The sequence below is a fragment of the Quercus robur genome, chromosome 2 (genome assembly GCF_932294415.1).
Source record: "Quercus robur chromosome 2, dhQueRobu3.1, whole genome shotgun sequence".
Lineage (NCBI taxonomy): Eukaryota > Viridiplantae > Streptophyta > Magnoliopsida > Fagales > Fagaceae > Quercus > Quercus robur.
The window spans coordinates 24133339-24204818 of record NC_065535.1 but is presented as its reverse complement, the minus strand read 5'-3'; the positions used below and the strand labels follow the sequence as shown (position 1 = coordinate 24204818).

The window sequence follows — 71480 nt, the reverse complement described above, 5'->3', positions numbered from 1 at the left end:
GTCTTGCATGGCTCCTCGAACCACAGGCTTAGGGGAAATTAATTACTTTTGGCATCTATTCAAGTATTAAACAGAACCTAAGTCCAATATGGCTCCTCAAACCACAGGTTAGGGGAAATTAATTACTTTTGACATCTATTCAAGTATTAAACAGAACCTAAATCTAGCATGGCTCCTTAGACCACAGGCTTAGGGGAATTTAACACTCAATGGTATCTTTATAAGTGTTAAACAGATCCTAAGTTGTGCATGGTCTCTCAGACCACATACTTTGATGAAATTAACATTCAAGGACACCCTTATAAATGTTAAACAGAACTTAAGTTACAAGGTATGTTACTTATTTCCTTCAGATTCAACATCCACTATTTAAGGGTTAATTCGTATTACAAGTGTAAAATAACTCTATCTTGCTGATACTTGGTTAGATTTCTTGAAATGTCAATAATGAATTACTGTTGGAAATGGAGCAACAACAGTTCAAGCTTGTTTGTAATAACAATAAAAATGAAAGCATAAAAGTAAAGACCCAAGGAATAGAAGAAAAGTTCATTCATTAATTCAAGGGAAAATATATTACAAGCAGTGTCAGAAGCCACAGGAAAAGGGGGGAAAAATGAGAGGGTCTTTCTTGGGTTCAGCAGCTTTGGAATGGACACCGTCAGCTTTAGACTTAGACTCCGAATCCTTGGCCTGGGAGACCACATCCCTGATTATAAGGGAGTCCTCAGAAGGCTTATCCTTCATTGGTGGCTGAGCTTCCTTACCCACTCCTGCCCCCTCAGGAACTTCGGCATCAGGATGGGGAGCTTGGGTAGAAAGAAGCTGCTCGAGAGGAGGGTCCGACTCAGGGATTTCTCGAATATCCTCTAGTAAGAAGATATTCTCGGCCCTTCTCAGCTCGGAGTCTACAGGGACTCCCGCCCGATCCATCGCCACTCCCCAGGACTCGGTGCAGTAATCCCTGCATACTACAGCCACCTCCTCTAATAGCTGGGCCTCCGTATCCTGCACCCCACGCTCATAGGATGCCTTCACCTCGGCCTCAGTTGCTTCCCTGGCCACCCGGGCTGCCTCCCTAGCTTTCTGCAACTCTGCCTTGAGATCTAAGATAGTTTGCTTTTCGGTGGCCAGATTTATCTCTGTTATGTGCAGCTTCTGGCGCATATCCTCGACCTGCCTTTCCGTGGTCTTCAGACCCGCCTCAAGACTATCGCGAGCTTGAATAGCCTCTTTAAGCTTCTCGGACAAGCCCACCTTTTCTTGCTTAAAGGCTTCGACAGCCTTCTCAGCTTCAAGGCGAGATTGGACCTCAGCAGTCACCTCATCACGAGCGTTCCTAACCCACTCCTCGGCCACATAAATTTGCTGGGTAACTTGCATAAAGGTAGTAGAATGGTTATAAAAATATATACAATATGTGAATAAACATGGGGCTTAAAATTTAAACAAAAAAAGGTGTTTTTTGGCTCACCATCGCAAGGTCCCTTTTTAATGACATGAAGAGGTCCGGTTGCCTGGTACGCCTGAGCCCATCCATATCTCGGGGGAGGAGGAGGGGTTGCTGTAAGGCCTCGGTGAGGTATGTGGCTTGTCCCCTCTAAGACTCCCAAATCGTGGCGTTCCAAGGAATGGGAGCACCATCCATCTCAAGCCTAGGGGACCAGGTGCGCTGCCCTCGTCACACTTCAGCCTCATTCCGGCTATCCACAAACTTGGCTCTCTTGTCCTTAGGGTCTTTGGCCTTCCTCTATTGTTTGGCCCCCTTTTAAGGACCGACCTCGCCCTCCTCCAAAAACTTAACTGGCCTTTTCTTCCTCAGATTCGAGTTGGCCTGCAATCCGACGTTAGTGGGAGGCGGGGGAGGAGGAGGGAGGCTGAGAGGAACTTGTGTCTTGGGGACATCTTTGGAGGTTTGTCCCTTATTCCTGTTGGCCATCAGGCCCTTTAAGCTGATCCTTTGCTTCAGGTCCATGCCTTCTTCTTCGACTTCGAGGCTAGTATCGATCTGAGCAACTATCAACCTCGGAGAATGTGCTGCGGAAAGTTGGTCAAGATCAACTTCAGAGTCCAAGAGCTCTACTGGCCTTGTCGGCACTTCACCTTCCTCATTAAAGCGGAATTGGTCAATCTCAGCTTCGAGGGATGAGTGTGTAGAAGCTATCCCCTCCTTTAGAGTGGCTACCCCTTGAAGGACACGTTAAGTAGGAAACTGAATGGGCGGAAGGTCTCTCTGAGCTAAAAACCCCAGCTTGGAGACGTCAATCCAAGCCAATCTGGAACTTCCAGCTCTTATTGCCTGGCCTACGTCCTAGAAGATGCAAGACAGCAGCTCGTAGTCCAAAATTAGATGAGCGGCCCGCAGCTGTCCGTCTTCACTCACAAAAATCTCCGACCTCAGAATGTAGTTGAGAGCTGGAACGTTGGTTAAATTGATCTTCAGAGCAACGTGGTTTTTATCTGCAAAAACATCCGTGAAGGAAATCATGATTAGGCCGATGAAAATTATCACCAAAAGAAGATGAAGTGTCAAAAGTGAAAAGGAATAAAGCTAAAAAGGCTAAATCCCCTTCCAAAGGGAATGATCCTAAAGGTACCCCACCTGGATCTCCTACCCGAGTTAGGCAATGAAGATCGTCGTTCCACTCCCCTGAGACAATCAGATAGTCATCCTTCATGCCCTTATCAGACTTGGGGAGATAGGATATCAGCCTGATGACCTCGAACCAGGACTTGAGGTAGTATCCCGCGCCGGCGAGCTTGTGGCACTCGTACATGTGAACCACATCATGCCACGTGAGCCCTAAGCCCATCTGCTCGTTGAGAGCGTCTATGTAGCCCAAGGTCCTAAATAGGTTAGGGGCGCACTGGTAGGGGGTCAATTTGTGGTTAATCAAATAGTCCCTAGTTATCCTACCCATGGGAAGCGTCATTCCTCCCTCTATGAAAGCAATCATGAGAATGACGACTTGACCCACATCTCTATCAATAAGTATTCGGTCCAGGGGATAATATTCTAAAACCACCCCCTATGGGATATGGTATTTAGCCCTAAAACCCTCCATACCGGCTGGTGAATCTCCTAAGTGCTTGAACCTACCCATCTAAATAAACAGAAATGATGCAGAGAAAGGCTTCTAAAAAAGAAAGGCCAAGGAGGAAGTCCGAGAAGAAAAAGAAGAATATAAAGAAATAAAGACCTACGGGAACACGTATGCTAATCTCTGAAACTTTTAGAAAGATTTTCGAAGACTTCTTACAAGAAATAGCTATGGAGACTCAGGAGTTTAGAGTGTTTTGTGAGATAGGACGTTGGAATTCTCTGGAGCACTTAAAGATTTTTTAAGAAAAATGGAAAATGGATTCCCTCAAGGCTTTATATAGAAGGAGAAAATAAGTGGGAATACTCTCGCTCAAAATTCTAGGAAAAATGTCAGCCGTTGGATGCGGGGTACATAAAGCCACCTAAAGTAATTAATAACGCCTTATGGGCTACGAAGCATCAGTGACAATTATGAGGCGCGTAAAACCGCACTCTTGCATGTGTGAATAAAAAAATTAGTTGATCTTATCTCTTAAAAATCAAAACCCCACTTTTTCTCCTCGGATGAGAGGGAAAAAACCAGAATTTTGAAGGGCTATTGTAGGGGTGAGGGCCCAAGATCATATATTGGGCCTTGGGGTTTGTCCAAGGACATTGATAGGTTCGAGGAGGAACAAATAGTTATTAGAAGTTCCCAATTAAAGTCTCATAATTAGGGAACGAATGGAGGATGATCTGAGGAGGAACTCCTCCTCGGATATGATGAATATAGTTCAAAGTACGTACTCCAGCAATTAGAGTGATCCTCCAAGAAGCTCCAATGATAGGCACATACCTCATGAACATACGAAAAGGAAGGAAACCTAAAAATATCTAAGGGAAAGTTGCCACCACAGCATTAAATGCACTGCAACTACTTTTTTGGCCACATTTATGTGGAGAAGACCTCTGAACAGTGCTACCTTGGCTACCACAACTCACAGAAAACTAGAGAGGGTGTCTGATGGGACAGGTACTCAAGTAAGGGCTCGGATAATCAACAAGTGTAGGATGAAGATGGTTCAAAGGAGAATATATAATGTGAAAGGCTCTTCATGAATGGGAGATCGGGAAAAATAGAGAGAAAAGATTGTAGCAATCTAAATTATCCTTGTATCCATTTGTGATTAATTTATAGAAGGGGGATCTCCTCGGACTGAAAATATATTAAGATCAAATCTCTTATTTGTGTTTGACAGTCGTTCAAATTAAATATATCCGTTGTTCAATTCATTAGGGTCTAGTTCTTCAACCCACTTTCTACAAATTTATTGTACTGGCCTTATTGAGCCAACATTCCATACGTTTTGGGCTTGGACTGTAAATCAAGACCCTACAATTATATTGATTAAGTAATACTGATTATATTCCTGTCACATCAATTTGTAAGTATTTTGTCATAAAATTTGTATAAACTTTTGCATTTTTCATTCATTTAATGGTGATTGAGTTGTATTTCTATTAATTCATTTTTTTTTTTTTGAGAAAATACTAAACTTATTATAAATTTTACTACAAAAAGTTTACAAACTGATAAGATAATGAGTTGGCACTTTAACAAAAGAATAAATAAGTATTGAATTATTTCTTATGATTGGTGACATATCAATTTGTAGGACCTATATAATAAAACTTGTAATATATTAGCATAACTCTTATTTGTGAAGAACTTTTTTTTCTTCTTTTTTTACAATTTATTCGTTCTAGACTCTTTGGTTTTTGTATTTAATAACTTACTTAGATGAATATTTATGATGTGTTACCGGTGTACTGCATTAAAAAATAAAACTCTCTAATTGAGTTTTCTTGAAGTTTTGGCTATATATATATATATATATATATATATATATATATATTATATTTCTTGTCTACTTGAAGAGAATTTAGCTGTGTCCGGACATGATTTTAATTTGGACAGCTTCAATTTATTTCGGTGGTGGGGCTTGATAATAAAAATATTATTCTTCTCGACAATAATTAAATGTAGCTTGTAGCTTAACTTTTCACTTAACATTAGACTTTACAAGAAAAGATGGGTAAAAAAAAAAAATCTATGAATTTCACTTCCCAAAAGAAATAAGGATCATGATGATATAAACGATTTGATCACCAGAAAAATTATTGCAAAAGATTTGTTACTTTTGGTTTCCTGTACTTACAACCCAACCGACAAGAACATAAACAAAGAAAAGGGTCAAAAAAGAAAACCAAATTAGGACAAAAGACTAATTTGGTTGGTGGTTGTAGATCATAATTTTTTATTTTTTATGTTTATTATCAAAGGTAGATCATAATTTTGGGGCATATATAGAGAAGGAAGAAAATACAAAAGCAAGGAAAGTGGGAAAGGACAAAGCTCCCCCTGAGATCCAGGCTGAGCTCGGTGATCCACACCACATGTAGCCGATCAATGAGGATGAGGGTCAGATTAAAATTCGGCCCACATCATGTTATTTTGTTTAAAAGCCAGCTTACAGGCCCACGTACTTTCTTTTATGTTCATGTCCAAGAACAGAGAACTGACCACGCCCATGGTGTGCTTTTTGCGTGTGCCTACAGGATTAGGTCACCTTAGATTTTCAGCATTTCTCTTGTGGGTCCCTCTGAACCCACCGTCCCTAATCACTGACCCGCATTCCCCGTGACAATGTTTGCAGAACATATATGACATATCGATATAATTTGTACTACATTTCAAGGGGCAGTTCAGTCTGAGAAGTCCAGCCAAAAAAAAAAGTCTGAGAAGTGATCTATAATTATGTCCTTAAATGAAATCTGCGAGGCTTTATTTGTATTTATCTCTTTTTTTGAGGGGGAATTTGTATTTATCTCTAATGTAGATAACTTTGATGTCAACAGATTATATTTAATTATGGGCTATATGCAAATACGTGGAGTTGTGCCTATGATGGGTAGAATATGTAAATTATCAACAAGGAATTCATTTTCTCAATTCCCTATCTACATATAAAGATCAATAGAAATTATGAAATTGAGAAATTAAAGATCACATAAGCTAAGAACTTGATAGTGGTCATTAAACATTGCTTGTGGCTTATATGAAATATAGAATTTTGTGAAATTGTAGATAAATGGATCTCACTTATAATTTTCTAATTTTTAAGAGTTAATTGCAATGTGTTAGTGGACATTATTGCAATTTGAAGAAGTGCAATATTTTCTTCCTATAAATATAACTAGTGAAAATTAAGGATATTATTGAAAGAGTTTAAGGATATTATTGAAAGAGTTTCCAAGTTTAGCTCAAAACTTGGAAACACTTTTCAATAATTGAGATTCTTAAAGATCACATGTCCAATCTTGCTAGGTGGGGGAGCTTGAGCAACACGCAAAACGGGTCAGACCCGTTTGACACGTAACCTGATTGACTCGTGACCCGTTTTGACCCGCGACCCAATTGACCTGACCCGACCCGACTTGTCTTGTCTGTTTTGCCACGTTTACCAACGTTGAGTAGATTGAGATTGGAGTGTAATTTTTATAAAATATTTACTTATTCTTCTTTACTTAATATGTTATGTACTCCATTATAGTTTGTCATTCTTTATTTGCCATCTTTATTTTCTCTTCCTACTTTAAATAGATCGAAGATTATACCAAGATTAGTTTCTAGAAAGCTGGAACAAAAGTTGCACCAAATTTTGGTATCAAGTCAAGTGTTTAGTGGTAATTGGTAATAATATCACCAGTGAGAATCTAATCACAGTTAATGAACTCATAAACAGTTGACAGATTGCATTTATTTCAAAAAAAGAAAAAAATTGTTTGAAAAATACAGGTTAACTCGACCCGACTCAACCTGCGACCCGATTAACCCGTTTAAAAATGATCTGTTTTGACCAGCGATCGTTTTGACCCGCAAACTCGATTGACCCGACCCGACTCGACCATTTTGCCACGACTAAGTTTTCAGTGTTTAAACAAAATTATACATATTTTTACATACTTTTTCATCCACACGTATTTTCCAAAAATACAATCAACGTTACTAGAACAATATTACCAAACGGCCCTTATTAGAATCACCATCAAAACTGTTTTATAGTATTACAATTGTCTGCAAATTCCTAAAAGAAAAAAGGAGATAGAGATTTGAATATTTTGGGAGGAAGCGCACCTGGGTTTCTAAAGAGAGGTACGCAGCTTGTTTTTATCAAAATCTATGATTATGTGGTGTAACAGTTATAAAATCAATTAAGAAAATTTTTATTTGTAGTTAATTCCGCAAAGCACCAGCTATCAAGGTAAAATAGGGAATAAGGGGATTAAAAAAAATCATAATGCATAAACCCACCAAGAAATGAATCGGAAAATATCAAACCAACTTCTCATTTTCCACTGAAATTTCCAACTTCTCAAAAAACAATGTGGTATGATTTACTTCACAATCAAAGTATCTAGTTCAAGTCCATAATGGCCCAACTTCAATTCTAAAGAAGGAAAAAAAAATACCAACTAGAAAATTTTCCAATTTGTATAAATGAAGTACAAATTATCAAGTGGATATATATATATATATATATATAGAGAGAGAGAGAGAGAGAGAGAGAGAGAGAGAGAGAGTCTTTCAACATCATCACCAACAAAGATCCAAGTTGAGATCAAGGTGCCAGATTGGTAAACTATCGAGTGAAATGATTAAAAAAAGGGGTCATTTCAAAGTTGATGATTGTATCAAAGAGACAATGTCAAGATATGGGTTGTTTTGCCATTGAGTTAGAACTTTAAGTACCAAAATGATATTTGAATCAAATTTAAAGGGTATAAAATAACCAAAAAAGAAATAAAAGGTGTTAGGATATTTAGTATGTTGGCTAAATTATGAGTAAAAAATTAGTTGTAATATCAAATTTTCATTGCAATTTTTTTTCCAATTTCAATTGTAATTGATTGTTGCAATATTTGAGGATCAATTAAAAAAAGAAATCTCTCCATGCTTTATGGTACATATTTAGAAAGTTCAACTGAGTGAACTAAGAAGTCAATTGGGCATTTTTAGACAATTCAAAATCTAATTACACAAAAAGTTTCGCAAGAAACTTGCCCGACATTTGATTGAACGAATGAGTTTTTTATGGAGAGCTACGGACTGGGTTTTCTCGATTGTTAATGTGGCCAATCAATCCTCCATTGTTACTCATATAAGAACAAAATTATTACCCTATATAAAATCAGAAGATAGGTTGAGACTACATTTTTCCCTAAATGGAAATCCTTACATTTACCCTTTCCAATTGACCAATCCTTGAGAGGAAATTTGCACCTACAACACAAGATCACCATATTGTGATGTTGGGGTATTATAAAAACAGTGGCTAAATCATCAGATGTAGCAAGAGCAGAGAGCTTGAATACTAGGTAGGACAACTACATGTATGTGATGGGATTGACGAACTCAACTTACCTGGACAATCTCATCTAAACCAACGAAGCAGCATTGATAGACGAATCAACCAGGTCCCTCCAACGAAGTAAGCCACATTATTGACGAAGATAAAGAAGCCATTCAATGCAGTCAAATAAATGCCTCAGACAGTTACAGGGATAGCTGTATAGACCGTTGGAAGCCCCATCAAAGCTCACATGATTGATCATGAGGCGTTACCAAAAGAGGCATTAAAACCACCATAACAGCCACAACGGCTAAGGGCTACAGGAATGTATATATACAACCCTCCCAACACCAACATAAGATACATAGACACGCCTAAGAACACTACTAGTTATTCTAATACTTTGTTATTTCTTAAAAACTCTTTATACTGATTTTGGCATTGGAGATGTTGTGACAGGCACCATACCGGTGACCACCATAAGAGAGTTACCTTACCATTTTCAAGCTAACATAAACAGAAGAATGGCTCCATCTAGATGCACACAACGACTAACGAGTTGCACTTCATCAGTACGTACTGGAGGTTTTGTAAGTTTGATTGCATCTCAACTTCTTCATGGTGGATTTTGTGAGTTGGGCTAGGCCCTGGAGTATTTTCCCTCTTGCATTTTCAATTCGTGAAGAATTTTTTGTCTCGTGTGTACGGCTGTTCTTGTTGTAGTTGATTTTACTATTTGATCAAAATAGCACTGTAAACTGGACTCTCTCCCGCCAAAAAAAAAAAAAAAAGTTACCTTGGACTGTAAATTGCAAAGTCAATAAAATTGATAATTAGCTATGCGTAGGGCGGTGGGGGTCTAAGACTCTAATATCAGGTTTCCCCATTAACAAAAGGTCAACTATCCCAAAAATCAGAATAGCAAATCGATCATGGAATCTAAGCAAATCATTACAGCAAGATTACTAGTTCATGATTTTCTTATTCTATTCACTTCTTTAATCTATATTTCACACACTAATTAATGTCAGATTAAACAAAAATAGCAGGAAGCCTAGAGCATAAACTGCGAAAGTTCGTTTTTTTTCAGTGCACATGCACATGTTGTCTACCTAATAGAATGCTTCATAAGCAAACAATTATACTAATTTAAATTAAAAATCCATTTGTTTGCGATAATGTTCCATGTTGGGACCTTTTAGATGTTTAATCTAAACACTAACATTTCGGTTCCTGTGGCATCAAAATTAAATACTTGGGCATCAATGTTAAGTCATTCATCCCAACATTCATGGTTGATAATAACCTTCAGAATATTCAAACTGCAAACCCACATGCCACGCCAAAACTTAACTCTTTAATAAAGAAAGGGATCCACAATATTCTTTTTATTAATTATAAATTAATACAGGGTTAAGAATGAGTTTAACTTTTACTTATATTTCTTTATTTAATTATCAAAAGATATAGTTTTCGGTAAATTAAAGGTAAATACTATATTTACAATTGTTTTATAATAAATTTTAATTTAAGACCAAAAAATATAATAAATTATAAGTGAAAGATTATTATTATAAACAAAAAAATAATTTTAATAATAAATTCAAATTAAAATCAATAACATAATTTATCATCTAAAATTTAATGAAAAAATATCGTAGATATAAACCATTTAAAAGTCATATTATTTGCAAAATAAACAGTGTCAAGAATTATTCTGAGTTTTGATAATGGTTTTTTGGTTTATGTGAAATGACGACAATGGTCTCTAACAACATCTAGTGCTAGTCTAGCAAAAGCTAGCAATAGATGTCGACGTGGTCATTGCATGCCTTTGCAACAGTAGCATTGGGGGGAGAAAAGCCATGTGAGTTTGAACAGCTTTTTTGTCTTCAATCTCCATCAGGGCATTAGAGACGACGTCACCCCAGTTTGCTCACATAGTTTGAAAGAACAGGGCAAATTCGTCATTGACACACCCCACGTGAAGATACAGACAGCAAAAAACATGGCAATGTCAGTGATATTTGCTCCTAATCTAGGGGCTTTTTGAAGACTCTCAATGCATATAAGCCAGTGCTTGCTCACCTTGTTTTGCTCTATGTGTTTTCACTTTTCACGCTTCTTCTCTCTTTTAAAATCTTAGTGTGAGCTTAAAACTTCACAATGAGAAGGATCGCTTTTCTGTCGGTGCTCTTTTGCGCCACCTGCCACATCGCCCTAGGCCTATCCATCCCTGACGGTTAGCTACCTATTTATTTATATATAAATACATATATAAAATTTACATACCTACTAGCTACATGTTTATATATATGCATTTACTTTTAAGCTTCTTTTAAAAAAAATGGATTAAGAGAAATGATTTGCTGGGCTATCTTGATTTTCAAAGTAGTTGATTGTTGAGATTTGAGATTTTCAATTGTTTCTTTACTTCTTTATGTTCATAGAAGTGGATTTTTTTTTTTTTTTTTTTTTTTTTTATAAAGAATGTGGGTGTCTAAAACCCTTCGAGTATTATATGTGTACAAAATTAATTACAAAGAGGAATCGCTCCAAGTTATTTAAGATTTACCAAAGGAACTGGGATCTTCGTAGTTAAGTAGCTAGAGTAATTACGTACGGATTAACAGTAGAGTTTTTAAGGCAGTTTTGCAAGTGACCAATCCATGACTCGTGTATCTGGAAATTCCCAGGGATTACTATGTCGGTCTGCTCTTCAAAAATCTTACTTTTTTTTTTTTTTTTTTGGTTTTTTGTGTGGTTATTTGGGTTCCATGATGGTTTGAGCTAATAGATACATTTTGGTTTTGAAATTTGAATCTTCTGATATACATGTAATAAATTTGTCGGTATCCCACGTGCTATGTTTTGGAAGGTTGTGGTTAAACCCTTCAATGTGTGGCCACTGTTTAGCTGGTTTTGGTAGAGTACTGTCAAATTGTGATTAATTTGGAACTCTCTTTTTTTTTTTTTTCTTTTTTTCTTTTTTTACTGCTTGTCAAAATTGTTGAAAAGTTGTGGGTAAAAAGGATGTGTGGTCCTAAATTTTTTCTACTGGAAATGCACATGAGGTTTAACTTATACCCAGAAGATAGGAACCAGTAGATAACAACAAATTTATTAGCAGCGTTCCATAAAAAGTAACAAGTAGGCTTGCCAGATACTATTGTGAAACCCAATGGTCTGTGCAGTGGTCTATCTATAAGAAAAATACAAATATTCTGTCAAAAGTTCTCAAAAGACAATTTTGCCTGTAATTTTCATACCAAGGTCACCGTGAATTCGTAACATAGTATTGGTTGTAGTCTTGTAGAAGAGTAAAAGGCTGGCCTCAATTCTTTTTTCTTCTTACAAAAAGAAAAAAGAAAAAAGAAAAAAGAAAAAAAAAATCACTTCACCACATTGCTTGGAACCTAAAATGTTCTGGCTTACATAATTTTGAAAGGTACCTTTTGTTATTACATTGGTTTACCGGGAGCTATGTTTTTGTAAGTGTAACTTTCTAGTTTCATGTACTTTAAGATTAAATAAAGAGTATGGCACAATATTTTCAAATCAATTTTATGATAAAGTTTAAGCAGTAAATTGTAACTCGTTTTCGTTTGGACATTTTATTAATATTATTAGGTTTATACACATAGTACTCACAGCATTAATGACTTAAAGTCATGGGTTTTCTTGTAAATTGCAGCTTGTGTGTATTATTTATATACTAGACTAGTGTATAATAGACACTAATCTTACTTTTTTTACTTGCCACTTGCGAGCTGTGACCAAGGTTTTATTGTAAAAATATTATACTGTAGCTTTATTCTTAAAAATTATATCTCATAGATTAATCAACACGATTTCCTAAAGTAAATCCTTTGTTCATTGATTTATGCAGGATTACTACCCAATGGAGACTTCGAGTATGGACCAAAGCAGTCGGAATTGAATGGAACAGTAGTTTTAGGCCGCTACGCCGTACCAAAATGGGAAATTTCAGGCTTTGTGGAGTACATAAAATCAGGGCAGAAGCAAGGGGACATGTTGCTAGTGGTACCAGCAGGAGCCTATGCAGTTAGGCTTGGAAATGAGGCATCAATCAAGCAAAGAATCAAAGTGATTAAGGGAATGTACTATTCCCTTACATTTAGTGCAGCTCGCACTTGTGCTCAAGAGGAGAAGCTGAATGTGTCGGTGGCACCAGACTCTGGTGTGTTGCCAATGCAAACATTGTATAGCAGTAATGGATGGGACTCATATGCCTGGGCTTTCCAAGCAGATTATGATGTTGCTGATATTGTAATTCATAATCCTGGTGTGGAGGAAGACCCAGCTTGTGGACCACTTATTGACTCTGTTGCAATTAGAGCTTTGTACCCTCCTAGACCCACCAACAGTAAGTACCTCTTTCCTAAATTTACATAGCTAGAAAGAAACATGTTGCACTTGCACATATACACTCACATGGGTACCTAGACTTTTACATAATTTAAGAGGCTACATAAGGAGAGGGGAAAAAAGAGGTCCATAGGCCCTAACTTTAATAAAGACAACAGAAAATTGTTTGGTGCATAGTTTACTATTAAAATCTGATATTTGTGTGTGAGAGAGAGTTTATTATTCTCTATTCAATTTTGAATATTAGGTGTCTCCATTTTGAGCTAAATTTTGATGCATTGAGATCCTATAGGACCACTTCTTATTGTCCTTCACTTTACCTCAATGGATTTAATGAGAAGCATGCAAATGTTCCTATCATTTATTAGGTCCCCTGTTCTTGGATAGACATTACTTTAAATACATCATATATATTAAATGTTAGTATATATAGACAGAGTGGATGCCATTTTTTTCGCCTTGATTTAAGATCGCAAATCTTCAAATGTAGATCTTATAACTATGCCATACTCTGTACACACAATAAAATCCATACAAATCCTTAAATTTACTCTCTCTCTCTCTCTCTCTGTTCTAAGTTATTATGCTCTTTTTTATTAAAAATAATAAGGATAGAGGTGACTGTAAAAGATTTAATCTAGCTCTTATAGTCTTATGTGATTAGAAACCAATGTCAATAACTTTTCTGTCAAGAGCCTGGTTACTTAATAGTGTTGTTGGTGTGGATCTTTCAGAGGAGGGGAATCCCTCATTCCACTCGTTGTAACAAATAAATTATATATAAAAAAAAAAAAAATTGTAACAACTTTTCCCATTTATTTTTTATTGTCTCTATTTAAGTGTAATTAAAGATGATAATTTTAGAAAATTTATGTTTTATTAAAAAATATTTTTAAAAATATCACTTAAAAAGTATGAATTTTTTTAATAGGACCAACAAAAAAAAATGGAAATAGTATTTATTAGAATAAAGTACATCTTTGGCCCTACAACTTTGAGTTTGTTTTCATTTTGACCATTAATTTTTCAAAATTTTCATTTTAACTCTTCACATATAATTGCATTTTCATATGGTCCTACAGTTCATTTTGTTAGTGATTTGATCGTGCATAATATATTTATATATATATATATATATATATATATTTGTCTACAAGAATGATATTTAGACATTTCATACCATTTTAGACCTAGTATTTCATGAAATAGTTGAATCTAAAAGACACTTAACGATTAGATTATTAATAGAAATGAAAAACATGGCCAACATGAAAACATGATTGAACATAAAGGGCTAAGATGACAACAATTTAATACTTAAAGGACTAAAATTCGGAAAGTGTACTTTACTCTAATTATTAACAAATAAAAAGCACAAATTCTGATAACTTTATTGTTGGTTTTAGAATTAACATTAAACCTCCATAGCAAAAAAAAAAAAAAAAAAACGTTAAACACTCTTCAAATTTATGCTTAATTCATTGGATACTTAACTTATTTTGAGGTTGTAATTGTGTAGCAAACCTATTGAAGAATTATGGTTTCGAAGAAGGACCGTATGTGTTCCCCAACACATCTTGGGGTGTACTTATCCCACCAAACATTGAGGATGATCACTCCCCACTACCCGGTTGGATGGTTGAATCCCTCAAAGCCGTCAAGTACATAGACTCGAACCATTTCTCAGTACCCGAAGGAAAACGAGCTGTGGAACTTGTAGCTGGAAAAGAAAGTGCCATTGCACAAATAGTCAGAACCGTTCCTGGAAAAACCTACACTCTCACTTTTGCTGTGGGAGATGCTAGCAACTCTTGTGAAGGGTCCATGATTGTTGAGGCATTTGCTGGTAGAGACACAGTCAAAGTGCCTTATGAATCAAAGGGAAAAGGTGGGTTTAAACGTGCTGTGCTTAAGTTTGTGGCTGTTTCTACTCGAACACGTATAATGTTCTTCAGCACATTTTACACCATGAGGAGTGATGACTTTTCTTCACTATGTGGACCTGTTCTTGATGATGTGAAGCTGGTGAGCGTTCGTCACCCACGGCGTATGTACTAAGGAGGCTAGTGTTAAAACACATATTTAGTGGCTTGGATATGTTGGATCTCTAGTCATACTATATGAGTGAGTAATTTTGTTTCTAAGGAAGCAGTGGGTTTTAGTGTGAGTTTAGAGCATAATTGGAAAAGTAATATATAGTAATTACTGTTACAATACCATATGGTAGTGTGAGTGTGCTTATGTGATATGTACTTTAGCCAAATAAATGAGAAAAATGAATGTTATTCAAGTATATACGCATCAAATACTCGGCCAAAAAAAAGAAGTACGCATCAAATATTTGAAATTTGATTCAATTTATTAGTGTGTTTTTATGAGGAGAGAAGAGGAAAGGAGATGGGGGAGAATTTAATGAAAGCTTATTTGGATTTTTTTTAAAGGAAGATTAGTAGGGGTTGGGGAAGGGGGGGTATGAGGGATGTCTTACCCCTACAAATCGTTCATTTTAAATTTCTGTTGCATTAAAAAATTTAAATAATCAATTTTGTTCTTATGATGTCAATTAATATCTATTTCTCTAATAGCAAAATATAGTCATAATTGTCAATTTAAATAACCATTTCTCTTATTTATTCTCGCCATATTTAATTTTTAAAACATCCAAATAAAGGGAAGAGATATCTATTTTCTTTCCCCCTATTTAATTTTAAAACATTCAATTAAGGGGAAGGGTTAACATATTCTTTGGTTTTGGAAAATAGAGTACGCGAAAAAGAAAGAAATAGAAATGACAAAGTTTTGAAAGTAGAGAAGAATAGGGAATGATGTAATCTGTTATTAATGGAAATGAGACTTAATTGCATGCACACAATCAAGATTTAGATATTTACAAATGAATAGGGGCAACGACTTTAGTAAAAAATTCTAACACATAGTCACTGCCTAGAATCTGAAATGCTAACTAACTCCACTTGTGGCCAATCACGGGATACAAGTGATGATGTGTAATTACGCTTTAATATACGCGACGTGTAGCATGCCTAGGATAAATGAAATGATTGTGTAGCTTTTCATAACCAAGTGAACCCAATTAAGGTAATGACCTATAGCTTAAGTAGACAGTGATAAATCTATATGTCGTTGCCAAGATCTTCTTTGTCCTTTCACCTTCCCCTCTTCTTTCCTCTCCTCCCCCTTACCCTATACTTTTCTCTTCCTCCAAACTTCTAAGCACATGAGTATTCCTCCCCTCTCCCCTTTTTGGATTCCATTTTGATCTTTAATGTAAATATAAGTTGCACAATCCTATAGAGGTGATATTTCAAATAAAGAAGTAGCCAAGTAGAGCTCTAATTAACCCAGACACCAATGCCTCTTGGATGTGGCAAAGTCTGGAAAAAGGAAAAACTAATGTTGAAGGAGTGTGTATGCCTATGATAAGTTGGAAGTGGTTGCAACATTTTTATTTGGTATGATGCTTGGATACATTACCCCCCAAAGCCTAGAGAGGAAGAGAGCCATAACAATTTCTTAGTAGTGGCTCAACTGTTTAATCAAGATATATCAAGTTGGGAAATTAAAAATTTCAAGCTCTCTTTCTCTAGACAAGACACAATGCCAATTAAAGGAGTCCCAACGAGGCATCATGAGATTTAAAGGCTGATGAAAATTTTCTATTCCTTAATGATTTTTTGAAAAAGTTAACAAATGACTTAAAGGTATTGATTTTAAAATTATTTTTAGAAATTTTTTATAAGAAAAAAAAAAAAAGAACTGGTTTTTTTTTTTTATAACTTTTTATATTTTTCATACAAATTGTATCAAATTTTCCTTAAAATTGTCTATTAAACAAATGTCTTAAGGGTACTTGTTAACATCATCATTGTTTTTGAAGCACCTTGGGTATAAAATTCAAATTGGAGATGTAATTCTAGTTTTTGAATTTGTGTTATATTTAAGTATAAGAAAATCCACAGCAATGGAGCTATTTTTTTAGTTATTTGACACTACAAAAAGTTACTTTATCTATTTTACCTACTATTTTACTAAACATTCAGCAGCAATGGATCTATTTTAACTTTCAATACAATAAAATAATATATTTACTACAATAAAATAATAAATCCTACTACCACAAAAACACCACAAACGGCACAATCCACAACCACTGTCAACCAAGAACAACCACCCAACAACAACTAGCAAGCCAAGACCACCCACAACCACTACCAAAAATCCAACTAATCTGAGCTTGATTTTCAGACCAAAAGTATTGAACTAGCACCCCAAACCACCATCAAACCCACCATCTAAGCTTGATCGAGAGAGAGAAGAAACAAGACCAAGAGGCACAAAACCCACCATCAAACCCAGACCACCATTGAACCAGACCAGCCATCACCGATCACGCCATCGTCGACCCACTAACCCACGCCATCGCTGATCACATGAAAAGAAGAGATAAAAGATACTGAAGAGATAAAGAAGGAAGAGAGAGAGTTGAGACTCTGAGTCTGCCGAAAAGAAAGAGAGAAAAGATAGAGAAGGAAGAGAGAGAGACAGATAATATTTTAATGGAAAAGAGAGAGAAAAGTTAAATAATTTTTTTTTTTTTTTTTGGAGCTACAGTGCACAGCTATAGATGGCTGTGCACCGTAGCTGAAGAGGTAAAAGGGAGAGAGAGAGAAAGATAATATTTTAATGGAAAAGAGAGAGAAAAGTTAAATAAAAAAAAAAAAATATATATATATATATATATATATTTTAGCTTTGGAGCTATAGTGCACAGACAAGAGGTAAAATTTTTACCTATAAGAGCATCCGCACTAGATGTGCTAAATATGCCAAATGCCAAATATTTGGCACATTTGGCACACTAAACACCAAAAACCCCCTTTTATCAGATGTTCCAAATCTTATAAAATTTTTAACATGCTATAGTATCCTCACAAATTTGCCACGGTACGGACATATGTGGCATATGCTTTTATAATTTTTTTATTCCTCTTTCTCTCTCATCTCTCCGCTAGTCTCACCCTTAAACCCTAACCCTCACTGCTCTTCCATGCCGATGCCAACATTGATGATCACTTCCACGCTGATCTCTCTCTAGCAATGGTTTTTTTTTTTTTTTTTTTTTTTTTTTTTGTGGTTTGATGGGTGGGTTGGGCAATGGGTGGGTTTAGACGATGGTGTGTGGGTTCAGATTGTGTTGGCTGGGTTCGGTTCCGACAGAGGTGGGTGGGTTCGGATGGGCTAGGCTATGGGTTCCGATGGATGGGTCGGCGGTGGGTGGGTATGGGTCTATTGTGTTGGTTGTTGAAGCTTTTGTGGTTGGGAGTAATGTCAGTGTCGACGACGGTGATGACGAGGTCGGAGTCTGGGTTGATGGCAATGACGATGACAGCGATGAAGATGGTGGGTTTGGAGTCTGAGTTGACTTGGATTATGAAAGTTTTGGGTTTGGAAGTGGGTGTAGGTGAGGGTGTGGAGGCGGTGGGTTTGTCAGGGTTTGTGGTTAAGGTGGTGGTGGTGGTGGTGGGGCTTCCGATTTGGTGTTGGTGGGCTATGAGTTTGTTTTGAATTGTGTTTTGGGTTGTAGATGAAGATGGTGGTTGTGTGGTGGTGGCTGTTGGTTGTTGGCAGCAGTGTGGTGGCTGTTGATTGTGTTTGATGAGTTGTAAATATTATTTTAATGTATAGAATTGAATGATAGAACATCTGATAAATGAGATATTGTAAAATGATGTGGTAAAATAATAAAATAGGCCTTTGTTATGGCAAAATGACATAAATTATGCCACAACTGCTGTGAATGCTCTAACTCCACTACTGCAGAATGATATGAGTTTTAGGTATTTGAGGTGCTAAAAATACCAATTCACCTTTTTAGTACCACTGCTGTCGATTGCTCTAAGCAAAGATGATATTAGTTGTTTGGAGAAACTATTGGCTATTGGGCTCTGTTTTTCGGCCTTGATCCATGCAAAGATCAGACTCCAGAATGTCCGTTACAAAAAGGAAAAGAAACAGCTCTTCAATAAGGTCGGCTACACGCGGACATCATCGAAAGAGACCGAAATGAAATCGGACGGCCCAGAGAGCTGCGTCAGTTTGAAGCTACCACTAGGGCCATTCAAAAAAACTCCTCTTATTATATATATTACATTTTACATATAAAACCCCTCACAAAATCTCACAACGCTCCTTCTCTCTCATTTCCTAGCTGCGCCACTCACCCTACTACTCACAACAACAACAACACAAATTCAAATATGGTACGCCTTCGATCTTCTCTTTGTTTCATATTTTTCCAAGCCACTCTTAAAAAATAAAATAAAAATTGTTTTAGTTTTTAATTTTATATTAGAAACCAAATGTATTAGCTGTTTTGCATTTTTTTAGATTTACAGATTTTTTGGGTTTTTGTGGTTTTTTTTTTTTTTTTGTAGGCTTTGCCGAACCAACAGACCGTAGAGTATCCAAGCTTCAAGCTTGTTATTGTTGGCGATGGTGGAACCGGTAATATTTTTTTTTCATCATTAATTTGATTTACCGCTCAAGATCTGTTTGGTTCCTGAGAAAATGTAATGATAGGAGAAACAAAAAAATTAAACCTTAATCATCTATATTTCAAGGGTTTATTACCATTTTATAGGACTGTTTGTTTAAACAAGATCGCAAATTATTATCTTGGTTTTCTTTGTCAATTCCATTTTGTGCAGTTAGGTTGGTACTGATGAATTGATTTGGCTTTGATTTTTAGTTTTTTTTTTTTTTGGGAATTCATATTGGATTTTTTCGAATCGATCTTTTGTTTAATTTTTTGCGTAGTGAAAATGAAATTGAATGTGTTGGAACACTGCAGGTAAAACAACATTTGTGAAAAGGCATCTTACCGGCGAGTTTGAGAAAAAATATGAACGTAAGTTCGATGATCTTGAACTTTATCTCAAGTTTCTTTTAAGAGAAGAATTGTTGAAGTGATTTGTTTGTGGGTTTTGGTTTCTTTGTTAAGTTTTGATTCATTGTTGATGTTTGAATTCATTTTTACATACAGCAACTATTGGTGTGGAAGTTCATCCTTTGGACTTTTTCACTAACTGTGGGAAAATCCGTTTCTACTGCTGGGACACAGCTGGGCAAGAGAAATTTGGAGGTCTTAGAGATGGATATTAGTGAGTATTCTGTGAATTTAGTTTGGCAAATTTTCTTTGTTTTTTGACAATAATATTTGCTTTTGAGGCATATGAATTACAAGTGAAGAATGGTAATCCTGTAACCGTGCTCTTGGTTTTGTTTGCAATTATAACCTGCTAAGCTAGAGGCGTTTTTGCTGATTAAATTGTTCAATATAACTTGATGTGAGCTTTGTATGAGCTTTGTATGTTAATATGAATTTCTCAAATTTTGTATCGATTGCCTGTTAACATGCACATATGAGTTAAAGCATGCATAATCTTCTTCATGCTTACCATGATCAGTTGAGAATTTACCAACCGCTCAAAGCACCATCACCGAGGTCCATGTCTTAATCCTTAATTATTATTCTTGACTTCATGAACGACAAGAGTTAAAAGGCTTTTGTGTTTGAATAAAAATATTGTTTAATTTTTTCCCTTTAAAATTTTTTTTGGGTGTTCGATAATATCACCAGATTCTGGAATCTTGCAAATGTAATGTGTCTGTTTTGGTTATTGTATTAAAAAGCATGTTCATCATGCAGCATCCATGGGCAATGTGCAATTATCATGTTTGATGTTACTGCCCGGCTGACATACAAGAATGTTCCAACATGGCACAGGGATCTTTGCAGGTATGTTTAAAAATGCCAACTTTTCACCTGTTAGGTTTTAGTGCCTTTCTTCGGGCTTTGTTGGGTCTCATTGCCACTTCATGTGTTGCTGATTTTCAGGGTGTGTGAAAACATTCCAATTGTTCTTTGTGGGAACAAGGTTGATGTGAAGAACAGGCAGGTCAAAGCAAAGCAGGTTACTTTCCACCGGAAGAAGAATTTACAGTACTACGAGATATCAGCAAAAAGCAATTATAATTTTGAGAAGCCTTTCTTATACCTTGCCAGGAAACTAGCAGGGTAAAAACTTGTAGTTTCTGATGGAGAGAAGCTATTTCCCCCCTTTACTTTCAAACCTACCTATAGTTTTACAGAGTTCATTTTAAGTAATATAATGCAATATGCTTGTTGGTGTAGGGATGCTAATCTGCATTTTGTTGAATCTCCTGCTCTGGCTCCCCCAGAAGTGCAAATTGACTTGGCTGCACAGCAACAGTAAGCCTTCTTTTATAACTATAAAATTTCTGTTTTACATACTAGGTATGAGTTCTTTTGAGTCTCCAATTAATTTGGATCTTAAACCTTTGTATATCTGTCGGTGATTTCCGCAGGCATGAGGCTGAGTTGCAGCAAGCAGCTAGTCAACCCCTTCCTGATGACGATGATGATACATTTGAGTAGATTGTTGGGGAATTCTTGTTGGCAGAGTTTCTTATCAAAAGATTTATGAGAGTCCTTGAGCCATTTTTCCAATTGCTGGCATCTGCTTTATATTGACAATCATATATTTTTGGTTGTATCATTTTGAGGATGCCGGGTGTCGTACCAGTGGTGTGTGCTATGTTTTGTTTTTACTTGTTTTTATGTCTTTGGGAGTTTACATATGTGATATTTCTACATAGAAGAAATTCAGTGTCTTTTAAGTTTTGGATTAATTCAGTTTATCGCCCATGTGGCCCGGTTCAAATCTTTTGTTGCCTTGTTTGCCGCCACCTCTTTATGGCCTGAGAAATTTTTTGTTTTGGTAGGGGGTTCATACCGCATGGCTGATGTTATATGTGATATTCCAGCATTTAACTTTGTATGGAGCCAGGTTGGGAAATGATTCGCAGATGTGAGATTTTTTTTAAGTAACTTTTACGTTCTTAAATTGATATCAATAGTTTGGTCCAATCAGAATGAGCTCAATTTTTTTTCTGTGGATTTTTCCCATCTCGAAGAGTGGCATGGGTCGGAAATAGTTTATTTATTTATTTTATTATTGGTGGTAAAAAACGGATTTCATTAACAATCAAAAGAACCAACACCTACAGAATTTAGATTACAGCGCCCCTCAAAAATAAAAACCCAAATTGTCATGAAACAAAGCCAAATTGTCGTCGGATACAGGTTCCTTTCTTAAAGATTTAAGATTTTGTTATTTGGATTTTATTTCATAGAATATAAGTGGATTTTTTATACATTGTTATAAAGGTTTAGGAGCTGCTTTTAAAAACTTTTTATGGAAGAAGAAAAAAAAACCTAATTAGAATTGTCGTAAGGTCACTTATTAATATGATTCTTTAAATATAATATATCTCACTCCACCTAATAATATCTCTATAAATTTTCTATTGAGTTGGATTTTCAAATGGATATTAGAATGGGCTAGGTGTGGTTGTGTATATTCTATATAACATGTGATATTATATATATACTCTTTTTTTCTTTGAACTTAATTTTTAAAACAAAAACATAGGTAAATGCACACAAATTATAAAAAATAAAAATAAATTATACCATATTCTTATTGAACTTAATTTTTAAAACAAAAACATACATAAATGCACACAAATTAAAAAAAAAAAAAAAATATATATATATATATATATATATTTTCCTTATCAATAGTTGGACCTCTTCTTGTTAAAGTGTCGGCATATTTGTTTACTTCTCAACTTTTCACTTAAAATTTTTGGCTAATAAGGGTTTTGCAATCCAAAATAAAAGAAGCATGATCTAAATTATTATTATTATACTCTTCCGTTATCCGTCCAAACACAAATTTAGCATCTATTTTAATTTCCACCATCACAAGATTCAAATTTCTATCTATTATTATCCCTTCTCTTAAAGTCCATAGCTTTGCATCAAACACTTGTGGGAACACCAACAGGCACCAGCCAAACCCAGATTGTCCAAAAATGAGCCATCCCAATTCAGCTTAAATCGGCTCAACTCATTTCGTAGAATCTTATTTATAATTTTATTTTTTATACATATATTATGATCATTCCCATAACACTTAAATTCCATGTCTCTCTCAGCACGCAAGGCCACCCCTCCATTCTCTTTCATCTCTATTAAGGAAGGTCATGGTTGACCTTTTCTGTCCTTAGTGGTTTTAATTCATGGTTAGATTTAATTTATGTGAATGTAAAGGTGTAAATGATATCATGGTATTTAAAATTCAATTCTACGAAATAAGGGAGGCAATTTGGTAGCCCTATTTATGAACAATTGGTGTTCAAAAAGGCCCTTAAATCATAGTTATTAATACCGTACTGTATTATCGGTTAAACTGCAAATATCGTGTTCCATAAGATAACACAAATTGTTTTGAAGATGAATACTGTGTTGAGGAATTATGTGGTTTCATTCCATTAAAAACTGTGGAACATGTTGATTAAATCAATTGGCTCACTGATAAAACAAAATATCTCATAGAAAAACAAGAATCAATATCTTTTGTCACACTCTCCTTGTATTACTATGTTCCACAAATAAGAACCTGGCCCATGTCCACTTATTTAAGAAAATTCTAATTCTATACTTATTCTTATTTTAGTTACCTAAAAATAAATATATAACATAACACATCTCCACTGCCACCATCAACCACCACTCCACTACTACCACTAGTAGAGGTAGTTGACAACATCAATGTCACAATTCACGGTCATCCATCGCCACCAAGGTCATTGAGAAGAATGGGAGAGGGATGGTGAGAAAAACCCAACACATCACCACCACCACCACCATGAACCTCATTAGATTCAACGCCATTAATGCTACCATAAACTGCCTTCTATTCTCGTTTTTGTTTTTGAATGATTTTGATTGAACATTGGAATGTGTAGATCGAGTTGCTTGAAGATTGATGAATACTTTGGTGACAATTCTTGTTTTGTGGTTTTAGATCTTTAAGCTTTAATTGATTTTTGTACCATTCTTTGAAATATTGTGTCATCTCCACCCTCCCTCCCACTCTCAATCTTCTCAAAGACCTAAGCGACGGTGGACGGTTGTGAATGGCAGCCTTGATGTCGTCGACCTCCACTAGTAGAGCTGGCAGAGTAACACAAGCTGTGGTTGGTGGTGGCAGTGGGGATGTGTTGGGTTACACACATGTGCGTGCACGCGCGCGCGCGCGCACACACACACATACTAAAATAAGAATAAGCATAAAATTAGGATTTGCTTAAAAAAGAGGATACATGACAAGTTCTTATCTGTGGAATAGAAAGTGGTACAGAGGGAGTTGAACAAAAGATGTTTAGCAGAAAAACAAAATCCTAAAGCAAATAGACCACTTCTAACTTGTCAGGCACACCCCTACCCACATGGATTGAGATCAGGTGCACTACGTAAGGTATTGCATCTAATGCAATAACTATCAAGGGTTGATATTGAGAGTTGAAAAAAACAACTTCTAATTTTAACCCTTGAATAAAAGTTAAAAAAAAAAAAAGAGTAAAAGAAATTAAAGTTAAAAAGTAAAAATGTTTGTGAATGGGGAGGGGATAATTGCACTGGGTGGTATTGCACTCGATTCTAATCCCTACCCACACAGCTACACCAACTTGAGTCGTCACTCCATTTGTCACAAACTCATAGATATTTTCTATTACTACCTTTTTATTTATTTATTATTATTATTAAATATCAAAAAGACTATTCTAATATAAGGATAAAAGGAGATCGAAATCTGCCTTGGATTTTCTTAGTTCACAGATTTTTTTTATAAAACAATTATCATATATAAATTATGATATTATTTTATTTACTTCTAGGATTTACTTTTCTATATAATTAAAATTATTAGTTATTGGGTTTATATATATATATATATATATATATATATATTTATATAAATTAGGATAGATGATCTGCATGTCTCAATTTATAATTATGTATAACCTTTTCTTAATAATTCAGCTAACAAATTTGTTTATGTGATGTTGTGTTAAGATTTTTGGACGATATGATTTGGATATTGGATAATCTACACGAATGTTGTGTTTAGTTTTTTATATTTACTAAAATTTATTTCATTAGATATAATTTTTAAAATTTTGTGGTTATAATTTACATTGATTGAATATTTTTATTTATTTATAGTTATTTTGAATAATTATAAAATATATTAATTAATTTATGTACGATTCTGTAAGGACTGGATTTGGAGCCCAAGCTCGGACTTTATGGAATCCTGGCCAAAAGAGTCCAATACAATGAATTTTTGTAGAGTATGAGTCAAAGAACTAGGTTAGAATGAGTCAAGCAACGGCTTCTAGGTTGAAACGAGTTAAAGCAACGGCTTGCATGGGATTTGGGAGTAAATAAACACGAAATAAAATCTATCATGGTTGAAGGACTTTCTGTCCAAGGAGGCTAGAATTTTTACTTATGATTACAGATCACCACAATAGGGTTCTTTTACATACTCCCGTTCTCTTTCCTCCTTTTTTCTATAGGAGCTTTTTACATTATATAGGCTATTTCTAATCATCTGGACCTTACACTTGTTGGTCACCTGGACTCCTACTTGAGCACCCATCCCATCAAATACCCCTTTCAGTCCTTTGTGAGTTGCGGCAGCCAAGGCAGTACTGCTCAGGGGTTTTCTCCACATTAATGCGGTCAGAAAAGCAGCTGTGGTGCATTTAATGTTGTTAGGACATATGTGTTTCACATGTTAAGAACATATGTCATGATTTTATGTAATTGGTTTATCCTTTGACAAAACGCACTTTACTTGTATTTGGGTAGATTTAGGATGTCTTTAAATACTTCAAGAAACCTTATTTCAAGATCAAGTATTGAAGCCTTCAAATCTGTTCAAGAAAACAAGTTCAGAGTGCAAATTCATTAAAGCTCGACAGCTGCATCTATCGAGCTTAAGGAAGCTGTTCTACATTCGGTGTGCTCGACAGCTGCTCAACACCAGCTATCTGTCGAGATTTAAGATTTTTAGAATTCCAATCTAAATTTCTTGAGATCCGTGAATGTGTCTTTGGGCTTTCTTTTCTCCTAACCCTAGACATATAAAAGGATCAGTTTAAGGGCCGTCAAAGTGTTCACAAGTTGCACAAGCTTTGAGCAAACTTTGTTCAAGCAAATTGTGGCCAGAGACGAAGTTCTTGCCCTAGTTCATCTCTTTCTCTTGAAGAAATTGCTATGTATGTGCACTGTAGGGTTTTGTGGCCAAGCATCTTCTTGATCTTCATTGTGTGGATGAACTGAAGAACTTTGCAACCAACAACCTTCTTAGTTGGTGATTGAAGACGTGTACTAGGATCCATGCAATTGGTTAGTCACGTACTGGGAGTCGTGCATCTGAAAGGGGAACTGTCACTACAGAACAAGTCCAATTGGTTATTGGGGTAAGGGTTCAACTGTAGGTTGGTAAGGTACTTGGATTCCTTTACTTGTAATCGCTTGTTGTGATAATAGTGGAGTTTCGGGAGTGGTGACCTAAAATTCACTCGGTGGGGTTTTTGTCGTTAAGTTTTCCCAATTCGTAAACAAATCACCGTGTTATTTATTTTCTACTGCATATTTAGTTTGTTGGTGATTTGTTTGTACTACCACGCGTTTGCATGATAAATTGATTAATTAATAACTTAGCTAATTAATTAATTAATTTCTATCACAAGGGGTCATTCAGTTTGTGACTTATCAAGTGGTATCAGAGCAGGCACACTCTGATTAGGGTTTAATCTTTGCTGTGTTGATCCATTGACCTCTGTTTATCATGGATAGAGGACATTCATTAATCATACCTCCTTTATTTGATGGCACTAACTATGCATACTGGAAAGTACGCATGAGAGCTTTCTTGCAGTTTTTAGATGAGAAAGTACGGCAAGCTGTGGAGATAGACTGGACTAAGCCTACAGAAGCGCCAGCTGATTGGGATGATGCCAAGATTAAGGCGGCGAACTTCAACAGCAGAGTATTGAATGCATTGTTCAGTGCTGTCACCAATGAGGAGTTCAAGAAAATATCATTTGTCAATCCTACTGATGGGATTGTTGAAGATGTAGTTGAAGAAGAGGAATTGGTGGAATCCAAATTTGAGAAGATGGATGATCAAGATGACATCCATACAGCCTATGAGAAACTGTACAAGCTTTCTGAGAAGCATGAGAAACTGTATAGGCTAACCACCAAGAAGCTCAGTGATGTGGAACTTGACCGTGAGGAGCTTTCCACAAAGTTTGATGAGGCTAATCAGACTATTGGGGCGCTAAGGTTTGAGAATAATTTCTTGGCTGAGAAGACCAAGAAGCTTGAAGCAGAGCTATGTCAAGTCAGAGCTCAACTGGAAAGGACTTTAAGCGCGAAGCTGGATAAGATGCTAAGCATTCAGAAATCTGCTTCAGATCGAACAGGTTTAGGGTATGGACTTTCTTCCTTTAATACTGCTTCTTTCTAGTACTGCTGTTTTTGTTCCTCCTGCTAATAATGTTAAAACTAAGAACAATGAAATTAAAACTGAATTAGCTTGTGAGAACTTAGACAAGGGTAAATCTATCTTAGGAGCACCCCCTAAACTTGAGAAGAAAGATGTTAAAAACCCTAGGGCTAAGAAGGCTAACTCTCAAAAGCCTAAACAAAAGAAGCAGCATCTCTATCATCATTGTGGAGCTGCCAGTTATACTCGATCAAATTGCTACAAATGGCTTGCCACTCAATAGAGTAATGGCATGATAGCATCTAGGAACCAAAATCAGCTTCAATCCTCTCTTGCTCCCCTTGGAGATCTTCTCAAAGCCCTCATGTTTCTTTCGAACTTGAATGGTTTTAATTCTTCCCCTTCACCACCGGTTCAAGGGTTTGCTAAATGGAAAGGTTCTTCCAAGGTGTGGAAGGAAAAGAGCTCCAAGTAATTGTCACTTTTTTCTCTCTCTTCTTATTTGTGTGTGCGCATTACTTTTGTGTTTTGCTTTCATGTTTTTGAGTCAGTCTAGGTTTTATGCTTTGTTTGTTTAACATATTTTTGTTTGGTTATTTTTCAGTTTTTTCTTTGTTTTGTTTTTCATATAAAAATATATATATATATTGAAAAATCAGAAAAATACAAAAATAGTGTGTGTTTTGTGTACATTGGTACTTGTGTACCTTGGATGGTCATTGAAACAAAGTCTTCTAAACCTTGTATCATTTGTAACTTAGATGAGCATCTCTATGCACAACTAAGCAAGTGAGTTTTGTGGCTCGTGTTTGTGATGAGTACGATTAAGTTGTCTCTTAAACTTAACACTCATATCACTCTTTTTGACAGGAAGGACTAAAAAATCCTAAGAGAAAGGCATAAATAACCATCTCACCACTGTTGCTCGCCAATCATAATAAGACACCTGTATGCTTAGGCATAGTAAAATTGGAATGTAAAATATCATTGGGTATTTCTTTTCTCTCTCTAATAAGCCCATGCATGATATGCTTAAAAGAAAAATATGCAAAAAAAAAATCAAAAGCAAAAAGATCAAAAAAATGTTTTAAATATGATTGCAAGCATGTATTCTAGGAGATGTGGGAGTTATAGGATGTACCTCAAAGGTGATAGTCCCCATCAAGTAGTTATGATTGTGTGTGAGTTAAAGTAATTTTCTTATATCTCAAATCGTCATAACATGCATACACTTATGCAATCTTGCGATGTTTTTCACACACAACACGCAATATTCTTTGCTATTCTTGATACATGTGCAGGTACAATGTGATTTGGCTATCACGAGGTTTTACATGTATTAATGTATACTCACTAAACTGTCTTGACTTGTTTTTGAAATATAAAATTGGTTAGACTTGTTTAGTGTGTGTGTGTGTGTGTTTTTGGAGATCCATGTGCTTAAATTTTCATTTGAGAGATGATTTTGAAAGCTTAATATGTTGATTGGATCGCTGGTTGAGTTGCATGTTGGATTGCATTCATGTTTGTGTTTTTCACATCTCGAAAAACTAGTGTTAAAAGCTTGCTTGACACCTCCTTGATACCTCCTCGATAGCTAGCTATCTGTCGAGCTTCCAAAAGCTTTTTCTTATCGCAATCTCGCTTGCACCTCGATACCTGGTGGATCGATCGAGATTGGGTCTGTATGCTCGATAGCTTCTCGATACCTGGTGGATCAATTGAGCTTCTGTGCTTGATTCTGATGAGTTGATCCTCGATACCTCCTCGACACCTCAGCTATTGACGAGTATTTCCTCAACACCTCCTCGACAGATCGCTTGATACCTCTCGATACCTGCATCTGTCGAGATTTACTGGCTTTCCTATGTAAGGCCTCTGCGCGATTCGGTTCTCATTTCCATCGATCTCTCTCTTGATACTTCTCTGTTTCTCTCCCTAAAACACTCAAATCTCACCCCAATCTTGGTTCTCAAGGATTCTTCAAGGTTTTTCAAGTTTTTCTTTACTTGTTTACGTTAGTTGTGTCTATGGCACCTAAACATAAATCCACTCCAGCCCGGAATCCTCTTTGTTCTGGTGCTTCTTCTTCGTTTGATCCTACTCTATCTCATATCCGGTTTCGTGATGATGATGCCTTTAAGGCATTTTCGGAGAACTTTTCTAGACGAGGCGTTCATTCGGAACACCAAGTCATTTTGATGGATTTTGCAGACACCGACCTTCCTTCTGTCATTCACAATAGGGGATGGGAGTCACTATGTGACGTCCTAGTCACCTGTCCTCTCATGCTTATCCAGGAGTTCTACTCCAACATGCATGTGATTGATCGGTCAGTACCTCTTTTCTTCACTCGCGTTCGAGGTACGCGCATTCTTATCACACCGCAACTTGTTGCGGATGTGCTTCGGGTCCCTAGGATAGAGTTTCCTGACTATCCTAGTTGTGAGCGTCTGAGGACTGTGTCCAGGGATGAGCTCATGTCTGCTTTTTTTGAGCGCCCTACTGCTTGGGGTAAGCGTCTTTTTACACCATGTCGACCTTTTGCTAAAGGTCCTAGATTCATGAATATGGTGATGACTTTTGTTTTGCATCCCCTCTCTCACTATAACTCCATCACAGAGCCTTGTGCTCGATTTTTGTTATCACTTCTTGAGCATCTTACCATAGATTTTCCTTCTCATTTCATTTTGTCTATTATAGATGTTCATCTTGATTCGGCGTCCCGTGATAAGCTCATCTTTCCTTTCGCTATCATGAGGATCTTACGCCATTTTTCCGTTCCTTTTCCCTCTTCCGACCATTTTCCCATCATGTGTGCCATAGATTACGCTATCGTTAAACATAGCGAGGCCCAGCTTCGGTCGCAGCAGTCGGATTCCGCAACTCCTTCCTCCCGTTCAGCTCCATCCACATTGACTCCTCCTTCTTCTTCGGGCGATGTGTCTTTAAGAGACATCATGGCGCAGTTGCAGCGCATGGATGCTCGCCTCGATACACTCTCTACAGAGTTGTATCAGGTAAATGTTCGTGTCGGTCGTATTGCACGACGATAGGCGTCCATGGGTGGTTTTGCTCCTGAGGCTACTTCTTCACCACCTTCTCCCGTGGCTTCTGATTTTGAGGATGATGATGATGGTGATGACGATGATGCTTCGAATGATGCTGATGGAGATGCTAGCTCTACCGATGAGATGTCTGCTTGACACTCTTACCCTTTGTCATTCATGACAAAAAGGGGGAGTAGTTTTGGGATGAGAGTAGTCCATCTTAGGGGGAGAGTTAGTATAGGACCATTTTGTTAGGGGGAGTGTTGATACATTTTGAGGGATGTAGTGAGGATAGTATGTATCTTTTCTTTTCTTTTTATTTAGATACATTACTCTTGTACATGAGGTCTTGTGACCATTTATAGACATACATTGTACTTATCTCTTTCTTTATATTGATGTATGTTTTTCTTTCACCTACCCCTTCATGTGTTGTTTCTTTTCTCCCTTTATACACATGTTTCTTATACTTGTATGCAATCTATTATTTCTGTTTCACATAAAGATGCCTTGATGAGTTTTGTTTAAAGTGTTTCAGAAATACAGGTTGTCAAAGTCCACTTGCCATAAACTCTCTTCTTGCAAAGTTTTTCAAGAGTTTGTGTTAGGATAGATTTTATTGTATTCAACAAGTGAATATGAGTTGAGTGATTTATGACTTCTCTCATATGTTCATTTGTTTGTTGTGGTTTTGTCACGGATTGCCAAAGGGGGAGATTGTTAGGACATATGTGTTTCACATATTAAGTACATATATCATGATTTTATGTAATTGACTTATCCTTTGACAAAATGCACTTTACTTGTATTTGGGTAGATTTAGGATGTCTTTAAATATTTCAAGAAACTTTGTTTCAAGATTAAGTATTGAAGCCTTCAAGTCTGTTCAAGAAAACAAGTTCAGAGTGCAAATTCATTAAAACTCGACAGCTGCATCTATCGAGCTTAAGGAAGCTATTTTACATTCGGTGTGCTCAACAGCTGCTATCTGTCGAGATTTAAGATTTTCAGAATTCTAATATGAATTTCTTGAGATCCGTGAATGTGTCTTTGGGCTTTCTTTTCTCCTAACCCTAAACATATAAAATGATCAGTTTAAGGGCCGTTAAAGTGTTTACAAGTTGCACAAGCTTTGAGCAAACTCTGTTCAAGCAAATTGTGACTGGAGACGAAGTTCTTGCCCTAGTTCATCTTTTTCTCTTGAAGAAGTTGCTGTGTGACCAAGCATCTTCTTGATCTTCATTGTGTGGATGAACTGAAAAACTTTGCAACCAACAACTTTCTTAGTTGGTGATTGAGGACGCGTACTGGGATCCGTGCAATTGGTTAGTCACGTACTGGGAGTCGTGCATCTGAAAGGGGAATTGTCACTACAGAACAAGTCCAATTGGGTATTGGGGTAAGGGTTCAACTGTAGGTTGGTAAGGTACTTGGATTCCTTTACTTGTAACCGCTTGTTGTGATAATAGTGGAGTTTCGGGAGTGGTGACCTAAAAATCATCCAGTGGGTTTTTTACCGTTAGGTTTTCCCCATTGGTAAACAAATCACCGTGTTATTTATTTTTCGCTGCATATTTAGTTTGTTGATGATTTGTTTGTGCTACCACACGTTTGCATGATAAATTGATTAATTAATAACTTGGCTAACTAATTAATTAATTAATTAATAAATTGATTGATTAATTCAGTTTGTGGCCTATCAAATGTGGTGGTGGTAGCCTTTCCTTAGATATTTTAAGTTTTCTTCCCTTTCACGTGTTCAGGAAGTGTGCTTCAACAGTTTAAATATACATTTGCTCCGGACTTTCAGCGTTTGTGGAGAAGTTCCTCCTCGGACTTATTTTCTTTGTCTAATGATAAGGCTTGTAACATAGATCATCTAAGTCATGTTTGTCTCCTCGGATTTGCTAATGTCCTCGGACAAGGCCTAAGGCCCAACTCATTACTTTAGGCTATAGCCCCCCCTCCCACAATAGCCCCTTAAAACTCCGGTTTTTATCTCCATCCGAGGAGAAAAGCAGGGTTTTGATTTTTTAAGGGATAAAACCAATTAATTTTTGGTTCACACGTGTGGGAGTGGTTGCTTCTGACAAGTTGTAGATTACGAGACGTTATTAATTATTCCAGGCGGCTTTGTGTTCCCCACATCCAGCGGCGAAGTGTGGATCCAACGGCTAACATTCCTCCTCGAATTTTGAGCGGGAGTAACCTTCCCCTTTCTCTCTTGCTATATAAAGCCTTGAGGAAGCTCTTTTTGCCTTTCTTTTTTACGAACATTCAAGAAATCCAGAGAACTTCAGCGCTCAGTCTTCATAAACATTCCAGACCTTTGAATTTTCGTAGCCATTTCCGTGAGGAGTTTTTTTCCTAAGAAGATCTCTGTGAGCTTTAGAGATTATTGTACAGATACTCGTAAGTTCTTATTCCTTTGCATTACCCCATTTCATCTCAGCCTTCCATCTCGGCCCGTCAGTCTGTCTAGATGGGTAGATTCGAGCGTTTAGTAGATACACCGGCCGCCATGGAGGCTTTTAGAGCTAGGTACTGCATCCCGCAGGGGGTGGTTTTGGAGTATTGTCCTTCGGAACGAGTACTGATCGATAGGGACATGGGTCAAGTTGTCATTCCCATGATTGCTTTTATAGAGGGGGGAATGAAGCTTCCTATGCGTAGGATTACCTGAGATTATCTGCTTAACCATAGGCTAACCCCACATCAGTGCGCCCCTAATCTATTTAGGGTCTTGGGCAACATAGATGCCCTGAACGAGTAAATGGGCTTAGGTCTCACATGGCACGACGTGGTTCACATGTACGAGTGCCACCATCTTGCCAAAGCGGGTTACTACCTTAAATCTCGGTTCGAGATCGTTAGGCTAATCTCCTGTCTTCCTAAGTCCAATAAGAGTATGAAGGATGACTACCTTATTTCCTCGGGGGAGTGGAGCGACGGTCTTCATTGTCCAACTCGAGCAGGAGATCCAAGTGGGGTACCTTTAGGATCAATCCCTTGGGAAGGGAATTTAACCATTTAGTTTTATTTCCTTTGCTCGAAAATTCAAACTTCCTTTTTTTTTGCGATCTAACTACAATTTTCTTCTTGGCTGTTTTGCAGATAGAGCTCACGTTGCTCCTCGGCTGAGCCATACAAATGTCCAAGCCTGAACTACCTCCTGAGGTCGGAGATTTTTGTTCACGAGGACGGGCAACTGCGTGCTGCTCATTTGATTTTGGGCTACGAGCCCTTGTCCCGCACTTTCTTAGACGTCGGCCAATCAATAAGAGTCGGTAGCCCGAGGTTGGCCAGGATTGACGTGTCGAAGCCGGGATTTTTGGCTCGAAGGGACCTTCCGCCGGTTGCCTTGCCCGTCCTTCAGAATCCTCAACTAGCTGTACATCCACATCCACAAGACAATCTCGGAGCTGCAGTGTTTATTGAGGAGGAGACTGAATCGTCTCGTCTTTCTCTAGAGAAGGAGATAGACGAGTTCTATTTCGAGGAGGATATTCCAAAAGCACCACTGATCGAACTCTCGGACGCTAAGGTTGACCCGGATAGAAACTCTATAATCGGGGCTCCTCCTTTCGTTGTTGCCTGCTCGGACGATTCTTCCGACGAAGAGGTGGAGAACATGGCCTCAAACAAAGGAAAAAGTTTGCGGGAGCTGATGGCTGCTCGGGGTAAGGGGCAAACCTTGAAGGCGCCCACTAAGTCCCAGATTTCCTCTGACCTTTCTCCTGCTCCCCCCACAAATTCCTGCCGACCTTGGCCTGAAAGTTAATCCTGACCTAAAGAAGAAAAGGCCGGTCGAGTCGCTCGAGGAAGGTGGGGTGGGTCCTCGCCAAGGCGCTAAACAACAAAAGGTGACCCGGGAGCCTCGGGACAAAAGGGCTCCATCTGTGGAGAGCCGAGATGAGCTGGAACGAGCTGAAGTGCACATCCCCCCATGCACTTGGGGCCCTCGGCTCAAGGTGGACGAGGCGGCAATTCCGTACAACGCCTTAGTCCGAGATTACAATAGGGGCCGAGCAGGGTACATCGCTGAAGCCCTGAGCAGCCTAAGCTCCTTCCCAGGGAAATGGAAGCTTACAGGTGCTTTTCACAAGGTGAACTCTTCCTGTCTCTGAAGAGGGATCTCGCAATGGTAAGGCCACTTATCCTCTTACGGGTAGGATTATTGAGTCATTCTATATTCCAACTCATGTCATCTTGTCCTTTTTTATGCAGATTACTCAGCAGGTCTTCGTGGCTGAGGAGTGGTGTCGCGACAACCGTAAGTTGGCTGAAGCTTAAGCCATTTCTCGAGCCGAGGTGGAGAAGACGCTAGGGGCCCTCAAGCAAGAGCATTATGAGCTGGTTGAGAAGCTCAAGGAGGCGGAGATAGGCCGTTGGAGTGCTGAGGCTGGCTTGAAGACCGCCGAGAAACAAGCTGAAGACCAACGCCAGCTACTGCACGTGACTGAGATCAACCTTACTACTGAAAAGCAAGCCGTTTTGGATCTCAAAATTGCGTTGCAGAAAGCTAAGGAAGAGATCCAGCTAGCCAAGGAAGCAGCCGAGGCCAAGAAGAGGGTTGCTTACCAGCTTGGAGTGGAGGAGATGGAAGCGAGGCTTACCAAGGAATTGTCAGAAGTATGCAGGGACTATTGCAGCATTTCATAGGCTCAGACTCTTAATGCTGCGGGTGTCCCTGTAGATTCTGCAATGAGATTGCCCGAGAACGTCTTTTACCCTCCAAAGATGTGGGAGGTCCCTGTCGATGTCCCTGAAGCTTCCGAGCAGCCTGCAGTTATTCTTGACGCCATCCCCATAGCCGAGATTACTAGGGTCTCTGGCCAGGTCACCGTCCAGAGTGAGGATGCTGAGGGAAAGAAGGGTAAAGGTAAGGGCAAAGGGAAGAAGCCCTCCTCCAAGTCCAAGGATCCCTCTAAGGAGATAGTCATTGAGGCCGAGGGTCATGAGGTCGGCCCAAAAGCCAAGGATGTTCCTCCTTCACAGTCAGAGCAAAAAGAAGATCCCCCTACTGAGGCTTAACTTCTAGGGTTTTTATCTTTCCCCCCTTTTTTATATCATTTTGAGTGGAAGTTGTACTGCATTTTTGTTTTTCAAAGACTTCTCATCCAAAGATATTGTATTACGTCTGGTTATTAATATAAATGTTCTTTCTCTCATTTTTTATTTTTTGCTTGACGTTGATGGGACTTTATTGTTTTATTCCGAGTCAATGTGACTGTTTCTTTAGTTGAAGTTTACAACAACATTTTGCCAACATAACCAAGTGAGAAGAGTAGGACTATGCAATAGACTTTAAGCAGCAATGGCTGCTGTACGAGACTTTGGTTCTGTTTAAAACTTGGATAGATGTCATAAGTTGTTAATTTCCCCTAAGCCTGTGGTCCGAGGAGCCATGCAGGACTTAGGTAGATGTCCTAAGTTGTTAATTTCCCCTAAGCCTGTGGTCCGAGGAGCCATGCAGGACTTAGGTTCTATTCAAAACTTGGATAGATGCCCTAAGTTGTTAATTTCCCCTAAGCCTGTGGTCCGAGGAGCTATGCAGGACTTAGGTTTTGTTTAAAACTTGGATAGATGCCATAAGTTGTTAATTTCCCCTAAGCCTGTGGTCCAAGGAGCCATTCAAGACTTAGGTTCTGTTTAAAACTTGGATAGATGCCATAAGTTGTTAATTTCCCCTAAGCCTGTGGTTCGAGAAGCCATGCAGGACTTAGATTCTGTTTAAAACTTGGGTAGATGCCATAAGTTGTTAATTTCCCCTAAGCCTGTGGTTCGAGGAGCCATGCAGGACTTGGGTTCTATTTAAAACTTGGATAAATGCCTAAGTTGTTAATTTCCCCTAAGCCTGTGGTCCGAGGAGCCATGCAGGACTTAGGTTCTGTTTAAAACTTGGATAAATGTCATAAGTTGTTAATTTCCCCTAAGCCTGTGGTCCGAGGAGCCATGCAAGACTTAGGTTCTGTTTAAAACTTGGATAGATGCCATAAGTTGTTAATTTCCTCTAAACCTGTGGTCCAAGGAGCCATGCAAGACTTAGGTTCTGTTTAAAACTTGGATAGAATCCATAAGTTGTTAATTTCCCTTAAGCCTGTGATTCGAGGAGCCATGCAGGACTTAGGTTCTGTTTAAAACTTGGATAGATGCCATAAGTTGTTCATTTCCCCTAAGCTTGTGGTCCGAGGAGCCATGCAGGACTTAAGTTCTATTTAAAACTTGGATAGATAGAAACGAGTCGAAAGACGCGCAGTAATCACGAGATACAGTATAGGTAAAGCCGCTTTTATTAATAATAATACATTCTTAGGTTATTTACATTCCATGGGCGGGGTACAGCTCCCTCATCTAAGTCTTCCAAATAATATGCACCTATTCCTACCACTAAAGTGATGCGATATGGGCCCTCCTAGTTGAGTCCCAGCTTTCCCTAGGATGGATTATTGGCGCTACCCAAAATTTTTCTCATTACGAGGTCGCCTGGCCCAAGTGGTCTTAGTTTTACGTTGGCATCGTACCCCTGCTTGAGCTTTTGATGGTAATAGGCCAGTTGGATTATTGCCTTTTCTCTTCTCTCCTCGATTAAGTCTAGACTTCTTTCTAGCAACTCGTCGTTGTTACTTGGGGTAAAGGTGCCAGTTTTCAAAGTCGAGAAGCTAGTTTCCAAGGGGAGTATAGCCTCGGCCCTGTAAGTCATCGAAAAATGAGTTTCTCTCGTTGACCGTCATGACGTAGTTCGATAGGTCCATAGGACGTGTGGTAGTTCTTCCACCCATCTTCCCTTTGCGTCATCCAATCTCTTTTTTATCCCGTTGACTATGACCTTATTTACAGCCTCGGCCTGCCTGTTTCCTTAAGGATAGGCCAGAGTGGAATATCTGTTTGTAATTCCAAAGTCGTAGTAGTATTTCCTGTAGGCCTTACTATCAAACTGAAGGCCGTTGTCCGAGATGAGGATGCGAGGAATTCTGAAGCGTGTAATGATGTTTCTCCAGGTGAATCTCTTTGCATCCATGTCCCTGATGTTGGCTAGAGGCTCAGCTTCGACCCATTTGGTGAAGTAATTTGTGCCAACCATCAAGTATCGCTTATTTCCTGCTGCTTTCGGGAAAGGGCCGACAATATCCAGACCCCATTGAGCGAATGGCTAAGGACTGGAAAGGGGGTTAAGGACTCCTCTTGGTTGGTGGATATTTGGGGCAAATCTCTGGCATTGGTCGCACTTCCTAACATATTCTTGGGCCTTTTTCTGCATGCCCGGCCACCAGTAACCTTGAGTGAGGGCTTTGTGTGCCAGCGAGCTTCCTTCTGTGTGGCTCCCACAAATTCCTTCGTGCAGTTCTTCGAGTAATATCTCTGATGCTTTTGGGTGTACGCATAATAAATATGGCCCAAAATAGGAGCGCTTGTATAGCTTGTGATCTTCTGACAACCAGAACCGAGAAGCTTTTCTGCGTACTTTCTCGGCTTCCAATTTCTCTTCGGGCAACACATCATCCTTGAGAAAACTCACTATGGAATCCATCCAGCTCGGACTTACTCTAACCTGATGGATTCGAGCCATATCCTTTTTGATTGCATCTGTCTTGTATAAATCCTCAACAAGGATGATTCGAGGTAGATCTTGCTCCGAGGAAGTGGCAAGAGTGGCCAATGAATCAACATGTGTGTTCCCGCTTCTAGAGACGTGCGTAAAGTTGAAAAATTCAAAGTCTGATTGCAAGCGTTTGACTAGACCGAGGTATTCCTGCATTCTTACATCCCCAGCTTCCAACTCGCCCCTCACCTGGCCTACAACCAGTCTGGAATCTGAGAACACTTCTAATGCCTTTCCCCCCATTTTTTGCACCATGGCCATTCCTTGCAACGAAGCCTAATACTTGGCCTCGTTGTTTGTAGCCGAGAACCCTGGTCTTAATGAATTTTCAATGGTAATCTTCTCAGGGGATATTAGCACCAGCCCTACCCTAGATCCCCTTTGGCTTGCCGCTCCATCAACGTAGATCTTCCACCGTGAGGCTCCTTGTGCAGAGATTGTTCCAACCGATTTTCCATCCATGTTTTCCTCCTCTACTACTGCTTCTACTGGGGGTTCAGTAAATTCGGCTATCAAATCAGCGAGAACTTGGCCCCTAATAGAGGTCTGAGGCATGTATTTAATATCAAAAGCCCCTAGGAGCACACTCCACATGGCAATTCTTCCTGTGTAATCGGCGCTCCAGAGCACCGACCTTAGGGGAAGTTGAGTCAGGACAACGGTCGTGTGTGCTTGGAAGTAGTGGGGGAGTTTCCGTGTGGTATGCACTACTGCAAGAATTGCCTTTTCCAATGGTAAGTAACGCACTTCGGCCTCATGTAACGACTTACTTACATAGTAAACTGGCCGTTGCACGCCGTTGTCAACCCATATTAACACCAAGCTCACAGCGTGAAGGGCCACCGCTAGGTAGACGAATAGAACTCCGTCGGCCTCAGGGCTAGACATGATGGGCGGTCGTGACAGGTATTCTTTAAGTTGCTGGAAGGCTAAGGCACAGTCCTCAAACCATTCAAATCCTTTCCACTTGTTCATCAGGAGATAGAAAGGATGGCATCGGTCTACAGATTGGGAAATAAACCGATTCAATGCCGTGATCATTCCAGTGAGTTTCTGGACTTCTTTTGGGTTCCGAGGAGCTTGTAAGTTATGAATTGCATTGATTTGGTTTGGGCTCACCTCTATTCCCCTGTGAGTTACCATATAGCCCAAAAATTTGCCGGACCCGACACCAAATGAGCACTTAGAGGCGTTGAGACGCAGTTTGTGTTATCTTAAGATGCCAAAGATAACTTCAAGATCTCTCACATGCTCGGATACCACTTTACTTTTTACTACCATATCGTTTATGTACACTTCAATACTCTTACCTAGTTGTGATTCAAACATTCTGGTCATCATCCTTTGGTAGGTAGACCCTGCATTCTTTAAACCGAAATGCATCATTTTGTAGTGGTAGTTTCCGACGGGTGTCATGAATGCTTTTTTCTCTTGATCTTCCGAGGCCAGTGGTACTTGATGATAACCTTAGAAGGCATCCAGGAAGCTTATTTGAGGGTGGCCTATAGTTGCGTCTACCAACTGGTCTATCCAAGGCATTGGGAATGGGTCTTTTGGGCACGCCTTGTTTAAGTCTGTGAAGTCTACGCAGACTCGCCATTTCCCGGTCTTCTTTTTTACCACTACTGTATTTGCTAACCACTCGGGGTAAAAAACTTCTTTGATAGCCCCTGCCTTTTTCAGCTTCGTCACTTCGTCCTTAACAGTGTAGGCATGCTCTTTCGACGGGTGTCGGGGTGGTTACTTTTTAGGAATAGAGGATGGGTTGACGTTTAGGTAGTGGCAAATGAGATTCGGATCAAACCCCGGGGCGTCGTAGGCATCCCATGCAAATACGTCAACATTTTTTCTCAGAAACCCAATCAATTCCTCTCTTTCTCGGAGGGGTAGTTCCAAGCCGACTTGAAAAAATATCTCTGGGTCGTTTTCAACAGTAACCCTTTCTAGACTTTCGCATTTTATTGCCTCGGCTGGCTTATCAACAGGTATTGCCGAGGTGACTGATTGCTATAAGTCCTTTCTTACAGATGCCGAGGATTCTGCACTGGACAGACGTGAGATGGCAGCCACCATGCATTGCCTAGCCATGGCTTAATTTCCCATAATCTCCTCTACTCGGCCCTCTGACAGGTATTTTACCTTCTGGTGAAGCGAAGAAGAAATGGCTCTCAGGGCGTGGAGCCAAGGTCTGGCCACTATGGCCGTGTACGGTGAGTAGGCGTTGACTACAATAAAATTCACCTCCACCACGTTTGATCTGGTTTGTATAGGCAGCCTGATCTGTCCCCTTGGTGTGACAGTCTTCCCTTCGAAACTTACCAAAAGGGAATCATACACCATTAGGTCCTCAGGCTTTAGATTATGCCCCTTGTACAGATCAGGGTACATTACTTCTACAGCACTACCCTGGTCTATCAGTACTCTCTTCAAATCAAAACCTCCAATTCTAAGTGTAACTACCAAAGCATCGTCGTGGGGTTGGATGGTTCCAATCTTATCCTCGTTCGAGAATCCCAACACAAGTGAGTTCCCCCTCTTAGGCCTTTTGGATTCCCTATTGTTGTCCCCGGTGGAGAGCCGAGCCACAGACATTACCTTGGAGGGAAAAGAGCCGGTTCTCCCCAGAGCAGCGAGAATGACGTTTATCGTATGCATGAGAGGTCTTAAAGATATGTCTTTCCGGAGTTCTTGGACTGCCTGGCCCAGATGACCGCTAGAAGGGTGTAAGAGGTGCTATAACTTTCCCTCTCGGACCAACTGATCCAGGTGGTTCCATAAATTCCTGCAGTCTTCGGTGGTATGTCCGTGGTCTTTGTGGTACTGATAATACAGACTCTGGTTGCGTTTTAAGGAGTCCCCGACCATTTTATTCGGCCACTTGAAGAAAGGTTCGTTCTTGACTTTCTCCAGAACCAGTTGCACTAGCTCTCTGAATACAGCATTAACCGCTTGCATGTTGATTAGTCCAGATTGTCCCGCGAAATCTCTTCTCGGATGGTTGCTGTTGTATCGTTCCGACTTGAAATCATTCCTCTTGTGAGGGATGATCTACTTTCCTTTCCCTCTAGTTGGTCCTCTTCCACCCTTTTGTATTTGTCAATCCTGTCCATATGTTGACGAACGCTGGTAACAAGCTTACCAGTTAGGGACCTCCTTAAACAATGCTCAGTGGGGAGACCACTTTTAAACATGCTGATGGCGACGTTGTCGTGGTTACCATCCATCTCGTTGTACATCTCTCAATATCTATCCGAATATGACTTTAAAGTTTCCCCTTCATGCATGGATAATGATAACAACGAACTCAGAGGCCGAGGAACCCTGCTATTCGTAATAAAACAGGAACAAAAAGCTTGGGTGAGCTGCTTGTAGGAATCTATGGAATTCGTCTTCAAGCTGTTGAACCACCTCATCACCACAGGTCCTAGACTGGACGGAAAAACTTTACACATCAAAGCCTCATTTTGAGAATGCATAGCCATTCTTTGGTTAAACTGGCTCACATGCTCCACAGGGTCTGTTCGGCCATTATAAATGGTGAACGTAGGTTGGTGGAAACACCGTGGCAGTCTAGCCCCTTTTATCCTGTGCGTGAAGGGTGACTTGGAGATCTGATCTAGAGTTTTGTTCATGGCATCTTTACCCAGACCCTTACTAGATGGGTTATTATGTCTCCGTTCATGACGCTACTCCTTTTCATAGGAGAAGGTTTCGCTTGGGGGAGTTCTTGATCTCCGCCTATAACTGACATCCTCTTCCTCATTAGAGGATATGTCGGAGCTAGAAGGGGACCACCTTTGCTGTGCATGGCGCAACCTCTTTTTCAGGTCGTCTATCTCTCGCTGTATGGCCAGACGATTGTTTTGTCTTTGGGATATATGATTGCCTACTTGGGAGTGGCTTTGGCTCGTCTGAGTAGTATGTACACTTCCCTCTTGGTTCCTTTCATTGCCCAGATTTGGCTCAGGGTCAAGAAGATTACTTTGCCGCTGAGGCCCAATGGGTTCTATCCGCTGGGGATCGGTTTGGCGTGGATTTTCTTGGTGTGGACCTGATCCTGCCATGTTTAACCGTCGTACTCACTAACACTCAAGTTCTTCCCACAGACGGCGCCAATTGTAAGGATTAGATTTGGAGCCCAAGCTTGGACTTTATGGAATCCTGGCCAAAAGAGCCCAATACAATGAATTTTTGTAGAGTATGGGCCAAAGAACTAGGTTAAAATAAGTCAAGCAACGACTTCTAGGTTAAAATGAGTTAAGCAACGGCTTGCATGGGATTTGGGAGTAAATAAACACGAAATAAAATCTGTCATGGTTGAAGGACTTTCTGTCCAAGGAGGCTAGAATTTTTACTTATGATTATAGATCACCACAATAGGGTTCTTTTACATACTCCCGTTCTCTTTCCTCCTTTTTTCTATAGGAGCTTTTTACATTATATAGGCTATTTTTGATCATCTGGACTTTACACTTGTTAGTCACCTGGACTCCTACTTGAGCACCCATCCCATCAGACACCCCTTTCAGTCCTTTGTGAGTTGCGGCAGCCAAGGCAGTACTGTTTAGAGGTCTTCTCCACATTAATGCGGCCAGAAAAGCAGTTGTGGTGCATTTAATGTGGTGGTGGCAGCCTTTCCTTAGATATTTTGAGTTTTCTTCCCTTTCACGTGTTTAGGAAGTGTGCTTCAACAGTTTAAATATACATTTGCTCCGGACTTTCAGCGTCCGAGGAGAAGTTCCTCCTCGGACTTATTTTCTTTGTCTAATGATAAGGCTTGTAACATAGGTCATCTAAGTCACATTTGTCTCCTCAGATTTGCTAGTGTCCTCGGACAAGGCCTAACTCATTACTTTGGGCTATAGCCCCCCCCCCCCCCCCCCCCCGGCCCCGCGAACAGATTCAATTAATGAACAAATGGTTTTCGTGTGTGTATATGTATAAGATGAACGTCTAGTTGAACTACTAAACTAGTCCTTTAGTCACAGCCGGCTCTAACATATAAGTAAGGGAGGTAGTTGCCTAAGGCCCCGGGTAAAAAAAAGGCCCCCTAATTTTAACCAATAGAGCTATTTCTTTCATTTTAATATTATTAATTAAGCCCAAATATTAGCCAATAAATAAAATAGTAATTTTTTTTACAAAAAAGAAATTCTACATTCACAATATTTTACACAATACTTTCACTATAAATTCTAAGTAGCAAGATGTTACTGGCTGTTATTGGTGGTTAAAAAAATAATTTCAATGGTAGGTTCAAATTAGAACTAGTAACAACTTAACACTTAGAATTTGTTGTGAAAATGTTATGAATTTAACACTTTTAAAAATAAAAGAGCAATACACAAAAAATTTCACAAGATTTTTCACAACAATTGAGTTGGCAAATTTTTAACAATTCTCATCTAGGTCTATCATTAATATCATTTTTTTACATACCATTATTAATCTGTCACATCAACAGGTATGAAAAGTTTTGTCAAATTTTTTACATCTATAGACATTGTCAAAATAAATTTCTAGGTGGTTCATATTAATTAGTAATTTTGCATCTAACAAGATAATAGAGTTTAAGCAATATTTAGATTTTTTTAAAGTCATTTTTAAATATATAAAAGCCCCAATTCATTTTTCGCTTTAGGCTCCTCAATGCATCAAGCCGCCCCTACCTTTAGTCTTGTCAACTTTCAAGTCAGTTTTGATAACTATGCTTTAAATACATAAATTCAATGAGTCTCTCTAAATGTTATCTTTTTTGGTATTGTCACAATAGGTTTTAGAAATTTGTTATCTATTGTTAGAAAACAAAAATTGAAATTTATTTCCTAGGTGTTTCCATGCTTCATATATATAGAATGATGCTGAATTTTATCAAGGCAGGGTCCTTTAGATTCATTCCTAAGGCGTAAACCAAGAATACACGATTTCACTAGCGAGAACTTTGTATCATGTATCTTCTTTTTATTCTTTATTTTCTCTCAGCCATTCCTCTCTCTCTCTCTGGTTGGCAACATTAGTGGATGTAGAGCTCGAGTTCGAGTCATCAAAAACCCTAAAAGGTTTGTTGCTGATGCCAAGACACCAAGCCCAAGGTCAAGTCTAATTTTTTGGCCTAGGCTCACTCTACAAAGGTAGGTTGATCAAGTTCATCTACGCCAATTTCAATTTCATTCTCAACCCACTCACACCGCATTAGATAATAGAGTTAACCTGGACCAAGTCCAAGTAGGTGGTACAAACAGAAAAGCAGTCTAAGTTTAAGATAGAAGATACTGTTGAAAAATAGCATGGAGTGAATAAGAAATTGATGTTTTCTATATTCACTTGAAGGTGTTATTATAAGTGGTGAAAATCCTTGAGTCCCACATTGGAAATGATAGAGAATATGAGTTTGGGTTGGATATTAGGTTGGGCTTTAGGCATGTGTGGACTAGGCCCACTTATCCAATTAATAATAATATTTTATTATTTTATTTTTGAGAAAGTAAGTCTGTATACAGCAATTATCTCTGAAACAGTGTTTCAGTTTTAAGTTATGTATAGTTTCATTGTCCCTTATTCATGAAAAAGAACTTTTTCTGAGAAAACTCTCCCAGTGAGATTTTTGTTCATTCATTTTGTGTCAAAGAGAGAGAAAGAGGCATTGAGTAGTTCGTAGAGCATGACCTTGAGTGCTTCATCTTCGTGTTGTTTGATCATTTTATCCTGGGAGGTAGATGTCCATGAGTCACCACAGTAAAAGTGTGAGGGGCGAAATCTGCTTTAAGGAAATTATGTAAAACACAAGACTTGATCTCAATTGTTCATCCTTTCACTCATTGTTCATCCTTTCAAGCATCTAGTCTGTGAGTCTTCAATTATTTGTAAATTTCTTATTATTTATATTCAGTATTTGTTTATTACTTTTGCCTATTATATATATTTTGTGTTATTGTTTAATTTTAGATACGTGTTTTGTTTCTTTTGCTTTATTACATCAGTAAATTGTTGAAATATATCCAACAGATATGTCATTACCCACTAGGAGGATAAACATAAGCCAACTTTAGGAGTTGATCCACAGTTTCCATGTAGTAGTTATGCTGAATCTTTGACTTCATGAAATGCCCCAAGAGAATTCCTGCATTCATTCAAATTCGGGTTAAAGAGCCTATTAGAATTTGAGTTGCTTGAGAGAGAGTAGCGTGACAACTTCAGACAGAGGCATCACAATCAACAATTATATTAACAAAGCCCAGAATTGAATATGAGGCCCAATTAAATGAAGAAGGGACCTGGCCCACTTTGGAGCGAAAAAGAAAAGTGTTGTTAAGTCCGTACTCTGTAGAATTGAATCTTGAATTTTGTAACTTAAAAAGAGGATCAAAGTGTTGGAAACAAGAGAGGATTCTTTCACATTTTATAAAAGCTAAAATGGAGGAATTTTTGGTGTCCCAATTTCTGATTCCAAATAATTTTTATTTTCCTACGCAAACACATAGTCAAAACGGAATCTAAAACTTCTGGGTTCGAATCGAACCCAAATAAAACCAAAAAAAGTGGGGCAGGAGGAAACGCTAACTTGTAGAAGGGAGAGAGAGGATAAGGCCTAACAATAATGCTAAGTTCATCACATTTTCACATCAATTTTACAACAAATCTTAGCCTAAGTTGTTAATAGTTTTAATTTGGGTCTACTATTAATAATTTTTTTTTATCATCCAATAATAGTTTGTTACCTAAAATTTGTTATGAGAATAATGTTAATATATAACACTAAGGATTCGTCAAGCTTATTAAACTTGAGAAGTGTTACATTCACAACATTTTTATAATATTTTCAAAACAAATCATAGATAATAAGCTGATGTTATTGGTCTTAAGTTGAATCCATCATTGAAAATTTTAATTTAAAATTATTTTTTTGTCTACTAATAACAGCTAATAACAACTTACTACTTCAAATTAATTGTAAAAGTGCTAACTAAATTTATTGTAAAAGCATTGGGCGGAGATTGCATTTCTCTTGAAACTTGCACAAATAAGGAAATTGCGTGTAGCGTAGTGAAAGTGTAACTAACCGAACGAAGTGTAAAGGTGTAGGGCTATAATTGAAGCGGAGAATTTAAGCGGGATTGGTACCAATAGCGTGGAATAAAAGTCAGGAACCCGCATATAAAGATCTCAAGAGCCATCAAACAGAGCACATAATAAAAACTCTCAAATTCCAAATACAAAATTCCCTCTGTTTCGTATCAACAAAAAATTGTGAGCCCCTTTCTTTCTCCAGGTAATAATTGTTGTTGTTGTTATTGTTAGGGTTATTATTGTTTGTTTGTTAAATTCTGATATAAGTATTCACATGGCAATCCATAGTGTGTATTACTGTTATTAGGCGGCAATGAATCAGACTCAGGCCACCACTCATCAGGATCCCCCTTGCTTCAAGCTCGTCATCGTCGGCGATGGCGGAACTGGTATATTTAAATTCTGACAATCCTTGTTGATCAATGGTGTTTTTTTTTTTTTTGGATTGATTGATTGATTGATTGCGTTTGTGAATTGTGCAGGCAAAACCACGTTTGTGAAACGCCACCTTACTGGAGAGTTTGAGAAGAGATATGAGCGTAAGAACATGAATACAACTCAACTAAATAACAATCTCATAAATTTCTCCTTTTGTTTTTCTGATTCTGATTCTTTTAGGTTAGGTTTTGCTCTGTAAATAATTGATAATAATAATAGAATGTGGGAAATTGTGTTTTGATCACAGCAACAATCGGCGTGGAAGTTCATCCGCTGGACTTCTTCACGAATTATGGGAAGATCAGGTTCAACTGCTGGGACACTGCTGGTCAGGAGAAATTCGGTGGACTCCGCGACGGTTATTAGTATGATCTTAATCCTTTTTGTGAAAATTGAGATTGAGTCTTTGGCTATTGCATGTATAGAAACTTGGAATTCTTGCTTATATTAATAATGCCTTTTAATTTCCTTCTACATTAAGAGAATGCTAAAAGAACAAGAAATTTTGCTTTACGAAATAAGCCCATCTTGTGTTGTTTTGGATTTTGATTCTGCAATTTATAGTGTCTGGACTCTGGTTCTGTCCTGAGTCACTGCATTTTTTTTTTTTTTTTTCCCGAACTTTTTAGTTTTGTTGTGTTTAGTTCTACTTTGTTATAGGTAAATTGGTTTTAATCTTTCATTCGTTCATATCTGACATTTGGTTTTTCTGAACTTTTTTGATTTGCAGTATTCATGGACAGTGTGCTATCATCATGTTTGATGTCACAGCTCGATTGACATACAAAAATGTTCCAACATGGCACCGGGATCTCTGCAGGTGAGTTAATGTAATTGATGATGCCCTTTCGTTTTCTTTTTTTAATTTTATGTTTCACCTAATCTATCATAATGCTGCTACAATGGCTGCTGTTCTTAGGACTATAAATGAACTGAGCTTATTATGAACAGTTGGAGCTCGGCTCGGGATAATTATTGTTCATCTTTGTTTTTGTAACAAATGAGCCAAACTTGGGCCTAATTTAGGCTTTAGTTTAAAAAATCTAAGCTCAAATATAATATACATACATTTTCATGAACATAATTGTGAATGTGAGACTCGATTTAAGTATATATAATATATACATATGTATGCATACATGTATATAAATACACTTATGTAGACTTGAGATTGGATTGTGTAAGTTTGTAAATGAATTTATAAGATATCAAATTATAATTTATTAATAATATAAATATTCAATTTGTAGTAAAAATTATATATAATTTTCAACAATACAAAGTTGGTGATTCTAAAATTTATAAGTTCATTAACAAAAAATCACTTTTTATAATTAACTCAAATAATATAATTTCAATTATAATTTAGTTATTAATTATTGGCATTGAAGATTTGTCAATGGGTAAGCAATGTTAGTCATAGTGTTTATCATATACGGGAAAAGTATAAGTTAAAGCTTGTTTGACAAGAAAACGAATTTAGTTTGAACAAGTAATTTAGTTCGGTGACAAGTTCAAGCTCGGCTCGTGTTTGAAATAAAATTAATGAACAATCCTAAACTTTTAATACTTGGCTTGGCTAGACTCTTTACTGCTCTGTCCCTTTTGCCTTGTACAACTGGTCTTCTAAGTGACTTATTTGTTTCTTTTTTATCAGGGTCTGTGACAACATTCCAATAGTTTTATGTGGTAACAAGGTAGATGTCAAAAACAGGCAGGTGAAAGCAAAGCAAGTTACCTTTCACAGGAAGAAAAATCTTCAGTACTATGAAATTTCTGCAAAGAGCAATTACAACTTTGAGAAACCTTTCTTGTACCTTGCCAGAAAGCTAGCAGGGTAATGTTCTAGTGTATTTATTTTATTTCATTTGATTTTTTTTTTTGCTGTGTTTTTGTTTCTCATACCGCCTCTGCTTACTGATATGTTCACTGTTAACTGCAGAAATGTTGATCTACGCTTTGTTGAATCACCTGCCCTTGCTCCTCCTGAAGTTCAAATTGACATGGCTGCACAAGCACAGTAAGTGATAGTCCCTCTCTGATTTTTTATTTTTAACTTTTAAACATGCTTCTTAATTCAATATAAGGGAAAGCACCATAAATAGACACTGGCTGGGAGTGAGTAAATCTGACAATTTACTTGGGCTTGAGCCTTGTGGACTTTTGATGTGCATTGTAGGAACTCAGGAACAGTCAAGCATCTAGCCATTCAATAACAAAAACTAACAGTCAATTGTCAGTTTTCCATAGGTCTGACTGGGCTGGCCACTTTTGTGTTAAATTATTCAGTGCGCCCGGTTTACATTTCCTCACATAAAAGGTGAACCTCCTCATGCGGTTCCACACAAGAGATCCACATTTAGGTGAGGGGTGTAATAAACCGGGTGTATGGAATAATTTCTCCAGTATTGATAAAGCTAAAATGGTTTAATAAAGGAACCAAACTAGTTGAAGTGGTGGCCCTGGTGGGTGATCATTTACTGCTTAGTGACTCCCACTGAAGTATAGTTTTTAAGAAAATTCTTCCAACGATATATTATAATCATTATTCTACCAAGAAATTTTGTAATGAATAGCATGTTCACTGCTATTGCTTTGCTGAATAACTCTTGCTAACATAAATTATGGTTGGATTATTGTTCAGGCATGAATCTGAGTTGGAGAAAGCAGCTGCACAACCTCTTCCTGATGAAGATGATGAAATTTTTGACTAATGGCGTCCTGTTCCTGAACTTTATTAGGCTGTTGCTTCACTAATAGTGTCACAGGTTTTGGTTGTGTACATTGTAAACTTTGCAATGATGGGTCGGTTTGTCCTATACCTTGGGGTTGCTTACGATAGGTTTCTTGTCAAAAGCTTAGGCACATTCTGCCATGTTTGCGTTTGGACATGTAGGGTTACATTTTTAGTTTGCTATGTTGAATGAAAAATTTTAGTTTCACATTTTCTTGCTTCTTCAATTGAAATGTTTGGATTGGAACTAGAGAGAATATTTTGCAATATGCATCCAGGAAATTTATCAGTGTGCACATGTGGATGGGCGGGTGATTGAAAGTGCACAAGCATCAGGATGTGGCAGATATATCAAAACGTTACACTTCTTATGATACGGTTGAGTAGTGCCTGCTGCGAAGTTATTTTCTGTAATCTTGTAGAGGTTTATCTCCACGTCCTGAATTGCTTCACTTTTGAAAGTCTTCATTATATATTTTGTTCTTGAAATGACACCATTTATCACCGTTGAATGGAGCTCCATTCTCTCACCATGAATGGTGAGGTCCACTTATTAAATTTATGAAGGGATCTACCATGAATGTGAGAGGAGGGAACACCATTTCTCCGTACTCCGGGAGTACCTAAAAATTTTCCCTTCTTTATGGTTGGAGAAATCATGACAAGTTTTTGAACTGAGAGCGGTTTGTTGGACCACAAAAAGCCGAGGTCCATTTGAAGTTATTGTTTCTTTATGATGTTAAAAGGTATGTTGTTGGCAATGATTTGTTGCGAGATTGGTACATTTTTTTTGATAATGGGGTTTATTTATTTTTATTTTTTATAACTTTTTATTATTATAAAAGCTACAGTTATAATAGTAAATAAAAACTGATTGCTTTAAAAAAACAAGAGCTTGAAGGTCAATAATATATATATATATTTAGTGGGAGTTACAAATAGGACAGCTTTGGTCAAGGACTAACTCCCTTGAACCCAATACTTTTTTCTGAGGTGGAGCCCCATAGAAAATTCATGTTTGCTCAATCAATTACTTTGCAAACCTTACTTGGAAGCAAGGTCCCTTGCATGACATAATCGGGAATAGGACCAGAGGAAGATTGAATAAGAGTGCTTACACCAGTAAGAGAGAGAAGGCTAGCTTGCCAACCAGCCAACTTTTCTTAAACCTTTTGGATAACAAAATCAAAATCTCTGAAGCCGTGGTTTGAGACTTTCAAAGAAAATCCATGGTCCTTGGCAAACTCTTTTTTTTTTTTTTTTTTTGACATACCCAAGGAGCCACATATGAGCTTTTGGGTCTCAAGAGATGCGTTTTTTTTAGAAAAGGATACGAGATTTAGGAGGTGTTTGGTAGAGTAGTTTGAGAAAGGTTGTTTGTAGTTTTTTGAAATACGTGTGGATGAAAAAGTGTGTGAAAAAGTGTGTAATGTTGTTTAAAATGTAAAAATGTGAGTTTGAGATGATAGACCAAACAAGCCCTTATCCTCACTTTTTCGCCTAAGTGGTTGTTGAGGGCCATTTGTGAGAATCTAGGTGGAAAGAAGAAAAGCCCAATAACAAGGGTAGCAAAGAATTGGCAAAGCAAACAGCAAAACCATTAGGCCCAAGCGGCAAGAATAATGTATCACAGGCCCAAGAAATAAACAAATGAGCCTTGAAAAAGCAAGTGGGATTAGAGAAGCTCGAAAAGAGAGAAATATCATCCCATAGGCAGTGTATGATGTAGAAAAGTGAGAAAGGGCCGCTGCAGGCCCAAAGTAATGCAAACTAAGAAAGTAAGGGGTTTATGGCAAGCCTATGAATCCCAAGGATGAGAATAAGGTTATTGGGTCAGGGAAGCCCAATGAAGTTAGTAAAAGCCCATGGGAATGCAGAATTAGCAAAAGGACCAAGGAAGCCCAAAGAAAGTAAATGGGCCAAAGAAGCCTAAGAGAAAAAAGGGACACAGGAGCCTATGAGTAAAGAAAGAAACCAGTGGCCATACCAAGCCACTGGGAGAAAAAATGAACGGTTAGCCTAAAGAGGCTCAACAGGATTAAATCATCACAACAGGAATAACAGGACAAATATGGCAGGAAATGAGGTGGGCCAAAGAAATATAAGGCCCATCATCAAAAAAAGCCCAGTCCCTGTGAGGAGCGGGAAATCAAGAAGCAACCACATAAAAGGTCAAAGAAAACGGACGGCAGAAAATGTAGGCAAGCTTCCGGACCATGGTAGACGAATGGGCAGCAGGCAGGTTTTGGACACATATGGAATGAAGGCACACGCAAGGCCCAGACACCACTAGCCTGTACCCAAACAGAGCATGGTGAGATCGGGGGGTCAAAGATTCAGAGAGCATGGTTTGGTGGTTGGGAGAGGGGAAAAATCTATTTTGAAGGTTCCGGCTTAGGCTCTTTCGGGGAGGTGTCCTGCTAGGATGGCTTACTACCCAAAAGAGGCAAGCTAAGTTGAAACCATTAGGTGCATGCCATGAGGGATAGGGAGAGAGAAATAACCTAGACCGTAGCAGAAAAGGGTGCCACGGCAGACAAGCAAACAAAATACTCTTCCTTGTCTGGTGATGGGAGGGTGAAACACAGACGGAACAGTGATGGTCGGCCAGTACACCCAGACCAGACAAATGGAGTTAAGGGCTAAAACAGTAAAATTCGGTCACGGCAGGCACTATAAAAGGAGAGTCTTGCCGTGAACAGAAGGGGGGAGGACAACGACAAGAACTTCGACTAAGAAATAGAAACTTAAAAAAAAAAAAAAAAACAAAAAACAAAGAGATAGCAAAGAAAGGAGTGGGAAAAGAAAGAAAGAACATCACAAGAAAGAAAGACAAAAGTGAGAATTAGAGCGGTAGGTATGCACCGGTAGATTGGTTTCCTCTCTCCCTCATGAAATCCAGCTCTCTGTGAAAACCTCAAGGAGCATCTGTGCAGAAAAACCACTCAGGTCCGTTTCCCTCAGAGCAGCTAGTCTCTACGGTAGGACTCTTTCCTGAGAGATTAACTGCGTTGAGAAGGAACGTTCTTTCCTCTTTGGTTTTGCTCCTGCGGATCAGACTTTGGTTGATTTCCCTAACTTTCTGACTAACCCATGCGTATTAATATTTGCTAACTTCTGTTCTGTTCTTTCCCTTTCACAAAAACAATTAATATTGCTGCTGTAATTGAGTTCAAGGGCAGTTTGGTCATTTACCATTGAGTGGCCAGATATTTGTTTGTTTATTTTATTATTATTATGTCTGTCTACCACAACTTGCTGAAACAATTTTGCCTACCGTGAACACGTTCTTGGCAAACATGGCCTAGTTTGCGCATAAGCCGGACCAACTTAAGTTGAAGCTGGACCAGTCTCGACTCCCTTATCCAGAAAACTTGGGCTTAGTGCAGTAGGAAGCAGCCCAACACCACTAGCATAGCCCACCACCTTATAGTGGTTATAAAAAATGGATAGCACATCGTCAATAGCAAAAGAGTTCTCAAGTGTTGCTCAGCCGAAGAAAATTAGGTTATTAGTGGCTTTGATGGGTTTCCAAGTCTTCTCAGCATTTTTTTTTCATGAGAGATGCTATGTCCACAATATTTTTATAATATTTTCACAACAAATCATAGGTGGATAGTTGTTACAGGTTCAAATTTAAACCTAACACTAGGATTACTTTTTTTGTCCCAATAATAACAACTAGTAACAACCTGTCACTTAGGATTTGTTGTAAAAATTGTTGTGGACATATCATTTTTCTTTTTCCATAGATGAGAAGCCCAAGATATTCTAGACATAAAAAAAATATGTAGGGTGACAAGGAATCCCTTTGGCGGATTTCGTGAGATTGGTTAAAAGGCTGAAGCTTTCTTCCATTGAAAAGGATGGAGACAAATGTGGAAGAGATACAATCTATAATGATAGTGGCCTCACTCATCTCTAAAATTTCTTTGATTTTATTTCTATGTTTGATTTCATTTTTATCAATGTTTGATTTCTTGCCCTTAATTTCTATCATAATTGCACCGTTGGGTCCTACCATCAAAGTAGTATTTGTCTTATAATTTGGTTCTTTGAGCATTCTCATTAAACATGTCAAAAAATATAGCATTTAGCATTTCAAAACCCAATTTTATAACATATAACACACCACTTTACAATACAACCTATATCAAAACTTCTATTTTTTTTACCATTTCATTTAAATAATGTTTCTTTATTATTTTTCAATAAATTTTTTTTTTTCCTCTCTCTCCTCTGTCTCTCTCTTTCTCACAACACCATCGGCACCACACTACCAACCACCCACCAAAAACGCACCACCCATACCACAACCACCACTAACAAAAAAAGAAAAAAAAAAAATCACAGCAGAAAGAAACTTCCACATCCAGCCACATCCACTCACCACCACTAACCACAGTAGAGAAAAAAAAAAAAAGAAAAAAAGAAAAGAAACCTCCACCATTGTTGCCACCAGCAAACCCACTAGCAGACCCATCACGCTCTCTCCTCTCTTCCTCTCACAGTGAAAGCTTCTCCTCTCTCTCAAAATCGGCTTGTAGGCTTTAGATTGCTGTGGGATTCAAATTGTTGTGGGTTGGTGGTGGTCGTGGCTCACCGTGGGTGGGGTTCAGATCGCTGTGGGTGGGTTCAAATCACCGTGGATTGTCGTGGGTGGCTTCAAATCAGGTGTGTGGCTGTGGGTTGGTTCAAATTGCATGAGTGGCCATGGGGCCGTTGCTCGCCGTGGGCCACCACAGTTTGCTCGCCTTGGGCTGCCGTGATGATGGTTGGTGGCTGATTTAGGGTCAGTCACAAATCAACCATGGGTTTGTGATTTGGACAATGGGTTTGTGATTTGGACGGTCATTGACTGTTAACCATGGGTTTGGAGGTAGAGATCTTGAGCAGAGGGAGAGAGAGAGAGCAGAGAAATGGTGAGACAGGGAAGAAACAGAAATGAGAAAGACAAAGAAGAAAATAAAGTGGACCCCACCTGAATAAAAAAATAATATAAATTTTACACTTGGTGAACAATGCGGTCTCAAATATGAGATTGCACTATTCATCAATGCCAAAAATTATAGCATTTAAAACCCTTGATGGAGCAAGCTTTTGGGTCAAAAATGCTAAAAAAAAGCATCTTTTAGCATATAGAAGGCTTAATGGGAATGCTCTTAGAGTTCTTAATCACTTCATTTTCAACTTTTTAGGGGTTTTGTTTTCAGTTCTTTTTTTATTTTTTATTTTATTTTTTTTAGTGCTTTAATTGTTATCTCAATGTTTTGGTGGTTTTTGAAATTGCTTCTCTTTCTTCAACCCCCTCCCCACTTTTTTTTTCTTCATTTTTATATTTTGTAATTATATTTTTTGTCCCCAATTTGTCACATTTGACTTGTACTTCAAAAGTCCTTACTCTAATAATATGCATGAAAACTGTTGGCATAGCAAATAAAATTCTTAAAATAAGATCAATTTAATGACTTGAGCAAATAATGTGAGAGTAGTTTTGTTTGTCATTTCAGAATTTCTCATTCATTAGATGCTAATGACTTTTTATAACACAGTAACACACTAGCTTAGATTCACATATAATGAATAAAATATTGCATCTCAAAGCATCTCCAAATTCTATAGGACAATCCTTTATTAGGCTAAATTCACAAATGATGAATTAAATATTGCAACTCAAAGATCTCCAAACTCTTGCCCAAATTTATCCCACCCTTTTATTTTACCTCTATTGATGGTCATTTTTGCGACAAAATTTCTACAAGCCCAATTCCAACCTAGCTCGATTTTCTTGTTGGCCTAATTTATGTATTATATTATATTTTATTCTTTTAAGTATGACCCAAGCTCATGTGACATCATAGAAATTTGAGGAAGTGTAGTTTGGAGAGTATGAGTTGGCTCTTTTTTAGACCTTTTGCATAAGCTCGAGCTATGCATGCTGCTAAGTGGGCTAGGGACCCTTGCACCTAAAGCTAATTAAAATGGTCAAGTGTTCAAAAATTTCACCCAAATGGATACATATAACTCCTAATGTATGTAGCTGAAGCTTCAAACAAACCATTCTTAGGCCCCTAAAAATAAACTGACTCCTTGACCAACTTTTGATGGTTTACCCACATTGGGCAACTCCCTTTGGGGCTGAATTAGCTGGGAATGTGTAGTCCACGTCAACTCATGAAAAATTATGCAAAATAGGATTCTAATTATAATAACCGTGGTATACCCAGTTATTGTTCATATGCAAAAATGTTATTTTAATATTTTCTTTACTCAGAGAGAGAGAGAACAATAAAAAATTGATAAAGAAATAATATTTGAATAAAATTAAGTATAAAATAGATAATATAATGTTGGTGTTTTTGAGAAGTGATAATGTAAAATAGAAAAAATAGGTTCTTATGCTAAAATAAACAAAAAAAATTTGCATGAATTGATGCGAATGCTCTAAGTACTTCAGTTCCCACTTCTTTCCCTCAATCTTCATCTCTTGCTGTAAATAAATACCACCACCATACCAACTATATTAAGGGTTTGTTTAGATTGAGGAGAGAGGGAGGGGGAGTGGAGGGGAGAGGAGTAGAATAGAGTTAGTTGAAAATAGGTTAATTTTGAATAAACTCTACTTTATTCTATTCTATTTTACTCTTCAACTTTCCCCCTCAATCCAAATGGACTATAAAATCTATAATATTAGAGCCTCCGCTTTCAAGCTATGAAATTACTCCTACATAAATAAATGAATTTAACTAAAGAAGAAGCTGGAAATTTGACGTACCATTTCGAAGTTAGAGTTTCTTTTCTTTCTTTTTTCTTTTTTTTTTTGAATTTTATTTTTGAGTTTGATCAGATCAGAACAGCTTTTTGCGTTGGAGTCGTAACTAAAAATATCTCAGGGAGATTTGGTTGTGTTTTTGAGTTGTTGTGTTGCTAAGAAAGTGGAAGAAAAGCTGAATTTGGGAAGGGAACAATATTTTTAGATGTTTTTAGTGGCTAAGAAACTGCAAGGGATTAAAAAAATTGCAGGATGAGATTTTAAGATTTTTTATTCATTTTTTTCCTTAAAATTTTGAATTAATATTATTTTTATTTTTGCTGTTAAAAAATATTGTTTTTAATTTTCTAGTGTTGATTTTTTTTTTTATGAGATTGACTTGGCTTGTTTTAAGGAAAATGTTACTACAATATTTACTTTGTAAAACCTAAGTTAATATACAAATGACACCCTTTAAGTTTGACTAAAATTTATTTAAGTTCTCTAACTTCACTTCCATTTAATTGAGTCCTTTAAGTTTCAAATTTATTTAATTCATGGCTTTTGTCCAATTTCGTTAAAAATTTTCCATTAATTTTTTTTCTCACATGAAAGAAATCTATAAAATTAATAAAAATAGTTCATAGATATTTTATGCGAGAATTTAAAAAAAAAATATTTTTCATTAGTTAATAGCATACTTATTGGCAATATTTTTAATGAAATTGGACAAAAAACCTAAATTAAATAAATTTGAAACTTAGAGAACTCAACTGAACAAATATAAAGTTAGAAAACTGAAATGAATTTCAGTCAAATTTAGAAAATGTAATTTGCATTTTAGCTTAAAACTTACAAGTTGATGTGGCAATGGATATGATTGATGAACTTCAACAACCTCATAAATAAATATATGAATTGCTTTTTTATAATTAGCAACACTCCAGTTTGTAAACTCATTATAGTAAAACTTATAGAACTTGTAGCACTACTATTTAAAAAAAAAAAAAATTATTAAAAAATTATTATTATTATTTTATTAGTCATGTAAGATTTTTTTTTTTAATATTTTTTTTTAATAAACAATACTATATGAGACACACACGTATAGGAGAAGAGGGATGAAACAAATTAATACACTTATATGCCAACACCAAAATTGCATACGGCAGAAGTTATGTATGTTTGAAGTGTGCAAGTTCTGTGGTAGGTACCAACAAAATGTAAAGATTAAATTAACAATAACAATAAAATATAAATATGAAATTGACACTAAACCGTAAAGGACAAAAATGAAATTTGCCCCTAAAATATATTATTTTGGTAATATGCTTTTTTAAATTTCGGAAAGGCATCGTTTTAGCTGTTTTGTATTCCTTGGTAATTATATATTTAAATTTCAAATTTATTCCAACCAAATAAATAGGTAGGTTGAGACTTGAGAGCAAGAATAATGCTAGTGCCATATAAAGACAAAGTGGCACAGCTTGTGCAACGACTCTCCTCTTTCTAAACATTGACTTTTTTTTTTAAAAAAAAAGGTTTAAAATTGCATTTTATTAATGCAAACAAAAACAGAATAAACAATCTGAAACTGAAACTGAAACTGAAACACAAACCATGTTGCTGCTGCAAATGCAAGTTCTAGTCCCCATTTTCCTTCTTTTACTTCCCCTTCTCTTCTTCGTCTTTCTCAATTCCAATTCCAAATGTAAATCCAAAGTCCCCAAATCGTACCCTCTAGTGGGTTCATCATTCGCCATCTTCGCCAACCGAAAGCGCCTACACCCATGGCTCTTAGACATCCTCCAAGACTCACCCTCCGCCACCATCGTTCTCCGCCGCTCCTACGCAGCCTACCAGGTCTTCTCCGGCAACCCCGCCGTGGTCCAACATATCTTCAAGACCAACTTCCCTAATACGAAAAAGGCGACATTGCCCGTCGAGCTCTCACCGACTTTCTTGGCCACGGCATCTTCAACGTCGACGGTGAGTCCTGGAAGTTCCAAAGACAAGTCTCTAGCCACGAATTCGACACCAAATCTCTCCGCAAGTTCGTCGAAACCGTTGTCGACACCGAGCTCTCTGATCGCCTCATCCCCATTCTCTCCTCAGCTGCCAAACATGGAACTGTCCTCGATTTTCAAGACATTCTTCAAAGGTTTGCTTTCGATAATATATGTAAGATCGCTTTCGGGTTCGACCCGGCATACTTGTCTCCCTCTCTTCCACAAGCCAAGCTAGCTTTAGCATTTGAAGATGGCGTCAGATACAGCAGCGAGAGGTTCGATGCGTTACTCCCAGTCATATGGAAAATCAAGAAGTTGTTGAATATTGGTTCAGAAAAGCGTCTCAGAATCGCTGTCTCAGAAATACGAGAGTTCGCCATGAACATAATAAATGAAAAGAAGCAGGAGCTTGGAGAGAAACAGAGCCTCGATTCCGTGGACCTGTTGTCAAGGTTCTTGAGCTCTGGCCTTTCGGACGAGAACTTCGTGATCGACATTGTGATCAGCTTTATACTTGCTGGGCGTGACACTACGTCCGCGGCTTTAACATGGTTCTTCTGGCTTTTATCGAAGAATCCGGAAATCGAGTCGGAGATTCTAAAGGAAATATATGAAAAATCGGAAGCGCCTATATATGACGAGGTGAAAGACATGGTGTACACACATGCTTCTCTATGTGAAAGCATGCGGCTGTAGCCGCTGTACCCACCAGTCCCGATAGACACGAAGGAGGCAGTGAACGACGACGTATTACCCGGAGGAACAGTGGTGAAGAAGGGGACGAGAGTGTCGTACTTTCCATACGCTATGGGGAGGTTGGAGACGCTATGGGGATCGGAGTGGGCAGAGTTCAAGCCCGAGAGGTGGCTGCAGAAGGAGGAAGAGAATTCGAATTCGAAATCATCATCATCATGGAAGTTTGTGGGGAGAGACTCGTACACATACCCTGTGTTCCAGGCGGGTCCTAGAATTTGTTTGGGGCAGGATATGGCTTTCTTGCAGATGAAAAGGGTGGTGGCTGTAGCAGGGCCGGCTCAACAAGTTTTGGGGTCTTAGGCGAAAATTTTAAATGGGGTCTTTTTATAATTAAATATTAATAAAATAAAATATATTTATATATTGAATTTTTTTATTTAAAATTTATTTTTCTTGCTTTTTGAGATGCAAAATTACTAATTAAGTTTTTGTATTTAAGTTCCTCTAACATTTCTTTTTCAATTGATAATATAGCTAATCCACTTAATCTTTCTTGTAATATTTTCACCCAAACTTTCTATTGTGTTTTTTTTAATACTAGTAACAAATTTATCCATAGATCCTTTTTGAGATTCAATTTGTTTTTCAATTTTTCTCTTTTTAAGAAGTTTTTCATATCCGGATAAATATTTTCTAGTAGACATTTATAATGAGAAAATATTTATAGATAAATAAAACACAATTTATAATTAAAAATGATAATTTAACTAAAAATAAAATTTAAAGTACAAAACAATAGAACCTGGTTATTGTAATTTTTCTAGAGCCATGACCACTTGAAAGTTTAAACCTGCACAAATAAAAATTAATTTAATACATAATTTAATAAATTAGTGTCACTATAATACAAATGAGTTAATATGATATACATCAAATTATTAATTGACATAATAATTTATAATAATAAATAAAGTGTCAGATTATAAATAAAATAAAATAAAAAGTTAGGAAACCGTCGGACCAAAGTGAATAACTGTGGTCTTTAACCAAAAAAAAAAAACTGTGCTGTGGTCAGTGGTTTGTCACGTGACGTGACAGACCACTGACCACAGTACTCCTATTAAAAAAAAATTGAGAACCATCCAACTGGATCAGCTTTTTTCTCCAATTTCTATGGCTAAGTTTTAAAGTAGATAAAAGTCCACAGACGGGCAGAACAAAAAACGTGTCCCATCCCATCAAACAGTTGTGCAGTGCAGTGAATGGGTGAAACAAACAAAAAATATATATAATATAAGTTAAAGAAATAGATGGCTCGAGTCTTTATTTTCGGAAAGACAAAGAGAAAGAGGGGGAGAAAAAACTGAAGCAGAAAAATATCTTCTGTGACTGCCGGCTGGTGCCTGAATCCTGATAGAGTGGTATGCAGGAATCAACAAAGAAAAATTTTAAGCTAGATGGGCTGACTGAGTTGATGAAAAAAAGATAAAAAATCAAGATGAAGATGAAAAAAAGAAAGGTAAAATCATAAGAATATAGATGAAGAGGTAGAGAGTTGAGAGGTTTTTCTTTTGTTTTTGACATTTATAATCTCTATTTTAGCATATTTGAAGACAATTACGTTATATTATTAATGAATTTTTCTGCTATTAATTTTAATTTTAGCATATTTCAAGAATGAGTTAATACATTTGTCTCCTAAAATTTAATTGTGTTAGCTGAACTTTGACTTTTTTTTCTTTTTTCCTTTTTAATCTTTTGCATTTTAGGATATAATGGGCCTTTTTAATGCATTTTATTGACCAATAAAAATGCTTAAATTTTTTTTTAACTAAAATATATAAATAAATATATTATATATAAAAAAAATTTTTACAAGTGGGGCCTTCTTTTATTTGGAGGCCTTAGGCGATTGCATCTCTTGCATCTACTGTTGAGCCGGCCTTGGGCTGTAGTTTTAAGGAGGTTTAAGGTGATGCCAGCATTTGAACAAGGTGTACACCATGAACCAGAGTACATGTACTATTTGACTTCCAAGATGAAAGGTGGGTTTCCAGTGAAGATTATGGAGAGGGATCATCATCTTTGATCACGAGAATGAGTTATGAGTATTGACTAGGGCCAAAATGGCCAAGTTTCACTGTCTGGCCAAATGCGTAGCGATTTATTACTATTTGCAAAATAATTAAAAATTTATCACTTCTTTCAAACTCAAGTTTGTAAAAGTTTTGTAAAGCTCAAGTTTGTCGTGTAATTCGAGTTTGACAAATTCAAGTTCCATAAAAAATAGCCACCAATTTTTATTATGTAATTTGAGTTTCAAGAACTCGAGTTACATGGCAAATTAGACTTTCACAAATTCGAGTTTTAAAAGAGTGGTACATCCATATATATTTCTAAATAGTGGTAGATCTTTACACATTTTGCCAAATAGTGGTACTTGGCCATTTTAGCCTAGTGACTAGAGTAGTGATTAAGCCATCAGCAATAGTCTACATGCTACATGTGTATAATAAACATTTCGTTTATTTTTTTCGTTTATATTATATGATTCATTGTGACGTGAAATGTTTGCAATACTAGTACTATACTAGTTTAGGGAGCATGTACTTATTGTGCAATGAATAAGAACATAAAAAAACTTAAAGAATTACAAAAAGAGTATTATGTATAGATAGACAACGACTATATAAATGTCAACTATTCATATGTAGAACCCAACTCAGCCAAAACTATAAGGTGGCGCTTGGTACGGGAGAATTCACATTACTCTTAGCATCTACATTACTGGAAATGTGATGTCTTGCAATTTCGATGCCGATGAATATAACTATTCCTATGTTTGGTTTAGTTGGGAATCTAATAAGATTATTAGGAATGTGAGATTATAATGTTTGGTTTATTCTTACGAATCTTAACTGAATTATTTATTTTTCCCATTCTATCCTTAAATTTGTAAATCCAATATCAGTCTTGAAAAAAAAAAAAAAAAAAATCTTCCTCTAAATAAATAATGAAAAAAAAAATATAAACTATAAATTATGATAAATTCATTAAAACTATAGTCTAACATTTCAAAATGATAAGTACAATACAAAAATAACTATTTAAATTCTCTAATGCTTTATTCTTAATAATAATTTTTAAAAGAGCTTAATCCCTAACAAAACAACCTGACAACGTTTAGGTCTATAAGGCCATAGAAGTAGCAATAAAAATAAAAGTGGTTCATCAACAATGAAACAAATGCTATCTATTACATATATAATGTATTCACCCTTGCATCAATGAGCACTTGAATAACATAGTCATACCTAATGTCCCCAAGCAATAAGTAAAAATAATCACATCTACGTGTATCAGCCGCAAGCAATTCTCAAGCTTTGATTCTTTCTGATATAGAAAGTCCTTCGATTTTCAATAGCTTATTGAATACTTTCACTCTTCTCTCAGCTTCCTCTGACTCAATCTTGAAGCAAGATGCAATGGTGGCCATATGTCCATTAGCTTCTTCATACTTCTTTCCAAAGTCTTTCATTGTCTCCATTAAGGTCTCAGTTAGTTCATCATTGGATCTTGGCCTCTTCTTATTTAGATTCTTTGTGCTAACACCTTGATTGGGTATTTGTGTTTGGGAACCATAACTATTTCGATTGATCTCTTCTATACCAGCATTTTTTTCTATCTCAACTTCATTTGTAGGAGCTTGGTTTTCTTGTCTACTAGCTAACTCCTTTATTGCATTTCTAGCATGTTGAGCTCTATCCCCACTGGCCCTATCTTTACCAAACACAAGTGCTAAGTCATCAAAAAGAGGGAAGCGCCTATTCTGCAATCCCTTAGCATCTGGATGACCCTAACAGGAAACAAAATATATAAATTCAATAATAAAATAAAAATTGGTCTTTAAAACAAGAATGACAAAAAAAAAAAAAAAAAAAAAAAAGAAGAAGAAGATTACCTTGACCCAATCTTCAAAAATTTGTTTCTCAACTGCAACCATTTTCTCATTATCATTCCAACCAAAACCACTGGTATTTAGACCAAGCATGTCAACTATTGCCCAATGTTGTCTTTCTTAAAGTTTTGTATCTAGATTTTACATGTGGACTTGCCTTTATACCACATCCCAACAGTTTCTTCTCCATTAATTCCTTTAATTTTGCTATAAAACCAGGCTTAAAACCATTGTTTGCTTTCCATTTAACATCGTTAGCCAGTTCCAATAAACTCTTAACCAACTTATCATCTTCTTCAGGTGTCCATTGGAATTTAGTTCCTTTCTTTCCTTCATTGATAGGTTCACTGGATGTATTTTCCATGTCTATGCAAAAGTTTTACATTAAACATAACTAGTATGTAACCCATGCTACTGCACGGGAATGAATATATTATTAATCATGAGTTTATTTATGTTTAAAAGGCTCAGTTAAGTCTAAATTCATATTATTAACCAAAAAATTTCATTCACAAAACTTAGCAATATGTTTTTATGATACTTCCAAAGTATTCAATAATTTTTCTTCTTTTATGGCACGAAAAAGAAAAGAATCATTAAAATTTTCTCATTAAATTAGAGCAATGTTACACAATAAACATTTTTTACAATTATTGAGTTAGTAAATTGTTTTTGATTTTCAGAGTCATCATTAGGATAGTAACATTACTTTGTTGACTACTGTTAATAACTTATCATATGAATAAGGTAATTATGAAGTATGTTGTTAACAATATTGTGACTTTAATTTATCTTATTAATTTAATTTACTTTGATAGGGAGGTGGGCTTGTTTTAAGGTCGAATCCGACAGACCCTTAGACCAGTGGGTCAACTTGAAGCCTCTGATCAGTTGGATTCGGTTTGTTTTCTTAGTAAACCCGAATATTTAGTTTGGACAATGGGTTAAAGGTTTGAAAATCCGTATAACCTGACCTGACCGAAAGTTTAAGAGTAATTGACCAATAATAATAATATAAACAATAAAAAAGACCTGACCTTGGTAAGAAATAAGTAACTAAAAGCCTCAGTTCGTTGGCGTGTAATGTTGTTTAAAAATTGAAAAACATGTTGTTAAACTACTCTACCAAACAGGGCCTTAGACTTTACACTACAGCACTTTTTTTTTTGGATGCGAACTATGACAATTTTACTAAGAAGAAGAAAACATTACATCAGAAACTACTAACTGCTCCACAAAAGGAGGACAAGTTCCTAACCAAATGAAAGAATCCAATAAGGACTTAGCGTGTTGGGCTAACCCATGCGCTACTTTATTACCACATCGTGGCACAACAGAAAACAAGCAATCACTGAAACGAGTAGCTTGAAGCAAGGATCCTGAGATCAAACTGTAGATACTGGTTGGAGGAGTAACAGAGCCTATGAGGGAGTTATGAACTACCAACGAGTCACCTTCAAAGATTGTGGAACTAATAAATAGAATATGAACAGCCTATCAAATAATTGACCAATAATAATAACATAAACAATAAAAAAGAGTTGACCTTTGGTAAGAAAATAAGTAGCTAAAAAGTTTCAGTTCATTGGCAATAGAGTTTCCCAATTTTATGACAATCTCCCGTGGAGGGAAAAAACCACACCAAATAAGGACATAAACTGTAAAAACATAGATGACCTTTATTAAGACAATACGCTGTTTAAAGACCCTTTATCATATAGGTTACCAACAAATTTTTATGGTAAATCAGAATATACTATAATGCAATCAGGGGAAGAAGAAAAAGTAGAACCAAATGTGTTTCGAAATTCGATTTTTAAAGCATGGGCAGACAGTCCTGTGTGTGAACTAATAGATGTGCTCACCATCATATCAGGAATGAACCACTATATAAAAACAATATCATATTTTGATAACTATAATGACCAGCTAATTGACGCAGTTCACAATTGATGAAGACAAAATAAAGATGTGAAATTCTACCTGATTCACTCCTGTCCAGCTGTTATAAAGTTAAGCCATGTTGTTTATTATATATGGGTTCGGTTAATGTGTGCCCTTAGGGCACACATTAAACCTTCCATTTTTGGAAATATTTTCTCGGAAATTGAAAAAGTTGTAAATATTTTTTCAATTTCCGAGGAATTTTTTTCCAAAAATGATTAATTATTGTGTGCCCTAAGGGCCATATTAGCAAAATCCATTATATATATAATTATTAATTACTGTTCACTTATAGACTATGATTGAGGGGAGTCAAACATGGTACAACTAGACGAAGACTAATTGGAATTTATCTTGTACTATATTTTTTATTTTTTATTTTTATCTTGCACTTGTAAATTGAGAACTACACCTACACGAGAAATTATTGGTTCCTTCGGAAGGACCACTGATGTGGTCCTCCTTGCTCCAGCCAACCAATAGGAAAGTACCACGTGTCCTTTTTTTGGTGATTCAGCTCCACATCAGCTCCAAACCAATGGCTTAAATCTCATTCGTTTATTCAATCCAATGGCTCTTAAATTTGACACATCATCAAATTATAAAAAGACAATTTCACCCCTAAAATGTTTCAAACCCTGCGTTGTATCTCCTTTGGAACAAAACACTAGCATTCAAAACTTGCTCTCTCTCTCTCTCTCTCAGATTGAAGCTTTCTCTCTTCACGGCATAGCCACTGGCCTGGATCTCCGGTTCCGACGATACTGGCCTTTTTCTCATCGAAAAATTGCTAAAATCCCCATTGGTACAATCACCAAATTTCGAAATTTTTCTCTCTTCCACCAAGCCTTGCTCTACGTGGGACACCAGCATCGATTCTCCATGACCATGGCTACAACTAGAAGCCTCCAAGGCTCACATGACCACCACCGGCAGTGCTTGTTGGCCTAACCTTCTCCTCTCTTTAGGTCTCTATTTTTTCGCTCTCTCAAGTCCAACCGTGGCCAAGCTTCTGCTTGCACCGCGACACCACCATTTCTGGTGATGCTTCTCACCATATATACCACCATTGGTTTAAATATAACAATAATTCATTTTCATCATTTGGGTTTGGCAGTAACTCAATGTTCTATATTATTTTAATGTTGATTTTAGAAATACACAAAAGATGTTTGTGAAAATGTTTGATAGAAACTTTGAAGTAATGTTATGCACGCTGATGATAAAAATAATTGGTCAAATCCTATGCTTCTAGGTTCCAAATGTTTTTAGCCTGTAGTGTTCAAGAACTTCTTTATATGAGCTAATTTGGACAAGCAATTAGATTTCTGGTATTAACGATAATTGTTATTATTGCATTTTTAAAGCTGGTTTTTGGGTGGGCACTGAAGGTGTTTGTTGAAATGCTTCATAGATTTTTTAGTTTATCTCTTTGTATTCTACCTTCTTTTTGTGTGGATTTTTATGTTAATGTGATGCTAAAATTGTGATGTTATGTGTATGGAAATTGGATTTTCAAGTTAGTGTGTTATCGTTTAGAACTTATCTCAGGCAGACAGTAGACAAATTATTCTCATAAAAGCTATGATTTTGTATTCAAAATAGCACAATAATGAAAAACCATTTATTTGTTAACTACATTAAGTGGTCTGCTGGTTGCCCTAAGCTTTTTTAGCAAATATCTAAGGTGAGTCTTTACTTTAGTCCTTCATGCTTTTAGATGGGAGCAGACATTGAAAACTATTAGTTCCCTTGGTTGGTAGTAAACTAATAGCATTGGAATAGCCAAAATTTACTAGAAATGATAACAAAAATATGATTTGGTTCACGGTAATTTTCTCTTGGTAATAATTGTTCTCTCATGTGGTATTCTCACATTCCTACAATAGGGATTGTGGATTTTTTTTTTCTTTTTTCACACAATTAGTAGTAGACTGATTGATGACTTTTATGTGTGTACCCTTTGACAAATTTGTTAGAATGCTAGTGTTTTGACAAATTTGTTAGAATGCTAGTGTTTTGTTAGTATTCCTTGGAGTCACTATAGGTGTTATTACTTGTTAGTTTACTTAAACTGTTGGCTTGAATATCTTAATTTTTTCTCACAAAATTTTTTTTTCCTGTAGATACCATTCATTGGATCTCATTCCATACTTGTGAGGGCAGTTGTGGTGAATGCTGATCTAGATGATTTGGAAGCATGAACGTCCATTGGTTTAAAGCTACGTGTATCCCTATAGGATCTAGTTGACAATTGTTTTTTGCTTGGTGAGGTACGCTTGGTGAGGTGTGCATGCAAAAGAAGACTCCTCAAAACAATTTGGAAACCAACTTTGACATATCAACTCTTGAATAAGCAGAGTGTTATGGCAAATTTAATTTGTATAAGAGGCTTTCTCCCTTGGGGTTGCAGACTACAGTTAATAAAATTAGAGAAGTGTTGTGGTTTGATTCTTGTTAACAAGAAAAAAATTTAACCTTTAATTGTTGGCCATCTTGTATTTATCACCCATATACAGCTTTGTCAACAATAATGAGGACATCTTGTATTTATCACCATACATCTTGAGTAAAGGGGAAAAAAAAGAGAGTATGAAATGGACTTGTTCTGGCTAGCTGGTGTTGTGTTTTTGCCTTCTGTTGTTGCTACGGAACTGAATAATTGAGCAATTTGTTGCATCTTCATGTTGTAGTTGATTTTGTGCGGCTAAGCTGATTTTGTGTTGACGAATATATGTAATGTATAGAATTTTGTTTATGTTATATGCTTTATTTAATGCATTTCGAATTTTTATCAGACTAAATGGAATTGTTTTTTGTGCATGAATTTACTTGGAGCAACCGAGCAAGTACTAAAATTGACAATGACTCAAAAACACAAATTATATCAAAGTGTTTACATGACTCTTATTCTTTTAAAAACAAGGAATACATATCAAGAGTCTTCAATTTTACAATCAAAATTTAATTCAAGAGAGTAGACAAGAAATGAAGTTGTTCTAAAAATGAACAAAATTTTATTAGAATGTACACTTCGACCACAAGGCCATAAGACAAAATGGGCTTCTGCCCTTTTTGGGAAAATTAATTAGCCTTTTTTCCTTCTTCCCAAACTAAATAGGGAAATGCCCCTCTTTTGGAAATTGAGTTTCTCAAAATCGAGTTAAAAAAAAAAAAAAAGATTCCGGAGCCCTATAGTGACGTTTTATAACTTGATATCCATGAAATCGAGTTATAGGCAATTTGATTTCATGGATATCAAGTTACAAAACGCCACTATAGGTCCTTATAAACGTCATTATAGGTCCTTGAAAACGTCACTATAGGGCTTAAATCGATTTTGAAAAACTCGATTTTCAAAAAAGGGGCATTTCCCTATTTAGTTTGAGAAGAAGGGCAAAAGGCTAATTAATTTGCCCAAAAAGGGCAGAAGCCCATTTTGTCCCAAGGCCATATAACAATAGTTTTGTTGAAATATACACTTTGTTAGCAAGAAACAAATCTTCCCATCATCATATATTCATGATACATAATTCCCACAAAAGAAAAAAAAAAAAATAAGAAGAAGGTCTTGTAAGCTTCAAGATCAAGTTCTTCTACAAACTTAAATGGCATGACCAACTCATTAAGTTATAGTTGGTGTGCCTCCAGCTTCTTGAAAGTACATTACAAATAAAATTATAAGTTTATAACTAAGCCACACATCACATGCATAAACTTAAGCAAAGTAAACCTTTTAAATTTAAAGAAGCCTATATATAACCTCTTTGGCACTCAGTGTTCCAATCTAAAAGCATTATTTATTTATTTTTAACTTTTACATATATTTAACATATCTTGGAATTACAACTGCCCCCAGCCCTCCATGGGTTCTACTAGAATTAATATTTCCAGTTCTTAAAAGAGATTTGTTGTGGGTGCATTTTGCAAAAATTATCTAGAAACTCTTTGACCTACCAATTCAACTCCATGTTCAAGAGAAAAAATGGCCATATATGTAGCAATAAGCTAACTAAAAGAAGTTTTTATTTCATTTCCTAGGCTATGTAGTCATGAAAAGTCCAAAATCCAAAGCATTGATTTTTTCTCTAATTCCTTTCCCCTTGTACAATATAAAGATGAAACATCAATATTAGAAAAAATTATTGAGAAAACAAAGGAAACAATAACAAGACAGAGGTATTAGTGAAAATTGTGAAATGTTCTTGTTGCTCTCACTTTTTCACAATACAGAAAAAATAGACAAAATCTCAAACACATGAACATTGAATAATTTTTATGAGCAATTGAATCCTTGAGAGGTAAAAGAGTGTCTAACATTTGACCATGCATAAGGTGCTAGTCATCTATAAATTTTTTCTGCAACTAAAGGAAACCCAAATACAAGAATGGTAAAGACAAAATATTTGTGTAGGTGACCATTACCAAAAAAAAAAAAAATACTAGCTAATAAAAGGGGAATTCAGACAGAAAAAGACCAATAAAAGATAATAGAACACTGTAAAAGAAAATAAACAAGTATGCACATATCCAGCAAGTATGCACAAAGGAAGTCACATTATTAGAAGAGTAAATCTCATCCTTTTAACCCAAAATCGGTGAGCAAACAAGAGGAAAAAAAACCCACATGCCAAAACAACAAAAATTGACAAAAACCCCAATTATTTTTATCATCAGTGAGCTTAACATTACTTCAAAGTTTCTATCAAACATTTTCACAAACATCTTTTGTGTATTTCTAAAATCAACATTAAAATAATATAGAACATTAAGTTACTGCCAAACCTAAATGATGAAAATGAATTATTGTTATATTTAAACCAATGGTGGTATATATGGTGAGAAGCATCACTAGAAATGGTGGTGTCGTGGTGCAAGCAGAAGCTTGGCCACAGTTGGACTTGAGAGAGCGAAAAAACAGAGACCTAAAGAGAGGAGAAGGTTAGGCCAGCAAGCACCACCAGTGGTGGTCGTGTGAGCCTTGGAGGCTTCTAGTTGTAGCCATGGTCATGGAGAATCGACGCTGGTGTCCCACGTACAACAAGGTTTGGTGGAAGGGAGAAAAATTTTGAAATTTGGTGACTATACCAGTGGGGATTTTAGGGATTTTTCGATGAGAAAAAGGCCAATATCGTCGGAACCGGAGATCCAGGCCAGTGGCTGTGCCGTGAAGAGAGAAAGCTTCAATCCGAGAGAGAGAGAGAGAGAGAGAGAGAGAGAGAGTAAGTTTTGAATGCTAGTGTTTTGTTCCAGAGGAGACACAACGTAGGGTTTGAAACATTTTAGGGGTGAAATTGTCTTTTTATAATTTGATGATGTGTCAAATTTAAGAGCCATTGGATTGAATAAACGGATGAGATTTAAGCCATTGGTTTGGAGCTGATGTGGAGCTGAATCACCAAAAAGGACAAGTGGTACTTTCCTATTGGTTGGCAGAAGTAGGGAGGACCACATCAGTGGTCCTTCCGGAGGAACCAATAATTTCTCCCCCTACACGCCTCTAGAGTCTTCTTTGCAAAAGCAAAAATCAAATCAGCAACAGCAAAGATCAAATCAGCAGAAGACAGAAGCTTAGAACTGCTAAAATTGAAATGGAAATCCCATCTCAAACACTGTTCCACAGAATCCACACACAAGCCTCAGTCTTTGATGAGTTCAATCCCATCTCAGATCTGTTCTCACTTCTCAATATTAAATCAAAATCTCACTCTCAATCTCAGAAGCCTCCATTCTCTCTACTCCCAATCTCAAGTCTCTCTAGTCTCAAGTCAAGTCTCAACCCTTCACTGACTTTACTCCATACCCTCCACAATCCAAACCCTAGCTGTTGCCGCCGCAGCCTCATCACCACACTCATGGCTTCGCCTCACTGTCCACCATGGGTTAAGGCTTCTCATGCTGATGGATTAGCTTCTTAGTCTCAAGACTCTCAAGTATATTTTCTTCCTTTTTCATCTATCTTTTTCTCTATTTGGGAATATGATTTTTTCCCCTTTAAATTTATGTACATCTCTCTGATATTTAGAGCCTATTTGGGTAAGGATTTTTCATCACTCAATTTCCGTCACTTAATTTCCATCACTCATCACTCATCACTCATTTGGCAACATCACTTTTATTTTCATCACTCAATTTTTTCACACTATTCATGGGTCTCACACCTGTCAGCCAGTACAGTTTTTTTTTTTTTAGTACCCAACTCACCGAAGCTAATATATATATATATATATATAAACCAAACCGAACAGCCAACCCAGGAAAAGAAAAAGAAAAAGAAAAAAAAAAAGAACAACGCCAACCCAGAAAAAAAAAAAAAAAAAAAAAAAAAAAAAAAAAAAAAAAAAAAAAAAAAAAGCCAACCCAAGAAAAGAAAAAAAAAAGTCAAAAGGTGGTCAAAAGTTGCGGCTGTGGGTCCCTCATGTGTGTTTATTTACGGAAATGCCATTGAGTTATGAGTTATGGAAACTGAAAACAGCCTTTTGTTGTTTTCAGTTTCCATAACTCATAACTCAAAAATCAGAGAATTGAGTGATAGAAACAGAGTTATCGTTTGACCAAACAACCTTTTTACTATGGGTCCCACCATTTTTGAGTTATGAGTTATGGAAACAGAGAATTGAGTTATCAAAAAACTCAATCCAAACAGCCTCTTAGTTTTTTGTTTTTTTTTGGGGGTGTTTTAATTTGCTTATTCACAAAAACGAAGGAAAGCATAGACAGATGAAAGAAAGGAGTAATCAAACCTTAGGAAGAATTTGTTTTGCAGAGCATAAACCAGGACCTTTAAAATTGTGAAGAAAAGTACAATCAGAATAGATGGAGAACCTCTTCCTATATAAGATACAGAAATATCCAAAGGCATGCATCATTAATACCGAGATATTCTTTTGAAATTCCATAGCATTAATTGAAGAAGAGGGGAGCTGTATAT

At 37.1% G+C, this 71480-nt stretch overlaps 5 protein-coding genes and 1 pseudogene across 8 annotated transcripts; 4 read left to right on the top strand and 2 right to left on the bottom strand.

Annotated features, from left to right (window-relative positions):
- The first annotated feature begins 10511 nt into the window (after positions 1–10511).
- LOC126712989 (uncharacterized) lies at positions 10512–15118 on the top strand. Its single transcript, XM_050412571.1, has 3 exons — positions 10512–10678; positions 12326–12823; positions 14345–15118. The coding sequence occupies exons 1-3, from the start codon at positions 10603–10605 to the stop codon at positions 14881–14883; spliced, it is 1113 nt and encodes a 370-aa protein (XP_050268528.1). The 5' UTR covers positions 10512–10602; the 3' UTR covers positions 14884–15118.
- Positions 15119–18940: 3822 nt separating this feature from the next.
- LOC126712988 (GTP-binding nuclear protein Ran-3) lies at positions 18941–21589 on the top strand. The gene is made up of 8 exons (XM_050412570.1): positions 18941–19103; positions 19278–19347; positions 19694–19750; positions 19886–20003; positions 20552–20641; positions 20741–20920; positions 21038–21115; positions 21232–21589. The coding sequence occupies exons 1-8, from the start codon at positions 19101–19103 to the stop codon at positions 21299–21301; spliced, it is 666 nt and encodes a 221-aa protein (XP_050268527.1). The 5' UTR covers positions 18941–19100; the 3' UTR covers positions 21302–21589.
- Positions 21590–40043: 18454 nt separating this feature from the next.
- On the bottom strand, positions 40044–40544 carry LOC126696494 (uncharacterized). The gene has a single exon (XM_050393225.1). It carries the CDS (start codon positions 40542–40544, stop codon positions 40044–40046), a length of 501 nt encoding a protein of 166 aa, XP_050249182.1.
- A 5469-nt stretch (positions 40545–46013) lies between these two features.
- Positions 46014–49401, top strand: LOC126712987 (GTP-binding nuclear protein Ran1A-like). Of its 4 annotated transcripts, none has more exons than XM_050412568.1 (8): positions 46014–46199; positions 46327–46408; positions 46502–46558; positions 46705–46822; positions 47188–47277; positions 48115–48294; positions 48400–48477; positions 49102–49401. In XM_050412568.1, the coding sequence occupies exons 2-8, from the start codon at positions 46333–46335 to the stop codon at positions 49169–49171; spliced, it is 669 nt and encodes a 222-aa protein (XP_050268525.1). In that variant the 5' UTR covers positions 46014–46199; positions 46327–46332; the 3' UTR covers positions 49172–49401. The 4 variants fall into 4 exon arrangements, with proteins under 4 accessions (XP_050268525.1, XP_050268526.1, XP_050268524.1 ...); XM_050412569.1 differs by having other exon boundaries at positions 46015–46199; positions 46308–46408; XM_050412567.1 differs by having other exon boundaries at positions 46015–46221; positions 46308–46408.
- Positions 49402–57545: 8144 nt separating this feature from the next.
- On the top strand, positions 57546–61080 carry LOC126696486 (cytochrome P450 94A2-like; annotated as a pseudogene).
- A 943-nt stretch (positions 61081–62023) lies between these two features.
- LOC126696478 (uncharacterized) lies at positions 62024–62969 on the bottom strand. The gene is made up of 3 exons (XM_050393215.1): positions 62771–62969; positions 62609–62703; positions 62024–62503 (listed from the first exon to the last, which is right to left on the bottom strand). Exons 1-3 carry the CDS (start codon positions 62967–62969, stop codon positions 62024–62026), a joined length of 774 nt encoding a protein of 257 aa, XP_050249172.1.
- Positions 62970–71480: the final 8511 nt, after the last annotated feature.

Excerpts from the sequence above, each read along its gene's own strand:
- LOC126712988 (XM_050412570.1), top strand. Across the intron at positions 20,004-20,551 it reads GGTCTTAGAGATGGATATTA|CATCCATGGGCAATGTGCAA; the intron begins GTGAGTATTCTG and ends TTCATCATGCAG. Across the intron at positions 20,642-20,740 it reads TGGCACAGGGATCTTTGCAG|GGTGTGTGAAAACATTCCAA; the intron begins GTATGTTTAAAA and ends GCTGATTTTCAG.
- LOC126696478 (XM_050393215.1), bottom strand. The coding sequence starts at position 62,969 with ATGGAAAATACATCCAGTGAACCTATCAATGAAGGAAAGAAAGGAACT. Across the intron at positions 62,704-62,770 it reads GAAGAAACTGTTGGGATGTG|TTGACATGCTTGGTCTAAAT; the intron begins GTATAAAGGCAA and ends ATTGGGCAATAG. Across the intron at positions 62,504-62,608 it reads TTTTTGAAGATTGGGTCAAG|GGTCATCCAGATGCTAAGGG; the intron begins GTAATCTTCTTC and ends GTTTCCTGTTAG.
- LOC126712989 (XM_050412571.1), top strand. The coding sequence starts at position 10,603 with ATGAGAAGGATCGCTTTTCTGTCGGTGCTCTTTTGCGCCACCTGCCAC. Across the intron at positions 10,679-12,325 it reads AGGCCTATCCATCCCTGACG|GATTACTACCCAATGGAGAC; the intron begins GTTAGCTACCTA and ends TGATTTATGCAG. Across the intron at positions 12,824-14,344 it reads CCCTCCTAGACCCACCAACA|CAAACCTATTGAAGAATTAT; the intron begins GTAAGTACCTCT and ends GTAATTGTGTAG.
- LOC126696494 (XM_050393225.1), bottom strand. The coding sequence starts at position 40,544 with ATGTCTGTGGCTCGGCTCTCCACCGGGGACAACAATAGGGAATCCAAA.
- LOC126712987 (XM_050412568.1), top strand. The coding sequence starts at position 46,333 with ATGAATCAGACTCAGGCCACCACTCATCAGGATCCCCCTTGCTTCAAG. Across the intron at positions 47,278-48,114 it reads TGGCACCGGGATCTCTGCAG|GGTCTGTGACAACATTCCAA; the intron begins GTGAGTTAATGT and ends CTTTTTTATCAG. Across the intron at positions 48,478-49,101 it reads GACATGGCTGCACAAGCACA|GCATGAATCTGAGTTGGAGA; the intron begins GTAAGTGATAGT and ends ATTATTGTTCAG.